Genomic DNA, 69,871 nt, shown 5'->3' with positions numbered 1-69,871 from the left:
TACAAAAAGACAGAAAAGAGAGAAGAAAGGGGATTTAATCTAGATGAGACAATAACACTGATAACGTTTGCAGTGGAAATAGTAAAAAGAGGACGAGCGAAGGAGGTTTTGTAGGTTTGTTTATTGATTTCATTGTATATTTTAACATCTAATATTTAACCAACCACCACTTTCATTTGCAGAGAGAATCTCGTTAAACAAAGACTAAAAGATTTTAAAACATGTCGCCTGGCTGGCGTTGAACAGTTAGTGACACGTGTTGATCGTATTATTCATGGCCTCTCACAAGTTACCCTGAAATGACTAAACATGCAATCATTTACAAAAACATTTAAATGACAATGATCCTCTTTTGTAAGCAGATGCGTAAGAAGGTAGCTTCTGGTCTGAACAGTACGAGATGCAAACAGTGAACTGTTTCAGTGCTTTGTAAACTCTTCGTGTGGATTATAAAGAAGTTTTCAGCAGATGAGCCTCATTACAGAAACTTCCTAAATCTAAAGTCCTGTCTCAGTTTAGGAGTTTTAGTACAGAAACATGTTCTCTAACTGCATTTAGGGGGAAACATCATATCTAATGTTAGGATAGGAATTACACTATTACAGAACCGTCCTACTTTAGGATTGCATAGACCCTGTTCTGCTAACTGTTGTTGGTCCGTGTGCGGATGACAACGCAAACACAACTTGCTCTTATATTTCCGAAGGTTAAAGGCTTTATTTCTAAAATACTTTGTATTAAGACAACGTTTCTTTCTGATTGTGAAAGCTGAATGTTTTCAGAGCAGAGACACATGCATATCTTCTGTCACAACTTTCTGTAACTACACAACAGGAGTGGACGCGGTACCAGGCCCGTCGGGCTCAGGAGGTTAATGGGTATTTATTAGCAAACGCACTTTGTTTTTGAGGTTGCAGATCTCGTCACAGCCTTGAGTCTCACACAGCAGATGCAGACGTGCCAGGACAAGTGACGAATGTAATTTATAGTGAGGATTTCTGAAGTTCAGATGAGACAGGAGGTCTGAGAGAGGAGAGGACACAGCTGTGAGACGAGGATTTGATTTTCTGAGTTAACAAGTATTTCTTCTCCTGAGGATGTCCATGACGTCTGAGGACTGCAGACAGAGAGGCAGAGCGATGAATCACTTCTCTAACTGTGTCACTACGCTTTGCAGTTTATCCAGCAGCACTGTAGAAGAGAAAGAAAGCCACAGTATTATTATTATTACTATTATTACTATTACTATTACTATTATTATTATTATTATTATTATTACTATTATTATTATTATTATTATTATTATTATTATTACTATTATTATTATTATTATTATTATTACTATTATTATTATTATTATTATTATTATTATTACTATTATTATTATTATTATTAATATTAATATTATTATTATTATTATTATTAATAATAATAATATTATTAATATTATTGTTATTATTAATATTAATATTAATAATAATATTATTACTATTATTATTATTATTACTATTATTATTACTATTATTATTATTGCTTGAGATATCTTTGTGTTAGTTGCAAAGTCTATTTTTCACATTTTGCAAAATTATTGAAATATTGTTTCTTTTGATGAATGAAGTAATAACAGTTTGTGTGTGTGTGTGTGTGTGTGTGTGTGTGTGTGTGTGTGTTTCTATAATGGTTCATTAGACGTTGACGATCACCTGTGATAGAAGGAAGGAGTATGTTACCTCACATTAGATTCTTCCTAACCAGTTTTTCTATGTTGCTCGTACAAAATCACATTTTTACATCAGGACGTTGAAGTTGGACACTGAAGCTGCAGCTCGTCAGTCAGTGTAGCAGACACCTGTATGAGCCTGACGTGCACATGGGGACTGCAGTGATTGTAAGTTACCTCCAGCAGATGGTCTGTGGAAGGGATCATAGGCCCGACAGGCGTTGATCAGATCTCCCAGTTCTTTAGGACAGTCGTCAGGGAGCGGCTCCTGAAATTTTTCTTTATTCACTTTCTGATCGATTTCCTTATTCGACAAACCTGGAAGAAAAGTGAGAACACATTATGAACAAAAGTAGAAGCCATTGATTTTATAGTTTCGTTTAGTAGTTATTTATTCCCGTGCTGCAGAGTTCTGCAGGAATGAGTCTTAAAACCCGGAAATGAGTCGGTATGTTAGCACTTCCTGTTCCTGTTGCTTTTGGTTAGAAGTCTGAAATCAGTTCTGTAGTTTACACAAGATGAAGAGATTTTAACGTTTAGTTCAACAACATTAAATACGTCAGTATATACCAAACTCCTGTATTTCTGAAGCTTTTGTGTCTTAAAACTGTTTGTTGCTAACGAGCGTCTAAATGAGACTAAAAGTCGTCACGCTAACATTAGCCGCCGTTAGCTTAGCGGTGGTGACCTGCTGTAGCTCCTTTAAACTTCTTACTTCTGGTGATTGTATTTACGCTTTAAAAAATCATGAAAGTGTTGAATGTGATTATCTCGCTGAACACAACGTGGAAATATCAGAAACGTTTGTTTTCCAGAGATTATTTCTGCAATAATCCAAAATCTAATGGAAAAACCTTGTTGGCTGTTTGTGGAGGGAACCAGGGAGGTGCTAATTGATGGACGTTCATGTTCTCTGACTTCTCCTTTAGCGCCACCATGAGGTTCATATTTATGGTTTTCAGTGAAATGTCTCGACAAATCGACAAAAAATGTTACTGTGTCGCAAACTGATTCAGGTAACATTATTTCTCGTCTGCACTAAACTATGGTCATATTCTTTGACACTATCTCCACCTCTCTTTAGATGATTTTTATCAGAGCGCTCTGAGATTCAGATCATCATAGGGCCTCTATATATATTCTGTATATATATATATATATACAGAATATATATATATACAAAATATATATATTCGTATTATATATTTAAAAAGTATGGAGTCGGAATGAAAAGTAAATAAATAAATACATGAGAAATACATTTGTATGCCATTAAATGTATTTAATTTTGTGTATTTATATTTATATTATATTATATATATATATTATTCTAGATTATTTATTATATATTTATATTTTTTATTTAATTTCTTTTTACAATAAATTATTCATTATTAAATGTATACATTTATTTATGTTTTAAGATATTTATTTACCTATGCATTATCTTCCCTTTGCATTTATTCATGATTTATTTTCTTAATAGTTTCTTTATGCAACACTAAACATACTCTATCTATCACACACCTATAGCTATGAGACTATTCATGCATCAACCCCGGTGAGCAACCACGGGCTCTTTTTTCCACAGATACTAAAAACAATAAGTACAATAAGGGTTGCATGTTGCTCGCTGTGTTCTGCAGGTAAATACCGTCAAAAGGTTTGTGTCCGGTTGCAACTTCCCACAGGACGATTCCGAAGCTGAAAGACAACATTTCCAAGTTAGTGAGGACTATTTAATTTAATTAAAGTTCACCTCCACTCAAACATGTGTTTCTTCACTTGGATGTTTGAGCTTCACTGTGAACTTTGTTTTCACTTTCATCCTCTGAGTTTCACACATGGACGCACCTGCAGGATTGACATCACAGCTAGTTTGCAGCCAATCATGGTCCAGTACGTAACTTGCAGTGTGAAACACGGAGTGGACTTTTCAGTGAGGTCGGAGACATCTTGAATGTTTGTAATAATTTAACACTTTCATTCCTCCAATAAACGTTTGACATGAGCATCTGGACCAACATTTATTTATTTGCAACTTAATAGAATTTACGGTTGTATATCTAATATAATATCTTTAAAACCCTTTTAGTCCCCTACTGACTCAGAAGGCGATGCAGGTTCTTGTTCAGGCTCTTGTTATCTCCTGCCTTGACTACTGCAGCTCCCTCCTCGCTGGACTGCCTGCATGAGCCATTCGACCTCTACAGCTCACCCAGAATGCAGCAGCCCGACTGGTCTTCAATCTACCCAAGTTCTCCCACAATGCTCCGCTTCTCCGCTCCCTTCACTGGCTACCAGTGGCGGCCCGAATCTGCTTCAAGACTCTGGTGCTGGTCCACCGTGCTGTGAATGGATCAGCCCCTTCCTACATCCAGGCCACGGTCGAACCAGACACCCCAGCACGCTCACTTCTCTCTGCGTCGACCAATCGGCTCGCCACTCCCTCACTACGAGTGGGACCCAGATTTCCCTCAAACAAAACCGCCTGTTTGCTATCCTGGTTCCAAAATGGTGGAACGACCTCCCCATTGATGTGAGGACAGCAGGCAGTCTTCACACCTTCTGCAGACTGAACACTCACCTGTTTCGACTGCACCTCGGCCAATGAAGAAAACAAAATAACTTCTTTGTATGTTGCACTTGTGTTGGTTTGGCTTATTTATAGCTAATAGTTGAATTTGTATTCTATTGTTTCTGTATGTTGCACTTTGTTTGGCTTATTTAAAGCTCTTGTTCTGCACTTAAAGGATTGTACCTATTTGAAGCTGATGTTCTTACAAGATTCTTGCTGTTCGGAGTTGTATCTCGATGATTGTTTGCACTTTTTGTACGTCGCTTTGAACAAAAGCGTCAGCTAAATGAACTGTAATGTAATGTAATAATTTAAGAGCCGTGCAGGCTTTGAGCAGCTGTACGGAGTTGGAGGTATCTGACCTGTAAATCTCACACTCTTTGCAGTACATCTTGTTGATGTCGGCCAGCATCTCCGGGGAGGAATAGGACATGGACCGGATCACTTTTACCTCCTTTGTCTTCCTCAGCGACGTCTCAGTTTCTGTTAGCTCAAAGCCTCCCAACTGAAAAACAAAAACAATAACTTCAAGACTTTATTAATTTCCCCCTCAACGCTTTAATTCCCACCAATAAGTGTCAGCAATCCCAGCATGCACCAGCTTCAGTACCTTCACTGTGTTGTCTTTAGCCACCAGGAACTTGCTGCTGTTGATGCATCCATGAACGTTAGACTTAACTTCAGTGTGGTGCAGTCTAAACAAGATGACAGGGATCATCATCAAGAAGGTTCCTTCTATCATCAACAATAAATCACACAGATCTATATCGACCACTCCACTGTGGTAAAAAGTTATTCAATGAATTTACTCAAGTCCTGCCCTACTATTGTCCATTTCATATTACTTTATACTTCTACTCTACGACATCTCAGAGGGAAATATTGTACTTCTTACTTCACTACATGTATTTAAAATCATACTTTACATGGTTACATACATGTTACTTTGATTATTAATGCAAAATATAAATTACTGAATAAAGTATGATGCATTATTGTTACTTTACCAGCTGCAAGATTAATACCTCAATGATGGTAATGCAAAATATAATATATGTCATTCTCAAATGAGACTTTCTGCATAATGATACACTTTTACACTTTTAGTATTCCTACTTTTACTTAAGTAAAAGATCTAGTGCTTCTTCTAAAAACCATAACACCATACGAATACTGACCCTGTTTCATGCAAACAGGGTCAGTGTGTTTGTGTTTCATTTACTTTTTTAATCCTGCCTAATAATAATCATTTCTCATAAATCCTTTAACCTTAGAGTGTGCGGGCCCGCCGTCACATCGATAAAAGTCCATGAACAGGTGTTGCAATCTGTGAAATCAGCTGATCGATCTTTACATTGTATGATCATAAACGCATATCTCGTGCGTTCAGCGCTGTCCAGTTACTTCCTGAATGTTAGAAGGAAGCTTAGCATTAGATTGACACTTCATTTGAGCCAATTGGAGCTTCGATAGGTTTTTTACAACCTTCATGAGCCAATGAGTGTCAACTTGAACTTGAAAGTGCCCACCCTCTTCTTTTGTTACAGACTGACTCTGGATCAGCTCAGCGTCCTGGTGGCGCACGCAACGTATAGAAAACGAGCGCCTCCTTCGTTAGATTCCTCTTCCCTTTGTTTGTTTTTTCAAAATAGCAGCAGCTCCAGTAAGGAACCCCAATCTTCTCTTCTCCAGGCCACATCCTCCAGCTCCGACTGGGGGATCCTGAGGCGTTCCCAGTGAGGAGATATAATCTCTCCACCGAGTCCTGGGTCTTCCCCGGGGTCTCCTCCCAGCTGGACGTGCCTGGAACACCTCCCTAGGGAGGCGCCCAGGTGGCATCCTTACTAGATGCTCGAATCACCTCAACAGGCTCCTTTCAACGTAAAGGAGCAGGGGCTCTACTCCGAGTCTCTCACGGATGGCTGAGCTTCTCACCCTATCTCTAAGGGAGACGCCAGCCACCCGTCTGAGAAAACCCATTTTGGCCGCTTGTACCCGTGATCTCGTTCTTTCGGTCAACCTTCATGACCATAGGTGAGGGTAGGAGCGAAGATCGACCGGTAGATTGAGAGCTTTGCCTTCTGGTTCAGCTCAGCTAACCCTAGCCCTAACCCTTTTCCTCACAACGGTGCGGTAAAGTGACTGTAGTACCGCCCCCGTTGCTCCGATTCTCCGGCCAATCTCTCGCTCCATCGTCCCCTCACTCACGAACAAGACCCTGAGGTGCTTGAACTCCTTCACTTGGGGTAAAGGCTCATTCCCTACCCAGAGTAGGCAATCCACCGGTTTCCTGCTGAGAGCCATGGCCTTAGATTTTGAGGTGCTGATCCTCATCCCAACCGCTTCACACTCAGCTGCGAACCGATCCAGTGACTGTTGAAGGTCACAGACCGATGATGCCATAAGGACCACATCATCTGCAAAGAGCAGCGATGAGATCCTCAGGTCACCGAACTGCAACCCCTCTCCTCCACGACTACGCCTCGATATCCTATCCATGAAAATCACGAACAGGATTGGTGATAAAGCGCAGCCCTGGCGGAGGCCAACATTCACTGGGAACGAGTCCGACTTACTGCCGAGTATCCGGACACAACTCTCGCTTTGGGCGTACAGGGATTGGATGGCCCTCAGAAGTGACCCCCTCATCCCTTACTTCCGATGATTTCTCATCAGCTTCCAGCTCTGCCTCTACCATAGAGGGCGTGTTAGTCGGATTCAGGAGTTCATCATAGTGCTCCTTCCACCGCCCAATAACCTTCTCAGTCAAAGTTAGCAGGGTCCCACCCTTGCTGTACACAGCTTGGATGGTTCCTTGCTTCCCCCTCCTGAGGTGCCGGATGGTTTTCCAGAAGCACCTTGGTGTCGACCGAAAGTCCTTCTCCATAGCTTCTCCGAACTTCTCCCACACCCTCTGCTTTGCCTCTGAGACGGCTTCTAGTCCTTCGGTACCCTGCAACTGTTTCTGGAGTCCTCCCGGATAACATAACCCGGAAGGACTCCTTCTTCAGTCAGATGGCTTCCCTGACCACCGGGGTCCACCACGGTGTTCGAGGGTTACGGCCCCTTGAGGCACCTAAGACCTTGAGACCACAGCTCATCACCGCAGCTTCAGCAATAGAGGTTTTGAACATCGCCCACTCAGGTTCAATGCCCCCAACCTCCACAGGGATGTCTGAAGAGCTCCGCCGGAGGTGTGAGTTGAAGATATCCCGGACAGGGGCTTCCTCTAGACGTTCCCAGTTCACCTGCACTACCCGTTTGGGCTTACCAGGTCTGTCCAGAGTCTTCCCCCACCCCTTGATCCAACTCACCGCCAGATGGTGATCAGTTGACAGTTCCGTCCCTCTCTTCACCCGAGTCTGTCCAAAACATGCGGCCTCAGATCAGATGATACGATTACAAAATCGATCATTGACCGTTGGCCTAGGGTGCTCTGGTACCACGTAGACTTATGAGCATCCTTAAGTTCGAACATGGTATTTGTTATGGCCATTCCATGACTAGCACAGAAGTCCAACAACAAACAAGCTTTCGGGTTTAGATCAGGGAGGCCGTTCCTCCCAATCACGCCTCTCCAGGTGTCTCCATCGTTTCCCACGTATGCGTTGAAGTCTACCAGCAAGACTACGGATCCCCTACTGGAGCCCGTTGCAGGTCTCCATTCAGGGTCTCCAAGAAGGCCGAATAGTCCGAACTGCGGTTTGGGGCATAGGCATAAACAACAGTCAGAGTTTTCCCCCCATAACCCGAAGGTGTAGGGAGGCGACCCTCTCGTCCACCGGGGTAAACTCCAACGTAGCGGCGCTCAGCCGGGGGCTAATGAGTATCCCCCCCCCGGCCCGACGCCCCACACCTTGGGCAACTCCGGAGAAGAATAGAGTCCAATCCCTATCCAGGAGTACGGTTCCAGAGCCAAGACTGTGCGTGGAGGTAAGCCCCACCAGATCCAACTGGTAGCGATCCACCTCCCGCACTAGTTCCAGCTCCTTCCCCCACAGAGAGGTGATGTTCCACGTCCCCAGAGCCAGCCTCTGCTGTCTGGTCCGTCGAGGTCCCTGACCATCACTGCCACCCGTGTGACAGCGCACCCGACCCCAGCGGTTTTTCCCATGAGTGGTGGGCCCACAGGATGAATGGATGGGAGGCCCCAAGTAGCTTCTTCGGGCTGTGCCTGACCGGGCTCCGTGGCAAACCCGGCCACCAGGCGCTCGCTGTCGGGCCCTCTCTCTGGGCCTGGCTCCAGACGGGGGCCCCGGGCTTCCTCCGAGCAGGGTCTCTCCTTTCCCTTCCCTTTTTTTCATGAAGTCGTTTTGAACCATTCTTAGTCTGGCCCCTCGCCTGAGACCAATTTGCCTTGGGAGACCCTACCAGGAGCACTAGGCTCCAGACAACACAGCTCTCAGGTTCATAGGGACACACAAACCTCTCCACCACGATAAGGTGATGGTTCCCTGTAATATGTACAGTACATGTATATATTGCACAGTTGGTGTACGCCTGGTGTTACTCTTAGACAAACCTGTCTAATAAATTCAATTTTTATCCTTTTTATCTGAAATTTGGTGGTGAACTTGATAACACTTGGTTCTATGCTTCTATTGTGTATTTCAGCTCGGGACTACCAGCTATACTCATCTTCAGACATCTTTTTCAACAATGAAATTCTGGCGGAGTGTATTTTCTTCAAATTCAGTATATTCAGACCATTATTACTCAGTGCCAGAAGCACTTGGAGTGATTCTTCACTGTTTTGCAAAGAACAATAAGAGAGTTATCTTTTGAATGAGACCAAAATCATGCAGCTGGTGCAAATGGTTGAAGAGTAGCTTTCAATTTACTTTGGGTATGTCGTTTGTAGGTATTTTCGGGTAAATTCGCCCATATTCTAAGAGTTAAATGAACCGCACATATAATCCAATGATTGTATAAGACTGACCGGTAGAGTCCGCGTGCTGCGTCCCGGCACATACAAGCTTTCGTGATCCAGGTCAAGGTGCAACCAGAGTCCAGAACCTGACGGAGACTTCCCTTCTCACAGTACTCCATGATGATGAGGAACTGAGGGCTCGGTCCTACAGGCACAGAGACACTCACATGACTGTGTTTTAAAGGTGCAATGCGCCTGATATTCTGTCTTTTACATTCTGCAAGTCACTCACTGTCCTGGCGACAGATGCCAAACATTCGCAGGATGTTGGGCGACTCAAACCGCTTCATGGTTTTAACCTCTTTATTGAAAATTCTCTCCACCTTCCTACATATGGAGACAATGTTTATGTACAGTACGCCACATAATTATACATACTAACACACAAGCTATGTGTGGAGAGGAAACTGAAAAATCTGAAGTCACGATGTCCACAGTGACATTTGTGATTTTACAGTATGTGTCTTTTATTCCAACACATTCGCACTCCCAACTGGTTACCTGCTGCAGCTCTAGATACCTCTTTAGGGTTCACTTTGGACGTGTCGGGGACTTTAAAGCTAATCAATGCATCTGTGTTATCCATACAGCTGCCCTGAAAAGGACATTGTTTTGGGAGAAGTACAGTTATAGCCTAATTATAGGGGGGGGGGGGGGAGGAAGAAACCTCAGGAAGAGCAGATAAAGGATCAGTTTGTCTTTTAATGGCGTCTACGTGTGAATTAAAGCCGCCAGGAGAACAAAAAATGGAAGCTTCTGATTGTAACAAATCCAGATATCAAATTTTATGCAGCCAGAAATTATTATTATTATTATTATAATTATTATTCTCCAATCAAAAATGAGTATGTTCCTGTATTGTGATGTCATGGGGCACAGACCTCAGGTCGGTGGTCACAGGGTCAAAGTATCTCTTGATGGCCACTGGGAAGCCGCAGAACTCTCCTCGGTAGACCTCTGAGGTTGATGTTGTCATGAAGGGCGTTTTGCTAATTCCGTCCTTAGGCTTGTATTCAAGCTCTTCCTGTTTGATCATTCGGATTTTTTCATTAATGATGCTGGGCTTCTTCACTGTGAAAACACATGTGCACAGGTTACTTTGGGTTTGATATTCAGTGCTTTGAATTTGCAGTGTCTGCAATAACTGATTATTTTTGGCCACTTGGGGGCAGCAAAAACTAAAATTGTGAACACAACATTAACATATCATCTCTTTGTAAGTTGATTTGTTGAACTTATTTCCTCATCCAGCAGTTACAGAGCAACATAATAATTATAAAAAGTTTGCATTTGTCCACCTGATTACTGATGATTCTCTCTTTTATCTCTGTGTTTGGTCTCCACCTCCAAAAAACATCTGCTAAATGCTCCACTATGTTCACCAGCGACTCTCTAACGGAGTCTCTCTGCTGTTTGCTGCTGAGCAGCTCGTGATCTTTTTAAAACGCTTTTCTCTTAAAAAGACACTATAAGAGCGTTGAGAGTGAACCGGAACAGTAAAGTTGTGGAACTCACTGTAACGCTCTGTAAAAGCCAAGGGAGGTTCATCGCTACCAGACACACAGTGCTGGACTTCAGTACAAGCAGGAACACCACAGTGTAGAAATTAAAGTCCTGCATTCAAAATTGTACTTTGTACAAAATACTTGCATTAAAATATACTTAAAGTACAAAAAGTACTCATTCTGCACAAGAGCAAATTATAGAATAATACATATTATTGAACTATAATTGTTGATGCATTATTGTATATTGCGTTATTTACATGTATTGTCTCCACTCCTGTGATGCAGAACTGCATTAAGAAGCTGAGTCACTTCCTGGATGTTCTGAGTGTTTTTAGATATGGAAAAATCAATCCATGCCGCTACATTAAAGTTTCATGTTACCTCATCATCTTGTTGTGTCCTGGATAATGTATCTATATACACTCTACTCACAGACGTCCAAGACTTTTTCCACTTTGATTTTGAGGTCCTTAAGTTCTTTCTCCTTATCCTCGATGTACTGCTGGAGCGCTGAGGAACAAACACGGATCAAACAAAACCAACAAAAATCCAAACGCCCAACCATTCTGCTCTGATTCTTACACAGGGATGTCATTTAATGTAATTTTATGTCATCAGGACCTCGAGGGACTACAAGGTTCAGGAAGTGTAAAAGTTCCTCAAACTCGTGCGTGTTTGCTGTCACACTTCCAAAGTGAAGTTAAGATTAGACACATTTGGAGGAAGTCAATGGCATTCAGAAATTATCTTTGTGAAAGATTTAGAGGTGTTTGACCTGTTGAAGTCTAGAAGCTTCTGGTTGACTTATTAAAGATTCTTGCAACACATTTTACTTATTCCAATGAACACATTTAATGGATAAAGTGCAACATTATCAGTATTTTTAAATCCTCACACAACCAACTCTGAACTATCATTAGACAGTCTTGAGTTGTCCGATGACGTAAACGCTTAAACGTCCTAAAACTATTTAAAAAAAGGTTCAAGAGTTCTTTAGAAAGGTCCTGCAGTGGACGAGGGACTTAAACCGTGCCACAGTTTTTGCTTTTTTAATCATCTCAGAAGAATGTGCATATAATTTATCCTGATGCCTCTGATGTAAATCCAGCTGGACATAAAAAGTTTAAAGATTAAAACAACAAGATTGACTCCTATCATCTCTACTCCAGAAACTCTACAAAGTCAGTTTTGCTCACAGTTCTTCAGCTTGTTGTCGTCCTCATTCCTGTCCACCTCGTCCTCGTCCTTCCTGGAGCCCTGTTCAAACACCTTCTGCAGCACGTTTCCCTGCTCCACCTGCAGAGCTCCTGACAGGGACTGGAAGGCATCGGTCAGGCGATCGTTCACACAGTTGAACTCGTCTTGGTAGCTGCTGTTTTTCAGGATGAGCTTATACCAGGTGTCCCTGGAGTATTTCTCAATGAGCTCCTTTGCTGATATCAGAGTTAAAGAGAGTTCTCCAAGGGTTTTTTTCACTTCGTCAGAGATTTGTTTCATCTTTTTGATGGACTGCAACAGATCCTCCAGGGCTTTGACTCGGTAACAAACACGATGGCAGCGCTTCTTGTTGGCCTTCACATTCTCAACTATGGTGTAGATCTCTGCGGCGATGGACACGATGGCCTCTATGGTGTCCATGACCAGCTGGGTAGAGTGAAAATGGAATAAATTACTTTAAGTTTAAAAGAGCTTTAGTTAATAGAGATCAATCAAACAATAACAGAAGACAACGCAGTGGCTGATGTTTGTCATTGCAGTCAGCTTCTCCCAATTAGGATTACTTCATTGTGCATTTGTTAATTTTTCAGGAAATCTTTATTATGAGCCAAATTATCCACATAAATGTTCTCTTCACTCAATCAAACGGATCCAATGAGTAAAGCAGCGGTTTGGCTTATTTGAAGCTAATGTTCCTGCAGGATTCTTGCTGTATCCTCATGACTGTTTGCACTTATTGTAAGTCGCTTTGGACAAAAGCGTGGGCTGAATGTAATGTACTGTAAAAGTTCCTCTGCATCTCTGATGCAATATTCACAGGAAGTGATCTGTTACACAAACTCCCAGCATCCTGTTATTGTTATGCATTTAAAATATTAGAAGAAATATCCATAAGACATGTCTCTTAACAATAGTCAGACGTGACTGAAGAGAAAAGGTTTGGAACCACTGCACTAAAGCACCGAATGTGGATCAATCCGATCTGAAAATAATCCCCAAACAATTTGCTTTTTCCTCCTGTTTGTGTGATAAAAAGAAAGAAAAAACATGAACAGCTGAACAGGATAAAAAGCTTGAAGGAGTAAAGCATTTTTTAAGGAGATTTAAAAAGCATGCAAAACAATGTTAGGCAGACAATAAGCACAGACATCACATTACAAAGGACGTAGCATGAGCAAACAATCAGTAAAAGCAAGTGAAAACGAAAGCAGACAGGGAAAGCAAGCAGGAGCAAGTTGTGTTGGTTTTAAAGAGGTTATGTGCAAAGGAGTGGCTACGACTGAAGGAAGAATGTACCATAACTGGCATCGTGCTGTTATTTAAGTCAATAATGTAATAACATTTCTGAATTTCAGTTAGAATTTTAATTAGATGTTTCACTTGTTATTATTTGTATGTGTGTGCAAATAAAATTAAGATAAAAAGAAAATCACATGCATTTTTCTAAAAGTTGAAATGTGGTAAACAGGGATGAACTCTGAATATCAAACATTAATTGTGAAATTTGATAAGGTTTTCCCAGAAAAGGCGACCGTATCTAAACAGATTTTAGGTTTATTATCTTGTTTAACTTGTTTGTGTGCAGAGTGTACAGGCCTTAACATGCATATCTGGTAAGAGATGTTACGGGCGAGGATATAAATCTTCAGGTCAGGTTACATTTTCTTCGAGTGGAGCCTGTGATGACAGCGAGGTATTTAAGAGCAGCTTCTCCACAGTTTGAACGATGACTTTCTACAAACGGAGGATTCTTCAGAGCCCTTTAGACTGAAATGGGAAGAAGCTCTTAGTGTGTGTATTCCTCTTGACATTTAGGAGAAAACACACACCTACAAGTTCAAACAACACTAGACATAATGTAATTCAGCTCGGCAGTCGTACTTCAGTACAAACAAGCTTCAGCAGACTGATCTGCTCACAGAGACAACAACAAGGACACACACAGTCAGCACAGGACTTCCCTGTCGAGAGCAAAAACAGAAACATTATTTACCTGATGTGGACGTCAATGAAAGCTCCTCGTCTCAGATATTTAGACTATTGTGTGAAACAATGAAACCAGCCTCTGTCAGCACCTCCCTCTGCTACTTCCTGTTCCTTTCTGTTGTAGTCCCCCCGCCCTTCGGGTGTTACAGTATGTATGCTTCTGCTCTCACACTCACAGGATCTTAATATCATATCCTTGAAGCAGAAGCATAACTCACCGCAGGAGGACAAAGGTGTAGAGCAGATTGTCAACTGTCATATTCATAATCTGTCACAGCAGCTAGTTTCATGGTCATATCTGTAATAACAGTAACAAGACAAACACACAGACACTTCATCTTCACACAGAACCTTACAGCTGTCACTGCCACTGGTGGTCATGCAAAACAATCTTAATGCACTCAGATCCTTTACTGCAGTAAAAGTACTAATAACACCCTGTGAAATACTGCAGCGCAAGTACAAGTCCTGCATTCAAAACATGTAACCTACTTAAGTAAATGTAAATGTTTTATATTATATCTGATGTTCCTGCTGCATTAATGTGTGTGTTACATGTTCCTGTTACATTAATGTGTGTGTGTTACATTAATGTGTGTGTGTTACATGTTCCTGTTACATTAATGTGTGTGTTACATGTTCCTGTTACATTAATGTGTGTGTGTTACATTAATGTGTGTGTGTTACATGTTCCTGTTACATTAATGTGTGTGTTACATGTTCCTGCTGCATTAATGTGTGTGTTACATGTTCCTGTTACATTAATGTGTGTGTTACATGTTCCTGTTACATTAATGTGTGTGTTACATGTTCCTGTTACATTATTGTGTGTGTTACATGTTCCTGTTGCATTAATGTGTGTGTTACATGTTCCTGTTACATTAATGTGTGTGTTACATGTTCCTGTTACATTAATGTGTGTGTTACATGTTCCTGTTACATTAATGTGTGTGTTACATGTTCCTGTTACATTAATGTGTGTGTTACATGTTCCTGTTACATTAATGTGTGTGTTACATGTTCCTGTTACATTAATGTGTGTGTTAAATGTTCCTGTTACATTAATGTGTGTGTTACATTAATGTGTGTGTTACATTAATGTGTGTGTTACATGTTTGTTAAGTGTTTGAGACTGTAAATGCACGACTCCAACATTACGGTAACTTACTGCAATAAACTGACACAGATAAGTGAATATACGAGAAGAGAATAACGCAGAGACGCACGACAGAGGGTGAAGTTCAAAAAGACAAAGTCTGAACTGAAGAAGCAGACGGGCATTCACAGGTCAGCCAGACAGGGCAAACACATCCAAAGTGTATAAACAGGTGTGCAGGTGGCACAATCAGTGGCAGGTGAGTAATAAAGGACAGGTATGGATAATTAAAATAAGGAAAAACACACATGCAGAAACTGACAGGAGACCTTTCAAAATATAACCGGACAAGAACATGCACAGATGTTACAAAACATAAGTGTCCCAGGTAAACAGTCAGCATGGTCACCAGTTGATGTTGAAGCAACAGAACTAAAGATAATAAAAATACATTATAACCCTTTCTATCAGCAGGAGACGGCTAAAGTCTGTTTCCTCTGCGCTGGGTGGAGACACATGTAAACCAATAAGGACGATCATTGATCAGCTGCTTCACACACACCTGCATTAACACCACCTGCATCGGCATCCACTTTACACTAAGTCATCGTTCCTCTCGATATATTGATTTATATATTAATATATATATATATATATATTGATTTATATATTTATACGCTCCTGTTAGCTGAACTCTCTCAGTGGGACTTTCCTCAAAGTGTTTTCTTTAGCACTCTTAACAAGTTTCAACAAGGACTTTGTACATTTTGTTCTCAATCAATCGATCAACATAAAGATTATCGCCAACTATTTTGGTTTTTATTCAATGTTCCTGCAAAAATGTCATGAGAATGCTGTTTTCAGCCTCTCCAATATGGAGATTTCCTGCTTTTCTCTGTTTTGTATCATCTACAAATGAAGATCTTTGGGTTTTGGACAAAGAGACCAAACGATTTAATCGAGAAAATAATCGGAATATTCAGCCTGAAAGTTTTGAATGACCGAAAAAAAAGTACAAAAGGACAAAACTCAGCAGTACTGTGTACTCTGTAGCGGAGACATACAATGACTACAAAGAGAAACAAAACACCTACAAAAAGAGGCTGAACAACTTTCAAGTCTGTCCTGCTGTCTGTGCTCCTCGTCTCATCATCATTAAATAATAATGTGTGATTTAATGTCGCTCGATGTTGTTCCACGGCCGCCCTGTCTCTCCAGCTGATCATGGACCTCATACTCATACCCAAGCAACACGCTTGAAGAATAAGCTAAATACAATGTAAACACGTAGAGAAGAAATCCAATATGGCGGCCCTTGTAGAGTTGGTGCTCACTTTTCTAGGCTTGCCACCCCAGCATGCATTGCGATTCCACCGGAAGTCTGAAACTCCGATTCCGTCTATCCCAGTGGTGGGCAAACCTTTTGGCTCAGGGGCAACAAAGAGTTTTAAAATTTGACGGGCCGGGCTAGTAGTAAATAGATGGAGAGTGTTTGTGTGAACTAATATACATCACAAGTAAAAGCCATTACCTAAAAATAAAATAAAGCTTACATTTAATTTCAGGGGGAACAGTGTTGTTGACATCAAAGTTTGGTGTCAGTTTGTGGCAATTCTCAGGACAGATCTGAGGTGTTCATCAGTTAACTGGGATGTGTGGCGTGATTTGTTCATCACGCTGAACGTCTGCTCACACACGTAGGTAGAACCAAACAACACCAGCATCCTCTGTGCCATCCTCCTAATGTTTGGAAACCTGGCTTCTGTTAGTGAAGCATGAAACTCATCCAGTTTAAGAGAGTTGAACTACTCCTTTAAGACAGAGTCACATTGAAGATCGATCAGTTCCAATTGCAAGTCTTGCGGCGCTGTTTCAGAGAACCGACGGCAGAATTCCCCGTGCAGGTCGTCCAGTATTTGCTGTATTTGTTCACATGTCGAGGAGCCTCTTTCAACGTCGCTAGTGTGGGGAAATGAGCCAATGATTTGTTGTTGACACTCGTTGACATACTTTCCCCAAACTTAACCAGCGGACATGAGAGTGGTAAAGCAAGTCCTGGTGATCAGCATCAGTTTCTTCAAAGAACTTAATAAATTGACGATCCCCTTGCTCGTATAAAGTTAACGAGTTGTACGACTGGCTTCACAACATGATCAAGGTGCAATACAGACTTACACAGGGCTTCCTGGTGGATTATGCAGTGCAGGAAAATGACATCCAGCTCAGGGTTTTCCTCTTTCACCTTATCCTGGATTCTTTTCAGCAGCCCGATGTGTTTTCCTGTTAAGTTCAGCGATCCATCTGTGGGTGACATTGGCGAGTTTACACCACGGTAGCTTCAGCCTCTCGATGACACCAGACATCTTGTCATACAAGTCGTCTCCTCGCGTTGTCCCCTTTAGAGATTCCATGCTCAAGAATTCCTCCGTTATCTTAAAACTGTCATTAATCCCTCTGATAAAAGTTAGCAGCTGAGCGCTGTCTTTTACGTCGTTACTTTCGTCCAGTGCTAACGAATATAACTTAAATGAATCAGATTTTTTGTTTAACTCACTGGCTAAATCTTTGTCAATTAGTTCTACAAGGCGAGTTACTCTCCTGCGTGATAAACTCAATTTTTCAAATGTGTTTTTGCTCTCTGGACAGAAGAGACCGGCCGTCTCTGCGACGCATTCTATCAAAACCTCCCCTTCGGAGAAAGGCTTGCTGGCCTTTGCTCATTTGAATGCTAGTGAAATGTTGTGCAGCTGTAAACTGATCAAACTTTGTCGGTGTGGCATAGACCTACAAACAGGTGACACATTTACGGAGGGGGGGGGGGGAGAGAGTGTAATGAAGGACAGTAAAAAACAGAAACTAATTGAAAAGGGGGGGGGAACCTTACTGATTTTGACATTGATTTCACTGACTTTCAGCAGCATCCATTAGAGGATAATATCACAGCCAGGGAACTGTATGGAAAGATAAAATTACCTCTCTTACGTTTCTATTTAACAACTAAGAAGAGAGACATTGCCTGTGACTTCAATCTGGTGGAAGACAACAGTGATGCAACTGCTCAAGAAGGTGAAAAGACACATGACGGAGCAGACATGTATCACTTCTCTGCAGACACATCTGCAACACACCATGTGGAGATAAATACTTCAGATGTCATTTTTGTTGGAAACAGCACCATTTCTGCAAATGCAAGCAGTGACAGTGTTTCCATTTACACCACAGTCAACTCCACTGATGCGTCCAGTTTGCCAGAACATGAAACATTACTTCATGTCGGTGCTTTAGAGGATAGTGGCATCGTGACGTTCCACACAGGAAGCATCTCTCAGATGGAGTACTCCGGTCTTGATGATACCTTGCCTCTCTCTCTGGAGCTGTCTTTGGAATCATCCATGTCTCCCTCCATGGATGTGTGGCAGGAACAAGCCAATCAGAGAGAAAGAGTGACGAAGATTATTGTTCTTCATCGTGGACTGATGCTGAGAACTTATCATGATCCAACTCACCACCAGATGGTGATCAGTTGACAGCTCCGCCCCTCTCTTCACCCGAGTGTCCAAAACATGCGGCCTCAGATCAGATGATACGATCACAAAATCGATCATTGACCTTTGGCCTATGGTGCTCTGGTACCACGTACACTTTTGAGCATCCTTATGTTCGAACATGGTGTTTGTCGTCGTGTTTGTTTATGGCCATTCCATGACTAGTGATTTTACTTGTAGTGGAGTATTTGCACAGTGCTGTAAGAGAACTGTTACTGCAGTAAAGGATCTGAAGTCTTCCTCCACTCCCTGTTGGCGTCGGGCCACTGAGAGGTGGAGCAACACAGAGGAGCTTCAACTTCACAGAATTGAAAGTTAAAGTATATCTGAATGACAGCAGAGCTGCAGTCGACACGATTCTCTGTTTCTCTCTAAAGAAACATTCAACTACATCCAGCAGGCTTCTCTCAACAACACAGCAGAATCTGTCCAACACTGGTGAGTACACTGCCCTACAGAGACAAATGCACCGACTAAACATGTGATCACAGTTTAGTTCAAATCACAATCTGACGGTTTACATCCGTTTTACCAGATAAAGAATATTATGCTATAGAAATGTGTCACTTTAGATATAAAAGTGTAAGAAGGCCAGAAATACAAAACAGGTCAAAACCAAACCACAGTGACTGAACTCTTTGTAGTTAAGGTTTGACAGAATACAGTCACAGCTAGCATTAGCTGAAGCTAATTTACACTCTCAGGCCCATTTCCTGTATTGAACAGAAGTTTATTACACGACGTAGAACCTGAATCATAGATACTTTTTGGGTTGTACAGAGTGAAGTATCTGATTATATGGCTCACTTTTTGTATTGCTTATAAAAAAGACATAATATTGACATTTTAAAATGTATATAAGTGTTACACACTTTGGTAAGGAGCCTTATTTCTCAATCTCACTGTTTCTAGTTGAAGCTGTCAGGAAGTAACGCTGATAATATTTCCTGTCTTTCAACAACCAGTATGAACTCATCCCCTCAGCTATACTCAGAGAGGGTTTAAAATAGAATTATATTATGATTTTAAAGTTTTTATGATATTAACAAGAACCAGAGAGTTTGAGATGATATCACTGCAACACTTAAAACATCAGACTTTCTCATTATTATTTATTATTTTCTTTATTTGAATAACTAACAAACAACTAAACGCCAGATTCACACCAGTTCAGTTGAAGTGTAGCTTATAAGTACATTATTCTGCAGCCGTTCATGTGTTTAAGGGGGAAGTCATTATTTGTAACACAGGTCAACATGTCCCAGCAGTCACAGGAATCAGTTTACTGATTGGCTGCGGGTGCTCTCTCGCTTCACTTGGCTGCAAAAAGTTAAACTATCCACAACTTCTGTTTGGCCGCAGGCCGCACTTCACCGCTCCCCGGTGGGACTTTGGTTTAAATGTTACAGTCATATCAGTGACTGGCAGCAGGCAGGGATCAGCCAGAGGAGGGCTTCAAAAAAGATGTAAACATACAGATGGAATCCAATAAAGATCTCCATGTAATCACTTATCTTCTGAGCTTCTGATCTCATAGAAATACCACCTCGGTGCACATCTGAGCTCCACTTCATATAATATATCAACATAGTTCTGGATCACTCCTTTTATTCCACTAATCATTCTTTGATTATATTTAACAAATTATTAAATCATATTTATGTACAGTTTTGTTTTTCCACTTTCTTTTGTCCTCAGAGTGTAGATATGTCTGCTGCCAGCTGTCTGCTGACTGAAGATCAGTTTCTGTGCTCCATCTGTCTGGATGTGTTCACTGATCCAGTCAGCACACCATGTGGACACAACTTCTGTAAAACCTGCATCACTGAACACTGGGAGGTTAATGTCCAGTGTCAGTGTCCCAACTGTAAAGAGGTTTTCAACACAAGACCTGAGCTGCGGGTCAATACCTTCATCTCTGAGGTGGCTGCTCAGTTCAGACAGTCAGCTCAACAGAAAGCCAGCAGCAGCAGCTCAGAGACACAAGTTGTTAAACCAGGAGACGTTCCCTGTGACGTCTGCACTGGAACCAAACTGAAGGCCCTGAAGTCCTGCCTGGTGTGTCTGGAGTCCTACTGTGAGACTCACCTGGAGCCTCATCTGACAAGGACAGGCCTGAAAAGACATCAGCTGATCGACCCTGTGGAGAACCTGGAAGGCTGGATGTGTACGAAGCACGATAAACAGCTGGAGCTGTTCTGTAAGACCGACCAGATGTGTGTCTGCATGCTCTGCACTGTTGTAGACCACAAGACACATGATGTTGTTCCTCTGAAGGAAGAATATGAAGGAAAGAAGGTCGAGCTGGAGAAGACAGAGGCTGACATTCAGCAGATGATCCAGAAGAGGACAACTGAAGATTCAGGAGATGAAACGCTCAGTGGAGCTCAGTAAGGAAGATGCAGACAGAGAGATAGCAGGTGGTGTTCAGGTCTTCACCGCTCTGAAGGAGTCTGTTGAGAGAAGCCAGGCCGAGCTCATCCACACAGTCAAAGAGAAGCAGAGAGAGACAGAGAAACAGGCTGAAGGCTTCATCAGAGAGCTGGAACAGGAAATCTCTGAGCTGAAGAAGAGAAGCACTGAGGTGGAGCAGCTCTCAACATCTGAAGATCATCTCCACGTCATACAAAGCTTCAGCTTCCTGAACGCTGCTCCACTCACCAAGGACTGGACAGAAGTCAGCGTCCGTCTACCTTCATATGAGGGGACTGTGAGGAGAGCTGTGAGTCAGCTGGAGGAGACGCTCAGTGAACAGATGAAGAAGCTGCTCGAGCTGAAGAGGGTCCAGCAGTCTGCAGTGGATCTGACACTCGACCTTCATACAGCACATCCCTAACCTCATCCTGTCTGATGATGGAAAACAAGTTAAACATTGGTGATGTGAGGAAGAGTCTCCCAGACAATCCAGAGAGATTTGAATACTTGTGTTAATGTTTTAGCAAAGCAGAGTTTCTCTTCAGGAAGATTTTATTACGAGGTTCAGGTTAAAGAGAAGACTGGGTGGAGGTTAGGAGTGGCCAGAGAGTCCATCAACAGGAAGGGAAGCATCACAGCGTCTCCTCAGAATGGTTACTGGACGATATGTTTGAGGAATGTAAATAAGTATAGAGCTTCTGCTGACCCTGCAGTCACTCTCTCTCTGGAAGTCTGAGCCTGAGAAGGTGGGGGTGTTTGTGGATTATGAGGAGGGTCTGGTCTCCTTTTATGATGTTGATGCTGCAGCTCTGATCTACTCCTTTACTGGCTGCACATTCACTGAGAAACTCTACCCATACTTCAGTCCCTATCTTAATGATGGTGGTAAAAACTCTGCCCCTCTGATCATCTCTCCTGTCAATCACACTGAGTAGAACCAACATGTGATGTTCTACAGAAAGATTCACTATCACATAATGTAATAAAAGGACATTTATTGGGGCTGTATGGTGTATACATGTTTGTTTTTTATTCTGATCAATGCATGTTTTGTCACATTGCTATTTACTACAACACATTTTACTGATTAATATTATTAATGTGTTCTAATAACTGCTTTACCTGCCTTTAACTCCTTTTACTCATAAATAAGAAGTATTTGTACTTGTTATTGTCTGATCATTGTTTATATAAGAAATGTTGCATAACTGCTACAAATAACTGAAGAGCATTTTATAAAGAGACAATAGTCATGTGACTTGTATCTTCTTTTCTTTTCCAATAAACTAAAGAAAATTAAATTCTTTGTTTCTGCTTGATATCAAAGTTAAAGAACAGCTGATGGTGTTTTATAACGACAGCGAATCATGAGATTAAAAACAGCAGCTGTTCTCAGAGCAGCTGTAATACCCCTTCACATCTGAGACAGTTGGTGGTGTAAGATAATGTGGTGTTATTTAAGGTTGGAGGTGTTCCAGCAGCTGATAGAGTCACTAAACCTGTGCTATAGTTAGTAGAGAATAAGGGACACCTGAGGACGCCCTCTAGTGGAGTTCATCACAAACTGCAGCCTGTGTCCATATGAGGACATGCTCTTAATAAAGAACTACAGTCTGATGGTGAAGCAGATCACATGACTGCAGGAGCACAGTGAACTCTAAGTGTAATTAATACAAGTGCTCTGTAGAAGGCTCAGAAACAGGCTGTCTGTAGTTTGTTGAGCTCATTCCAAAATCACAAACCTTTCTCTTCTTCCGCATCATAAACAATAAATGACAGAAACTGCAACAAAGTCACCTGCTGCTTCCTGAAGTCCAGAGGAGGTCGTGGTGCCACTTTACTCCTTGATCAGGGGAGACAAAAGCAAACAGCTGTTGCACCTGATTGTATTGTTAAGATGCTAAATGCTACGAGGATAATACATTATTACAGCGCTTACATATTTAAAGATCATTTGTAGTCTTTTCCACTTTCTCACTATGAATTTACATGTTAAAGATTTATATCAGGCACAAACAGCTGGTTAACATTTCTCTGCTCGGTGTGTAAACTGTTCCTCCACAGGATCCTACAGGTCACAATAAATCATATACATTGAAAACAGGATCAAATAACCAGATAGGAGCTGAAAGAAGAGACATTTAAATACACATTAGTCAAGCAAAGCTCATACAGTACAACCCCAAATCTATCAGACATCACAAACACATGAGGGACAGTAACCCACTGTACACGCATTACTCTTCATGACCTCCGACCTCTGACAAGACTCATGTAGCTTTAATGTTACTACACTTTTATTCACAACACTTTAAACATTCTAAAATACAATAAGAGTTGATCTGATCAAGGGACATTTATTTATAAAGTTCATTTAACCACGTTTTACAAAGTGCTGTTCAGAGAGCATGTAGCTGAAGTCACAAATAAAAGAAACACGTCCAACACGAGTAGTAATAGTATGTGTTGAGCCTGGACTTAACAGCAAGGCTGCGCTCAGCCCTGAGCTTGAGTTCAGACCGTGTGAAAGCAGAGAGCTCCAGGTCAGCTGACCTGAGGGGCCTGCAGAGAACATAAGAGGTTAGAAGGTCTGCGATACAGGAGAACATCAAGCGGGTACCTGTCAGGAGCCCGGCCGCAGGGTTTGGGACCATTTGAAGGCGCGACAGGGACGACTGACTGAGGGAGCTGCAGTAGTCCAGGCGGGAGGATATAAAGGCGTGGACCACTTTCTCAACTTCTCTGGAGAGAAACTGCTGGATGTTGGCTTTAGTACCAAGTTGGTGAAACATGTCTTTTACTGCTGCATTGACCAGGTGGACCCAAAATGATCTGTGGTTTTAAAACTACTGAACAAAAGAAGTTCAAACAGAATGAAAAAGGAAGAACTCAAAAGGTATAAAAGGGACAATTGATGCTACAAGTGACGGATATTTATTTATTGTGTGGATGCAAAAGTGCAGAGTGCAAAAAACAAACAGAGACAAACAAAGTCAGCGTCCAAATGACAACACCTGTCAATGTCCAAGCTCTCCATCTGAAGCCATGTCAGCTGTCTGACAGCGATGTCGGGCGGTTGGTCAACAGTAGACAACGCTTCTTAAAGTTTGGACACTTGCAGAAACGCTGCAATGTTACATTCCTTTTAGAAATCAAATAAAGAGTTGGTGTCCATGTGAGCCAAAGTGTTTCTGTATGAGCATTAAATCCAAACCTTCCTGCTTCAATAAAGACTGGAGCCTTCAGCTTCCAGCAGCAGTGGGTTTGTGGAAGAAGCTGTGGATTTGCTGAGCCGCAGCCTGACCCACAATGTGCTCCAGCTGGTCGGGGGCGGCGTTGCAGAGCTGGTGGATGCTGGAGAAGTGCTGCAGCAGGGCCAGAGCTTTGACCCTGCCGACCCCAGGGACATGCTGCACCAGAGCCAGGACCAGTGGGTCCAACAGCAGAGAGGAACTCCTGCTCCTGAAGGGGTTCTCTCTGCCCTCCCCGTCAACCTGGAGACACACAAATGCAGGTTCATGCAGCTTTTTAACTAATTCAAGCACTTTCAAGGAACATCAAGTAAAAGCTCTCCAGACTCTGGAAGCTTCATCATCACGTCTACAGTGTCACTATAAATGCAGAGTGTACAGAATCCCTTCACACACACAAACACACACACACACACACACACACACACACACACACACACACACACACACACACACACACACACACACCAGTGGATATTGTCTTTGTGTTCATATTAACTTTGTATTTTTGGATCATGATTATTTAATGCTTATCTGTGGATCTGCTTTCTGTGATGAGACAACAAACACACATGATGACGGGATTGTTTCATTTCAACAGTAAAACCTTTTTGGTTTACATGAGATTCTGTTGGAAATGAAGCATTTTGAAGCAGTTTATTCAGTTTGAAGCGTATTCCTGACCTTGAAGACACAACGCTTCAAATGAAGCATTTTCCAAACTCTAAAGACTTTTTACAAATCCTGCAAATGGGACTTGTGTCACATGAATGTGTCATCAACTGTGCACCTGCAGGCTGTGAATGCCACATGCAGTCCTGATATGAGTGTGAACAAAGCCTTCCTCCTTAATACTGGAGTTGAGCAGAAAGAAGGAAACAGTGAGAATAGTGAGGATACATCATGTCATCAACAAACATCTGCTTAAAGAAGAAGAGCAGGGGACACTGAATGACACAGATAAGAGGACGTTTCTAAAGAAGCCGTACAAAGAATCACAGTTGTATTTATTGGTTTGTCTTCATTACTCACCATCTGACTGATGAGCTGCGAGGCCTCAGTCTGCCCGCTGACCGGCAGCAGAGTCAATCCGAGGTCCAACACCACAAACTTCTGCACCGCAGAGAAGTACTGCTCACTGAGTCTGGTGTTCTCCACCAACACCAGCTCCTGGAAACTGCTGCTGCTCTTTAAAACAAGAGGGACACAGTTCATATCAGCCAGAACAACATCAGCAAAACGGCTTCGTCTGTTGTCTCGTTAAACTCACGTTTCTGTAGCGAACCAGTTTCCTCTTGTAGCCGTTTCCTGCTATGATGTCGCACTCAGACACGTACAGGATGCAGCTTTTGTTGGGCAGGTGGAAATCTGCCACGCCAAGCTCATTCTCAAAGAGGGTTTTCACTCCTCCACCTACAGCACAAACAGAGCTCATTAGAGCTGCAACCATCAGTCGACTGATGCATCAGTCCATCGACAGAACAATAACACACTGTTTAGATAATACATCAACTGGAAACTCACTTTTTACACAAAGATGGCAGAAAATGCTGCTTTCAGCGTCTCAGATGTGGAGATTTCCTGCTTTTCTCTGTTTTATATCACATTAAAGTGATAAAACAAGACATTTACTTGGACTTTGAGAGACTGGAAGTCATTGTTCACTATGTTCTGACATTTTATAGATCAAACGATTCATCTAGAAAATATTCAGCAGATTGTTCGATAATGAAACAAAAGGTTAGTTGCAGCCAAATTCTTCACGAGGTCATTTCCTTTACTTTGAGACTGAAACATTGTTAGTATTTAACAAAGAGGGAGACAAGAACATGTCATTGTTCCATCTTCTTTGTCAGGGAGCATTTGGCATTCAACAGACTTTTAAAGCTTTTATTGTGAGCAGAGAACATGAAAGATATCACAAACTGGAGGACGCATGAAGCACACATTCAATAATGTAATGTACATTGTGCAACCAAAGAAATAGAATCCTTACATCAAACTTAATGTTCATTATGAATCTTAGTCTGGCCAACACATGTAACAAAGGTGTAGGGCAGCAACTAAACATTTATTTACTATCGATTCATGTGAAACGGATCTTAATGAATCATTTAGTACAGAACATGTCAGAGAGTCAAAGGAAACGCACCATTTTCAGTCCAGGTTGACATATTCACATTTTCTGTTTTGTTTTAGTTTAGGCTTAATAAAACTAAATTAAACCGTTTTAAATTGATGACATTTGAGCCGAATTGAAGATTGTATGAAGTATTAGAAACAGGTTGAACAGTGATATTCTAAACGGCATGTTTACCTGCATTTAAGCGAAACTAACTTTAAACATTGAAATTTTTAATGGCGTCTGGCACAAGTTTGTAACAGACGTCAGCAAACGTTACATGTTAAAATGTTGTCATTCGGCTGTTTTAATAAAATGAATTAATATAAATGAATGAATAGTAATAAAAAATAAACATTTAATTACATTTTAAACTTTGAATGAGGGACGAATTCCTCCATTTCTCGCTGGCTATAACATGTCCGTAAGGAGGAACCGCATTCAGCAGAGAAGGCGCTTTGGTGTCCATGTAGACACACAGAACTGTTTCACCGTCTTAATGTGGTTACATACACACTTATTAAACTCTCTCGGGATAGTATATACAGGGAGATAACTGTGTCCATGCAGAGGTTTGTTTTGTTGCCTCCAAAACCTCCAAATCTCTTCTTCGTCTGCAGCTCGTTGGTGTCGGTGAGGAGCAGGTGTCTGTGTGTCGCCCCCTGCCGGACAAGAGGGAAAGTGCATCCTCCACACACTGGCTTGTTTCAGATCCAGGACCATTACAGGAACAATTCTCCTTTACAAGTAGAAATCATGCATGGAAAATACCACTCGAGTAAAAGAAACCAGTCTTTAACAATGTGTTGTATTTAAAAGGTTGTTATTTTATCCATTGTGTCAAATCTTCATCTTAAAAGTAACTAAAGCCGTCAAATAAATGTATTGGAGTAGAAAGAACAATATTTCCTTCTGAGATGGAGTGGAGTGGGAACGTTGTGGTAAGTAACTAAGCACATTTACTCAAGTGCTTTATTAAGTACACATGTACTTGTACTTTGCATTTGATGGTTGTATTATACTTATACTCCACTACATCTCAGAGGGAAACATTGTTTATTTTACTCTACTCCATGTATTTGATACCTTTAGTTAGTTTGCAGCTTTAATAAATCAAAAATATAATCATCAAATAGATTATGATGTATTATTATGTATTATTATTGATTATATGTGCGAGAGTGAAGAGTTGGTCCGTTGTTCCACGATCAGGACCAATCAGATCATCGGTTCGACTATCGGCCGAACCCTCCTTTCCAGCACCTTGGAGTAGACTTTACCAGGGAGGCTGAGAAGTGTGATACCCCTGTAGTTGGCACACACTCTCTGGTCCCACTTTTTGAATAGGGGAACCACCACCACGGTCTGCCACCCCCTAGGCACTGTCCCAGACTTCCACGCAATGTTGACGAGGTGTGTCAACCAAGACAGCCCCTCAACACCCAAAGCCTTCAGCATTTCTGGACGGATCTCATCAACCCCTGTGCTTTTACCAATGTGGAGTTGTTTGACTACCCCAGTGACCTCCATCAGGGAAATTGACGATGCTCCCCCGATCAGCTTCCAGCTCTGCCTCTACAATAGAGGGCGTGTTAGTCGGATTCAGGAGTTCCTTAAAGTGCTCCTTCCACCACTGAGACTTTGACCTTCTCAGTCAAAGTCAGCAGGGTCCCACCCTTGCTGTACACAGCTTGGATGGTTCCCCGCTCCCCCCTCCTGAGGTGCCGGACGGTTTTCCAGAAGCACCTTGGTGCCGATCGAAAATGTCTGAAAAGCTCCGCCGGAGGTATGAGTTGAAGATATCCCGGACAGGGGCTTCCTCTAGACGTTCCCAGTTCACCCGCACTACCCGTTTGGGCTTACCAGGTCTGTCCAGAGTCTTCCCCCACCCCTTGATCCAACTCACCACCAGATGCTGATCAGTTGACAGCTCCGCCCCTCTCTTCACCCGAGTGTCCAAAACATGTGGCCTCAGATCAGATGATACAATCACAAAATTGATCATTGACCTTTGGCCTAGGGTGCTCTGGTACCACGTACACTTATGAGCATCCTTATGTTCGAACATGGTGTTTGTTATGGCCATTCCCTGACTAGCACAGAAGTCCAACAACAAACGACCGTTCGGGTTTAGATCAGAGAGGCCGTTTCTCCCAATCACACCTCTCCAGGTGTCTCCATCGTTTCCCATGTGCGTGGAGATAAGCTCCACCATATCCAACTGGTAGTGCTCTACCTCCCGCACTAGTTCCGGCTTCTTCTACTGGTCACCATGGAGCTCCGTCTAAAATTTGTATTTAATTGTTTTGTTTTGTTTTGTTTGAAAAACAAATCAATAACACTTGAATTATTCTTTATTTTAAAATGACAATTTTGAATATAGAATTAAAAAAACCAATAATGTTTCATGTATATATGAACTCGGACCCTGTCTGGGGTCAGAGTTCAATTCCACGCGCAAGCTAAATTTCCATTTCTCTTTTCACTGAGACAATCTAGCAGGAGCAGCTACGATGGGGCGCTAGGTGCGTTTTTTACGCTAAACATGGCAGTAAAGCGAAAGCAAACTAACTATTTTCACAATGATTGGGAGGAAGAATAATTTTTTACAACGGTGAAAGAAAAGTGTGTATGTCTCATTTGCGGGGCAACGGTAAAGCGGCATATTGTGGAGACACTTCGGTACATGTCACAAAAGCTACCATGCTAACTAACTACCCACCTGCAGCACTGCGGGCAGAACAAGCCGTGAGTTAAAGCAGCTTTGGGCAGCAGCATCTCTTTTCACCAGGCCGGTGAAAAAGTCACAGAAATTAACGGAAGCTTCATTTAGAGCTGCACATTTTAAATAAAGTACAAGAAAGCCTTTTCCGACCGAGAGGTTTTGTAAGGTGCAATGATGTTATTGAAAACACTGCTCTAAGACGAGAAGAAAGGTTCCGATGTAATCTCCACTCTCCGATGTTACAAAGTTAGTGGTTTATACAAAGAGGATATGATGTGAAGATGTGACAGTTGATGATTTCCTATAAAATGTTAGTGATACTTTGTACTAAATATAACTAGTGTCATTTTGAACAAAATGCTACAAATGTGCTCATTCATACAAAATTGTCAATAAAGATATTTACAAAACTATCAGAGATGTGATAACTCTATAACTCAATAATGTTTTATGTTTAAATATATCTGTGTTTCCTACCATAAATCATTGTTAATAATCATTGTGAGGAATAATTCACATTAACATGTGATCAGACAGTCTCTTCACATATATGAATATTTATTATGATTATTAATGATAATATTATCTTTAAAGGTGAACCGTGCAACTATGTTGTTCAGGAAGTTTGTATCAAACAAGTAGCCCTTCGTGTTATTCAGTACCCTTGAAGTAGCTCTCGGTATCACAAAGGTTGGTGACCCCTGGTCTGAACGTTGGTTTAAAGCAGGTCAGATGTAATAAACAGACACATGACGTGGGGAGAATGATAGGACACATTAAATAGTTTTCAGATTAGAAGAACTAGTTTAGAAATCCTCAGACATTTAGTGTATTCAAGCTTTGACAAAGTTTATTAACATCTGCTGCCTTAAGCTCTTTTTGAAAACAGACATTTTTATATTGTTATCAATCTCACTGCTCACCTGTAAACATCTGCAGTCCACAGTCCAAAGATCGAACATTTAAGTTTACGGTTTTTTAAGGCCCTGTCACACATATCCGTATGACAGAAACTTATGCCGGCGCATACTAAATATCGGCAATAGGTTGATATAAATTAAGGGTATGTTGTGATCGTTTGAAGGACGTAGACGTTTCGCCAAACACGCCAGACATACACAGCTCCGTATGGCAGAAAAATGCTGGCGTATATGAAAATTAGCTCAAAATGTGTCAGAGTCCAGATACGTCCAACTTTTCCACAGTGGTGTTGTAGCTGACGCATACATAACAACTTATTATACGTATGTCAAACATTGATATCGTATAACTTACTTATTTAAAAAGTATCAGAGCGTCTCGACAACGCAGCTGGAAAAGTGCCATCTGGTTCACGTCATGCTGATGCTGGAGAACGGCTAAAATGCTGAACGCTAGCTGTACTGTAGAAACACGTTTAATAAGTTACTCCGTCATCAGGCATCATCTTAACATCGGGTAGGAATAGGTTATCCACTCGTTATCAATAAACTGGCTGTAGGGTTCACGTCAGCCGACGTTGCCTTTATCTAACGTACCTCTAATGTAGTCACGTAGGTATTTACGTACTATATTTACGTAGGTAAGTATTCACGTACGTATTCCGTATTCACAAATGTCTAACGTCACGTAACGTCTGCATATCTTATGAAGCACACGACGGGTACGTCCGGTAATTTTGAACATGCTCAAAACATCAGCGTTCAACAACGCACCCCAGCGTAACACCGCCTGCTCTTAACGAATACTACTTGTATCTTACCTTATATCTACGTAAACTAACGTGTTGCTGATATTTTGTACACGCCATATTTTTGTATATCTTATGCATTCGTCGGGCATTCGTCTGATACATTTTGTATTAGGAAATGATGCACTAGACATGCGTATCTGTATATGGACGTATTTGGACTGACACATTTTTGTATGCGCCGGCATAAGTTTCTGTCATACGGATATGTGTGACAGGGCCTTTACCCTTTTTAAGAAGCTTTTTTCTAGTCTTATGTAAGTCGGGATAAGATCACAGAGTCTGTGGTTGAGCATATTTACTTCATGCTCAACTTCAGTAATTCCATGATATTATATGAGGGATTGATTCTTTGTGCAGAATCACAGAAAAGCCTTTAAATCCCACAAACATTCATGGAAACGTGGTACATCTTTACATTATTATCCTAAAATGATCCAGCTCTCTAAGGCTCATGTTATGTTCCATGTGTAAGCCACATTAAGCCATTAAATATTGATATCACTGTTTATGGAGTATGGCTGCAATTTCCTTATAACTTATAAGTATAACTTTTATTTTCTCAAGAAATTGAATATTTTCCTCAGCATTTATTTCTGGATAAAGATTATATATATGATATATTAGATATATGATTATATGTATATTTGAACCAAGTCGTGAAAGTGAGTCACTTGCAAAGACACTGGCCTTTAATGCAGAGTATGATTTATGTCCTTTTAAAAATACAGATCCTGCACAAGTTAATCTGTAAAAGACCGTTAAAGAGAATATGACCATAATTAGTTCTTACAAATCATTAAAAATAGGACAAAATAATAATTATGCATGAAGTGAACTTTCTGTTTTATCACAGATTTGTGGTAAAAAGGTCAAAAATGAATTTCCACATTCAAGTCTTGAAGTTACTGTTAAAGTTCTCTGTAACATGTTTCAATAAGAAGTTATTTTCTCTACACATACAACAATATATATTTTACCATTTAAAACATTGTTTAAAGTGCTTTAAATCCTTTAATCCCTTGAATATATGCAAAAAATAATAGATGGTTGCGAGTATTTTCAGAGCATTCTGACACAAAAATGTCTTCACTTTGTTAGTTGCAAGTAACATTCACAAATGCACTAGCTAACTACTCTTTGTAATGCTTAACATGTTTGTTAGCTGTGTAAATATCTAATGTTAGCATAATAAAATATGAATACAGGAGACAGGAAGTGTAATACTCAAAAACTAAAGGGTTGAATATGAAATCAAATTACTTGTTAGAGTGAGTGTATTTTTCTGTCGGGGGGGGCTTGTCTCCAGAGAAACAAAATGGGGCTGCGACACTAGAGATTGTGAGATTGGTTGATTTATACGGTCGTGTAATATATAGTTTTATTAATATAAGATAAATTAGCTATAGAAATCAAAATGTTCTTTTGAACCAGGCTGTAAACATGTTTATTTTTGCTATAAAGTTGGGCATCTTAACATGGGAGTCTATGGAGATAACTCCCTTTAGGAGCCTCAAGTGGCCATTAGAGGAACTGCAGTTTGTATGGCCCTTCACCATTAGCTTAATTTTTCAGCACCGGAAGTTGCAAGTTAGGTAAGAGGTATGGGCTAATTTACATTCACAACTGCAGTGAGTCTTTCTCCTGCCCATCCCTCTTTGTCCTCACTTATTACAGAAAAGATTTCATTTTTTACAGCGTGTTTCCCTTGTTCTAGGAGGAAAAACAAATTGGAACCATATCTTGTTACAAAGGATGTATTTTGTGTTAAAAAAAAGCAATTGGGGCCATCATGCTCATGGCAGGATTGGAGGCAATGGTGGTGGAGAAAGGGAAGGAGGACATGGAGCTAGACATTGTCATGGAGGGCATTATGCAGCAGATGGGGATGAGACATGTGGGGCTACAAATGGTCATGAGGGGCGTGGTGCTGAAAGGATTAGGAGTTGTTGGAGGCATGGTGCTGAAAGGAATAGGGGTTGTTGGGGTATGGTACTGAAAGGATTGTGGTTATTGGGGGTATGGTGCTGAAAAGATTTGGGTTTGTTGGGGGCAAGGTGCTAATAGAAATAGGGGTTGTTGGGGTATGATGCTGAAAGGATTAGGAGTTGTTGGAGGCATGATGCTGAAAGGATTAGGAGTTGTTGGAGGCATGGTGCTGAAAGGATTAGGGGTTGTTGGGGGCATGGTGCTAATAGAAATAGGGGTTGTTGGGGTATGGTGCTGAAAGGAATAGGGGTTGTTGGGGTATGGTGCTGAAAGGATTAGGAGTTGTTGGAGGCATGGTGCTGAAAGGAATAGGGGTTGTTGGGGGCATGGTGCTAATAGAAATAGGGGTTGTTGGGGTATGGTGCTGAAAGGAATAGGGGTTGTTGGGGTATGGTGCTGAAAGGATTAGGAGTTGTTGGAGGCATGGTGCTGAAAGGAATAGGGGATGTTGGGGGCATGGTGCTAATAGAAATAGGGGTTGTTGGGGTATGGTGCTGACAGGATTTGGGGTTGTTGCGGGCATGGTGCTAATAGAAATAGGGGTTGTAGGGGTATGGTGCTGAAAGGATTTGGAGTTGTTGGGGGTATGGTGCTAAAAGGATTTGGGGTTGTTGGTGGTATGGTGCTGAAAGGATTTGGGGTTGTTGGGGGCATGGTGCTAAAAGGATTTGGGGTTGTTGGTGGTATGGTGCTGAAAGGATTTGGGGTTGTTGGGGGTGTGGTGCTGAAAGGATTTGGGGTTGTTGGGGGTGTGGTGCTGAAAGGATTTGGGGTTGTTGGGGGTGTGGTGCTGAAAGGATTTGGGGTTGTTGGGGGTGTGGTGCTGAAAGGATTTGGGGTTGTTGGGGCATGGTGCTGAAAGGAATATTGGTTGTTGGGGGCATGGTGCTGAAAGGAATAGAGGCTGTTTGGTTGGACATTGTCATGGGAGGCATAGTGCTGGGTTGAGGTCCATGGCTTGTCTTTTCTGCAACAGTTTTATACACTTTGTGCAGCGTGTTTCCCTGCTCAATGAGCAGAGCCCCCGACAGTACCTGGAAGTTATCAGTGAGCGTTTTGTCCACTTTCAAAAGATTTTCTTGATGGCTGGACTTCAGGACTTTATTAATATAATTCCTTCGTAGGAATTTCTCCATCAGTGTCCTGGCAACCACAAGATTGCTGCAGAGTTCCATCAGAGCGTTTTCCATACAAGCAGAGATTTGGTCCGGACCTCTTTCTTTGATGGTGAGGATGAGACCCTCCAGTGCTTTCACTCTCTGGACAACTTGCTGGCAGCGGTCCTTGTTGACCTTCACATTCTGGACGATTGTGTAGATTGTTGAACATAGGGTCAAGGCAAAATCCACGAGGGACAGTTTAGGATTCATGTTAAGCTGTAGAGACAGAGAGGCAGTTAGCTTAGATTCAAATTAAATAGTGAAAATGAACAAAACAGTGACTTGACTTGAAAGTAAGTCTGGTGAACTGGAGCTGAGGTGTGTGAATGTCTGACTAGCCATGTTCTCACTCACATATTTCTATGTGCAGTTTAAAGTATTGCATAAGAAAAGCTGTATGGAAACAACAAAATTTGATAAAAGTTCCTCAATTGCGGCAAAAATGTTTATGCTCGCTTGAGGTGGTCTTTGACTTTGTCAAAAGAAAGTTGATGCTTATAGAAATGCCTTTGCCGAATAAATTCTGACCTAGTGAACATTTTAATCACACTAGTGCAGTGCCCGTTCGGGATGTGCTCGTGCCGCTGCAGTCTACGCATCATGAGTGCAAAAGCTCCCATAAAAATGTTATGGCCTTCATTTAAAGTTTTGCCTTCACAATGCCACAAATTTGTACAAATAAAGCGAAGCAAAAATATGATCCAAACACACCCTGAGAGAAACATCTAGACTTCTAAAGTTGCATTCAAATTGAACGCAATATTTTTGCCGTGATTTATGTCTGCTAATTCAACCCCAGAGTATTTCTGCAGTCCATGTTTTGTTTTCATCCCAAACAGCCAAATACAGCTAGCTTGGTTCGCTTCATTATCCAGCCTGACATTATACAGTTAGGTAAGAGGTATGGGCTAATTTACATTCACAACTGCAGTGAGTCTTTCTCCTGCCCATCCCTCTTTGTCCTCACTTATTACAGAAAAGATTTCATTTTTTACAGCGTGTTTCCCTTGTTCTAGGAGGAAAAACAAATTGGAACCATATCTTGTTACAAAGGATGTATTTTGTGTTAAAAAAAAGCAATTGGGGCCATCATGCTCATGGCAGGATTGGAGGCAATGGTGGTGGAGAAAGGGAAGGAGGACATGGAGCTAGACATTGTCATGGAGGGCATTATGCAGCAGATGGGGATGAGACATGTGGGGCTACAAATGGTCATGAGGGGTATGGTGCTGAAAGGTATAAGGGTTGTTGGGGTATGGTGCTGAAAGGAATAGGGGTTGTTGGGGGTATGGTGCTGAAAGGATTTTGGGTTGTTGGGGGCAAGGTGCTGAAAGGATTTAGGGTTGTTGGGGTATGGTGCTGAAAGGATTAGGAGTTGTTGGTTATCTGGGTCTAAAAATATCTTTTTTTGTTGGCCACCTGAAACAGGTTTTAAACACAGACATGTTGGTATGCAAACAGCTTCTTATTTCCTGCTCGAGCAGTTACAGAGCAACATGATCTGGTGCCAAATAGATAAAGAAGGAATTAAAGGAATTGAACCTTCCTTTAATCCTTCTTTAAATCAAGTCAACATTTTGAAAATAGAAATCTGCTGCAATCATTAAAATAAATTAAAATGAGGAGTCAGCAGTCTGAATTAGACAAATTTAAGGGGATATCTTTTAAAGTCTTTTTAGCACAAAATGATCTCTTTGTATTGCCGTCAGTCCACTGCAGCTCAACAACAAGGGCATTTGGTACTAAAAAGATTGTAACATTGGGGGGGAAGCCAAATATTAGCTTCAGATAAACTATGAAATGTATTATTTCACAGAATAAGGACTGTGGATCTTGTCCCGCGACTCTTACATTGACATTGCATTAGAAAAGGATCTTTTAATGGTGACCGGAGAAATAATCAAAGCAAGCAAAACCAGTTTAAAAGTTCACATTGTCACCTGACGATTGTTTTAAGACAGACTTTAAAAGCAGTAATCGTGTGAATGTTCCTCCATGATTTGAGATGGATTCTTTAGCAAAAGAAACCATTTAAAAACCAACGGGATTGATAAATGTATTAATTGTCACAAAGCTAAAAACTGGTAAGTGTTTTTAAGTCCATGAAAAACTGACACAGGGATTTTTACAGAACAGCAGTGAAAATAAAAAATCTCATAAAAGATTATTTACCTGTTGACGAGACTCCTTTCTCAATCCAAGTGTTCAAATTAGAAGAAAATGAAAGTACATTTGAGTTTTAACAACATCGACTGACTGATTGTTAAACCTGCTTATCCTGTTCAAGGATGCAAGAGTTAAAGCTGCACCAATCACATGTGCAAACAACATTTTAGCTTTCTGGAGGAGAATGAGCTGAGAAGATTGATACCACTCTCATGTCTGTATGTCTGTATGGTAAATATGAAGACAGTTAGCTTAGCTTAGCATAAAGACTGGAGGGAAATATTTAGAGTTTTTACTTACTTGCACTTTGCACACTTGTCTAATGTATATAGTATGTCAATCCTGTGTTTATATTTTAGTTGTACTACTTTGTGTTTTCTAACTTATTTCTTTATATTTTATATTGTGTATTCTATACATGCTCTATATATATATATATTTCTAGTGTTGATATGTATATGTTTACTCCTGTGCAATGCCCGATAACCTGCTGCTGTAACACAATCATTTCCCAATTTGGGATCAATAAAATAAATAATAAATAAAAATATATAAATAAATAAATATATATATATAAATAAATAAAATATATATATATATATATAAATAATAATAATATATATATATATATATATATATATATATATATATAACTCCAGTGAGGAGGACAGCATCATCTGCAAACTGTAGAAATCCTGCCTGACGTCACTGAAATCGACCCTCTACAGCCGTTTTATGTCAATCAAACAAAGGATACCAACAGATAAATGTGGAGTAGAGAATTTTATTCTATGATTGGCGTCATAAACACATTATTTAAAAGTTGGCACATAAAAAAGCTTTGACAAATCTGAAAGATATGAACTGAACTGGAGACAATAAGAAAGTAGTTTTAGGAACTAAAGCCACGTTTCCACGGCATGGTGCGACTCCACTCGGCTGGATTCAGTTTTGGTACCAGGTGCTTTGTTTTCCACTGATTCTCGCTTCTTGGTGTAGGCGGAGTGACCAGTTGTTAGCCATAGCAACGCTGCTTTGAACTGCTGTGAAAAGGAGGAGCGTCTGCATTTCGTCAAATGTAAGGCGTGGTGTACAGCATAGTTATGTCAGCTGGCATTTAAAAACAAATCTGGGTTGAAAAATTACATTTGTTGTTGACGGTAGTTTTCTATTTATACACACTGTGTCACAACAATGATTGGGAGAGGCTTAAATAAGGGCTTGATTAATTGGCAGCAGCCTGAGCCCAAGGTGAGGTAATGAGCTGGGAGTGGCTGGCTGGTGAGGTGAGAAGGAGGCGGGGTGTGGAAAAGTACTGGGCTGAGGTAAGAAGTACTGGAGCAGACTGTGACACACTGGGTTTGTGCAAGATGACGCGCAGGTGACGATTCTCTCTGACCAATCACGGGTCTGCAGTGTTTTAACGTCACCGTCTAGTATTAGCTTAGCTCGCTTGGAACCTCGGCTGAGATGCTACTAAAAAAAGTACCAGGTGCTATACAAGGCTTTTTCTTACGGAAAACCAAAAAAGAGCGAGTTGAGTCGAGTCGAGCCGCACCATGCAGTGGAAACGGGGCATAAATGTCTCAGTAAAGTGTTTCGGTCTCTAGCTTCAGATAGTGTGCGGGATCCAAACATGTATCAAATGAAGGGTTTGACTCAGCGATGGTAGAAGATGTTTGGACGTTCTGCTCTCAGCATCGCGGCCTGCTGGAGTCCGTGCGGAAGAGTCTTTTGAGGACGAGGAGCTGCAGGTATCCGGACAGGAGGATGACGAGGGTTTGGGTCGCCGACCACCAGGTGATGTAGTTGAAGTTGGACAGGAGGAGGTAGTGGCCCTTCCCTTTCCTCATGCGGGCAAAGTTGTAATGACGCCACATGTGAAAGATTTGATTCTGGAGCTTCTGCACACTCTCCTAAAGCAGACATGTTACATTATATAGTTTTCTGTCATTTGTATGTAACTGTATGTATGTATCTATCCTCAGGATTGTTTGCACATTGTAAGTCGCTTTGGACAAAATGAACTGTGATGTGATGTAATAGGCTACAGATCAATCTTTTTCCTGAAAGGAATCCTTTTCTATCATTAAGTAAACTTGAATTGAAATACCTCAATACCGGCCAACGTGCTGTTGAGGACTTTCTCTCCTTCCTCCATCTCTGTCTTTGACTCCTCGAAGCCTTCGTAGATGACGCCGAAGTTCACAAAGACCCTGATGCCTCCGAACTGGTTGTGGTTCCCAAGACACATCCGGTAAAAACCTGTTGGGACGAAACTGCAGTTACCTGAGATGATATATATATTTCTTGTTTATATCAAATGTGTTTCTGAGGATCCCGACCTCTACAGCTCATCCAGAATGCAGCAGCCCGACTGATATTTAACCTCCCCAAGTTCTCCCACAATGCACCGCTGCTCTGCTCCCTTCACTGGCTACCAGTAGCTGCAAGAATCTGCTTCAAGACTCTGGTGCTGGTCCACCGTGCTGTGAATGGATCAGCCCCTTCCTACATCCAGGCCATGGTCGAACCAGACACCCCAGCACGTTCACTTCACTCTGCATCGGCCAATCAACTCGCTGCTCCCTCACTGCGAGTGGGACCCAGATAACCCTTTAAATAAAACCGCCTGTTTGCTATCCTGGCTCCAAAATGGTGGAACGACCTCCCCATTGATGTGAGGACAGCAGAAAGTCGTAGACTGAAAACTCACCTGTTTCGACTGCAGCTTGGCCAATAATAAAATAAAGATTCTTATTTCTGTATGCTGCACTTTTGTTTGGCTTATTTGAAGCTATTCTTCTGCATTTAAAAAGATTTCACCTGTTTGAAGCTGATGTACCTGTAAGATTCTTGCTGTTCTGAGTTGTATCCTCATGGTTGTTTACACTTATTGTAAGTCGCTTTGGACGAATACGTCAGCTAAATTAACTGTAATGTAATCCTACCTGTCACCTCGGTCTGGAAGTTCATTTGACCGACGGCGTCGTTCTTTGAAGCCACGAGTTCTCCCTGCGGAGAGTTGACCGTCACAAACAGCCGGTGATCGTTGGCCATCCCTGTTACCCACTGAACCTGCGTGCACATATTAAAACAAGTCAACAAACACCATGAAAAGACCGTCGACTACTAACAAGTGTTGTGTGTGTATCAGAGCCTGACGTATCTTCTTCCTCTGTGCCACAGAGCTCCATTGTTGTCCAAAATATATTTTAAAAACTCATTGAGCCTCACTGATGCACTGCGAGTTCCTTCATTACCTGAACTTAAACAAAACATGTAATAAAAATGAATTGATTGTTTCAGTTGCGAGTAGTGATCTGCAGAACGACTCTTTTCTTTTTTTAGTTTTGATACTTTGTCCGTTTCTCCGTTATAGAACATTCGACCACCAATACCAGTCATCACGTATACGCTTCATAAAGATATTACTTTACTGCTTTGTTTCTTTTTTTGTTTGCTATTAAGCAGCAATGTGTAGCCTCATAGGCCCTTGTGACACTTATTTTAATTGTATTTGTTTATGGGCTTTTTATAAAGTTTTGTTGTCAATTAGTAACTTTATACTTCTACTCGCTACTACATTTATTTATTTAAGTGCAGATTTAGAACATTAATACAAAATATAATTAAATAATAAATGAGTATTACTAAAGGTTAATCTACCCAGCAGTAGATGAACACAACAATGCATCAATAATTATAATTCAATAATATAATATGTGTGATTCTAAATGGGTATAGTGAGTACTTTTACTTTTGGTACTTTAAGAGTATTTTGATACAAATACTTTTACTTGTAACAGAGTATTTCTACATTGTGGTATTGTTATGTTATGATTAAAGATCTAAATACTTCTTCACCTCTGCTGTAAGCACATATTTGTCTTTCTGCAAGTCCATAACAGCGACAACCATCACATGTTTAAAAGTCAAACGGGTTCACCTTGGAAGTCAGTGTGATAAGCCTGAGGACAAAAGACTCAGAAACAAACCTTACTGCGCTTTCATTCATCAAGACACAAACGTCTCTATCTCTGCAGACTATATGAAACCTAATCCTGCAGGTTAGCAGTAAAACCTCTCACCATGTACGTCAGGTAGAAGCTTCCACTCTGGTGGGCAAAGTGCCAGAAACACTCCATCCCTGCAGCAGGAACCTCCACGGCAAAGTCGTATTTGTCGGATCCCCTGAAAAGTCCCGCGTCCGCCTCATCGAGCGACGGTTCAGACTTTCTGGTCCAGACGCAGTGAGAGCTCAACACTATGAGCAGCAGCTTCAGCAGCATGACTGCAGCTCGCTGTGCAGGAGGACATGAAGCAGCTTCCTCCTGCGATTCTGTGGATTCTTAGATAGCAGCTGGAAAATAATGATTAACCACATCTACAAACTCTCACAACGCTGTACGCTTGATAACATATCAAAGAAAACACAATCCTGCTCTGCATTCGTTTCAGGTTTCATGAAACTCACTCAGTGTTTAACATCAACTTATCATATTCAGGACTTAACTATCACACATGGTTCTTTTTGTAGACAGAACGATAAGTTGTTTTACAGTAGAAACCTAAATGAGATATATATATATATATATATATATATATATATATATTAAAGCTACTAAACAGTAATACAATCATAGTAAATATGGTTAGATTGAAAACCCTTTTTGTTTTATTGTTCCTCATAAAATGATTAAAAGTATACACACTTCTTCTATCGGTCTTTGATTTGGGAAATCTTTTTCTGTGGCAATTGTTAAATATAACTTAGGACAGATTGTTTTGGTGGATTCTAGAGAAGCAACAGCACAAAATAAGTTCTGCCACACACGAGGCATCGTCTCTGTGCAGTCTATCTGGTCGGTCCAGTCTGTGCAATGAGAGATGATGCGATGCTTTATAAATACAAAGCCGTGATGCTAATCGCTTTCTTTGCACTACAGGAGGGGCGGAGTTTGCTCGCAATCTTTCTAACTTCCCAAAAGTGACTCTCAGACGGCCCTGCCCACATTCCACAGAGTTTCTAGTGATTAGAGTATAGTCCGTGTTGCAGATGAGATTTACGATTTTATAAGATCTATATTTAGATATTTTGGAGACAACTCTATTTTATATTTATATAATAATTAATTCCTGGTGGTTTACTTTGTAATTGGAACATTTATACTGTTTACACTGTGATGGAAGATAAAATAAATAATCGCTGCTGTAACTAAACTTTCTGTGCAGTGTTTTGGCAGCTGATAAGACTTTAAACGCATCAATCTGTTACTCAACTCTCTGTTGAGGTTTGGCGTCTTAAAGAAAACGCCACCAATGCAGCTCCCTGGCATTTAAAACATATATATTTACCAATAAAATACAATAGAATAGAACAAAGTGTATAAAATGTCAAACTGCATATAAAACAAAGTGTAACGGTACGATCAAGACAGAAGGGAGGTGGGACTCAATTGCACGACACAGAGGCAGATAGATGTTGGATGGAACTGGTCTTTACTGAACTTTGCAGTTGCTATGGTTACACGCATAGACAGTTGAACATACAAAGTATCCAGGGGTAATCCAGGAGCAGAGTCGGGTCACGGAAACAAGGTCGAGGAAGCCGGGGAATCAAACGCTTGGGAAACAGGAAGACGGGACTAATGCTGGAACTCTTGACATCGAAGTACGAAGACAAACTGGCAACGAGAGGCAAACAAAACAGACTCTATACACACCAAGAAGTGAGAGGGAACGAGACACAGGTGAGGACACTAACCAACAGATTGGGAACACCTGGGGGTAGGAAGTAGAAACAACAGAGAACAGGTAATTACCAAAATAAAACAGGAAGTACAAACACAACACAAAACATCTAATACAAAGTGTTAAGCATAAAACTGAAGCATGACAACAGTTAGTTAGGAAGCCCCTGGCTCTTATCAATATCAGCAGGAATAGGAATAATTTACTAAGTTAAGAAAGTTTATATAATGTTTTTGCTCCTTGTCCGTAAATCGCTCTGGAGGAAAACTACAAAGAAATGTTTATAAATGTAAGAGCCCCCCCACCCTGTTTACATTGGAACAAGATTGTTTTGCATCTATTTTTAGTCGTGTAGCATTTTCTTTTGGTGGTTTAGCATCTACTTAGTTGTTTAGTGTCACTTTGTGGTCAGTTCTGAGTCTCTTTTTAGTAATCCTGCGTCTCGTTGACGTTTTGCATCTATTTTGAGTTTTTTTGTGGTAGTGTTGCATCTCTCCAGTCATCTTGTGTATGTTTGTGGTTATTTAGCGTCTCTATGTGATTGTTTGTGTGTGTGTGTGTGTGTGTGTGTGTGGGGGGGGGGACGTTCAGTAATCCATCGATGGATATAAGTGTTTGTTAATGAATTGATAATGAGATATTAGTTGAAAACAGCAGTTTATGATACAATGAATTCAGCTATTGGACCTTTTTATATGTGTTCACCTAATTCTGTCCCTTTTTCAGATAATGTGGTGGCATTAGACAATTTATAATGTGTATTAGTGTTCTCCAGGTGAGCATGTCACCAGGTGCGGTGTGTTTTGGACAATTAAACAAAAAGGAAAACATCCCAAACGGCTCACACGATCATCTACGAGTGAAGTTTATTCAAACTATGTGAAGAAATACAACAAATGATCAAAACGAGAAACATGCAGAAACCTTACATGCAGACAGACTTTGATGCTTTCCACACAGATCTGTCAGCAGCGAGGCTTCTCCTCCTCGGTGCCGCTCTTGGTGATGAAGAGTCGTTTAAGGAAGAGGAGCTGCAGGTACCCGGAGGTGACGATGAGGAGGCTGAGCGCCATCGACCACCAGCTGATGTACTGCGAGTTGGACAGCAGCAGGAAGTAGTCGGCGCTCTTCCTCATGCGGCCGAAGTTGTAGTAGCGGAACATGTGGAAGACGTGGTTCTCCACTTTGTGAGTCGCATCCTGCAACAAATACTACGAGTATTACTGCTACTGTCATTTACAAATACTACTGGTACTCCTGCCAATACTGCAATACTACCAGTATTACTACCAGTATTACTGCTGCTACTATGAAAACTGATTGTTATTAATATTACAGTTGATACTAATAACTACTAAGATTACTTTATTTAAGTGTTTTCTTCTCATGCCACTGTATATTTCTACTCAACTACATTTATCTGACAGCTTCAGTGACTTTACGAATCAAGTTTTTTGCACACAAATCATACAAAGAGTTTATGAAATAGGATGTTTCGTTATAAATTAAACTTTCTAACAGTTTATACAAGTAGAGATAGCCTCTAGGTGGCTAACGCTAACAAGCTGTAGCCGCGCTCAGCACGGGCAGGTGTGTGGGCGGGACCGAGATCATTTGCTCGATCACTACTGCGCAGACTCTGGATCTAAATGACGTCGACAATGACAATACCAGAAATGTAATAGTAGATACCGGTACCAGTGAAAATCTACGATTCTTGATACAAAGGTAAAAAACAAAACAATCCCAACATGCACTCCTTTTATTGCAGTTTGCACGCCGGTTTGTGTTAAGTAGTTAAACAATTCCCTCTCTAATGATTAATAATCCACTTTATTCAAGTTTCTCGGCAAAAACTACATTTTACGAGACTACATTGAACACATAATGATAACGTTATAATTTACTTTCGCCTAATAGATCGTGTGCATGTGACGTCACGCTTACGTCCCAACCCGTAAGTCAGCCATGTTGGATGATATACAAAACCAAGACTGCGCCCGTTCACGTGTGAGTTGCTGCAACGCTTCGTAATTTTCTTTGTATTTAAACGTCTAAGATTTAAAGAAAATGCCAGACGTGTGCGCAGTGTATAATTGTGGTCATAACGCTACTCGTGACCCAGAGAAACGGTTCTTTAGATTTCCTACAATCATCACAAACAACGATCCACTAAAGAGGGATGAATTGCTGTCTACCCAACGCCGTCAGCTGGTTTAGCAACATAACTCGTGAGGATTTAACAGAAGAAGAAGCTCAGTTCACCGTGTGTGTGGCGTCCACTTTATATCTGGTAAGAGCTCATGCTAAAGCTATGTTTTCAATGTTTGCGTTACACATTTGTGCTTATGATATACCCGAACACTGTAAGACCTTACTTCTCCACATCGCTGACTGGTAAATAAGGCACTTTCTTTACATGTGATGGCAGCCATTTGCTCTTTTCTTCTGTGCATGTTTTTGTTTGGCTTATTCTTGAGACTACTTCACTTGTGAAAAGCAAAGCACCAATGTGAGAACATGCTTCGCTTAATCCAGCCATACAATCACAGTGTGCGAGGATAACATCGCCGCTCTTCTCACTCACAACCCACGGCTTGAGCGGTGCATCTCGAGCTCTTTGAGAGTGATCTACACGGGCATGGACGAGCACCCTGTCATCTTTCAGTGGTTTGGTAAGAAGACTACCAACACAGCCAGAATTTTTTTTGGACTTTTCCCTCTGAATCTTGCCTTTGCAGAGGATCCAGAGAGTCAACATACTTTGAAGAAGTCGGAGTTGTATTGCTGTTGTTGTTGGCTTTAGACGCCATTGTTGATTTGTATATCATCCAACATGGCGTCGCACGCATACGTCACACAGTTTTGTCACGTGTTTGCACACTATCTATAGTGACTTTTACTGAATAGAGCCTGAATGCACCACAATGCTACTCGATGGAACCTCCGTTCACCGACTGCTAACGGCTAACAGCTAACGTTAGCTAGCTCTCCTGCTGATTTCAACACGTAAGAAACGATTTCAATGCAGTTTTTTTTACTAGTAACAGTATTTTCAGTACTTTTACTGAAGTGCAGGATGTGAATACTTCCTCCTACACCGATGTGTGTGTGTGTGTGTGTGTGTGTGTGTGTGTGTGTGTGTGTGTGTGTGTGTGTGTGTGTGTGTGTGTGTGTGTGTGTGTTTGTGTTTGTGTGTGTGTGTGTACCTCGATGACGCTAAGTGTGTTGTTCAGCTCTTTGCTGACTTCCTCTTTCTTCTTCTTCTCTTCCTCTTTGCTCTTGGCGGGCTCCTGGTAGCCGTCGTAGTAAACGCCGAAGCTGAGGAAGACCTGCATGGTGCCGAAGTGGTTGTGGAAGTTGCTGAAACACATCTGATAGAAACCTGGAGAGACAAAATATTATATTCTTACATCAGATTTATTATTTAAAATATTATGATGACACTAATGCATTGAGAACAAACATATTAGCATCAAAATACACATAATGTAAAATAACGAATATGCAGAATAATATATATTGTTTTAGAATTATTGATGTATTATGCCTTTAATTTAATCAAATAACTAATAACTATCTTACACTGCACTGTAACTTTTATTCTATTTGAGCTTGTTTTGACTTTGGTTCTTGTATGTCTGAATTTAATTGTATTTTAATGTCATTTAGTAACGTGTTGCATGTCTTAATACTTTTTTCCTGAAACACTTTGAATTGCTCTGTTGTTGAAATATGCTTTATAAATAAACCTGCCTTACTTTATATTCTGCTGTGTAGCTTCTGTTTTCACCAAGGGATCAATAAAGTTATATCTTTATCCATAAAAATATATAATCATTTATTTGTTCTGCAAAGTAACTAAAGCTGTCAGACATATACAGTGAAGTAGAAATATAAAGCAGCAGCAGAAGGAAATATTTAAATAAAGTATCTTAAAATACACAACTTATAATAAAGGCACACGATGATCAAACATGTCGTTTAATAATGGGTAAATTAAAACAATACATTTAAAGAGACAGTGAGCGCTACCTGTTTCTTCGGCCTCAAAGTTGATCTGCCCCCTTGCATCATCGACCGTCGACACGACGAGACTGCTGGGAGCGTTGACGGTGACAGACAGGTGCCTGTCATGGCCGACTCCCGTCACCCACTGGACCTACAGGCAGACAGCAAGAGCAGAGAGTTCAATACAACAGAGTCACATATAGTGTATGAATCATATTGTAACGTAAACTGTGATTCCGACTGTCGGTCCACAGTTACACTGAAACCTTCGTGGTACCCAGAGGATGAATCCTAATTAGAGGAATTTCAAAATCTGGCTGAGGAGGAAATATTAGCGTAACAAAAAGAAACAAATTTAAACAGACTGGGTGAATAAATGACGTACATTTCTTTAATTTTAATTGCGTAACAAGTGATTACAGAACAAGTTCAGAGGCACATAAACAGCAGAAAGAGCCACAAAGTATCAACAACAAAAACAAAGAGGACAAAAACTAAAAAACAAGATGTTTGAGTGTGAAGTAAACAAAAGACACAAACAAAGAATGTGAGTTAAATATCAGATGTGTGGAGCGATGAAGAAGATGTACCCTTCCTCACATTACTGCATGAAACACACATGGTTCTACAGTCTGCCTGGAGCTCACCTAATGACCTCATAGCATCTTCTTCTTCGTTTAATTTACCGCTGTGTAAGATATCTGACGTGTTGTATGCGCCTCGTTTCACTCCGGTACCAACTCAAGAGCTCAGTGACAAAAGCAGCAGCAAGACGTTGGTTCTGTTTTGCTGGTTGGATCCATCCGAAGGAGTTTAAAGACGCGCGCAGGCGGCCACGGTAAGCTAACGTTAAGGTTTGCTAGTTAGCTAACTGGGAATCTACTCCGACACTGTGCGCCATCTAGTGGCTGAATGTTACCGATGTTGCGCCTTTAACTCCTAATATTCAAACAACAGTAGTGGATGGACGTATTGTATTGTGATTAACCATTTGACCCGATGACCTTTCCATTTGTTAAAAGGACATTGTTATGTTTTACCAAATGTTCTGCCAAAGTCCGAAACAGTATTTCTTTTGTCTGTGTTCTTCCGATTGTCCTTAAGTGGAAAAACATTTTAAAACAGATATTCTATCTTTTAGATAAACCACATTTTCAGAGGCTTTAAAACTAAAATAAAATGTCTGCTCATGTTGAGAACGTGCTGAGGCCATGGTGCTTCTCCTTACCATGAAGCTCAGGTAGAATCTCTCTCCACGGTGAGCAAAGTGCCAGAAACACTCCAACCCTGCAGCAGGAAGCACCACAGAGAAGTCGTACTGGTCGGTGCCCCAGAACAGCTCCTGGTCCGTCATGTTAGGGTGGAGGTTTGTCTGGGGTCCACCGTGAACCGGACCCCAAAACACAAGCACAAGAACTAAGCAGGGAATCCTAAACATGTCTGACAACATACAGAGCTCTTCTCTAAGTGAAAAGGTGCAGGAAGAGTCCGTGTGGGGAGATCAGAAATCATTAACTGGCACCAACATGTTGCCGCCGTCAGTGGGAAAACTGGACTGCCTTCGCAGGTGCAGCCCCTGTGACAGAGAGGAATAACTGCTGACCCTGCAGGAGGACTGAACGTAAAGGAAGTCTGAGCACACGGTGATGAACAAGCAGGAGGAAGTCATTAAAGACGTGTTCAGCAGTTACAATACTGTAAGGCTCAGAATACAGGCTCGTTAAGTGGCAGCTGGTTTTCCACAGTGGTGGAATGTAACTAAGTATATTTACTCAAGTACTGCACTCTAGTACTGCAGTCAGGTACTGCACTCAAGTACTGCAGTCAAGTACTGCACTCAAGTACTGCACTCTAGTACTGCACTCAAGTACTGCACTCAAGTACTGCAGTCAAGTACTGCACTCAAGTACTGCACTCTAGTACTGCACTCTAGTACTGCACTCAAGTACTGCTCTCAAGTACTGCAGTCAAGTACTGCACTCTAGTACTGCAGTCAAGTACTGCACTCAAGTACTGCAGTCAAGTACTGCAGTCAAGGACTGAACTCAAGTACTGCACTCAAGTACTGCACTCTAGTACTGCACTCAAGTACTGCACTCAAGTACTGCACTCAAGTACTGCACTCTAGTATTGCAGTCAAGTACTGCAGTCAAGGACTGAACTCAAGTACTGCACTCTAGTACTGCACTCTAGTACTGCAGTCAAGTACCGCACTCTAGTACCGCACTCAAGTACCGCACTCAAGTACCGCACTCAAGTACTGCACTCAAGTACTGCACTCAAGTACTGCAGTCAAGTACTGCACTCTAGTATTGCAGTCAAGTACTGCAGTCAAGGACTGAACTCAAGTACTGCACTCAAGTACTGCAGTCAAGTACTGCACTCTAGTATTGCAGTCAAGTACTGCAGTCAAGGACTGAACTCAAGTACTGCACTCTAGTACTGCAGTCAAGTACGCAGTCAAGTACCGCACTCTAGTATCGCACTCAAGTACCGGACTCAAGTACCGCAGTAAAGTAACTCACTCTAGTACCGCACTCAAGTACCGCACTCTAGTACCGCAGTCAGGTACTGCACTCTAGTACTGTACTCTAGTACTGTACTCTAGTACTGCCCTCAAGTACTGCACTCAAGTACCGCAGTCAAGTACCGCACTCTAGTACCGCACTCAAGTACCGCACTCTAGTACCGCAGTCAGGTACTGCAGTCAGGTACTGCACTCTAGTACTGTACTCTAGTACTGTACTCTAGTACTGCACTCTAGTACTGCACTCAAGTACTGCACTCAAGTACTGCAGTCAAGTACTGCACTCAAGTACTGCAGTCAAGTACTGCACTCTAGTATTGCAGTCAAGTACTGCAGTCAAGGACTGAACTCAAGTACTGCACTCTAGTACCGCACTCTAGTACCGCACTCAAGTACCGCACTCAAGTAACGGACTCAAGTACCGGACTCAAGTACCGCACTCAAGTACCGCAGTAAAGTAACGCACTCTAGTACCGCACTCTAGTACCGCACTCTAGTACCGCACTCAAGTACCGCACTCTAGTAACGCACTCTAGTACCGCACTCAAGTACCGCACTCTAGTACCGCAGTCAAGTACTGCAGTCAGTACTGCCCTCTAGTACTGCACTCAAGTACTGCACTCTAGTACCGCACTCAAGTACCGCACTCAGGTACCGCAGTCAGGTACTGCACTCTACTCTAGTACTGTACTCTAGTACTGCACTCTAGTACTGCACTCAAGTACTGCACTCAAGAACTGCATTCTAGTACTGCACTCTAGTACTGCACTCAAGTACTGCACTCAAGAACTGCATTCTAGTACTGCACTCTAGTACTGCACTCAAGTACTGCACTCAAGAACTGCATTCTAGTACTGCACTCAAGTACTGCATTCAAGTACTGCATTCAAGTACTGCACTCTAGTACTGCACTCAAGTACTGCACTCAAGTACTGCACTCAAGTACTGCATTCAAGTACCGCACTCAAGTACCGCACTCAAGTACCGCACTCAAGTACCGCACTCAAGTACTGCACTCAAGTACTGCAGTTTTTTTGCTGTTGAATTCTTCAAAATTAATTTATTTTTGTTAAAATATACATCAAGCACCACAAACTAAAAGCCGGCTACCGTGTGAGAAATGTGTTGGAACTGACCCTTTAACCTCTTTGCTTAAAGTGTTCTAAGTTTTAAGGATTTTCATGCTTTTGCACACACTGGAAGTCACATTAGAGCTTCAGCTACATGTCCAGACTGAGAGTCTCCTGAAAAACATCTGTATTTATATTGTCAGTGTGCAGAAGGAAATCAAAAGTAAATATCCAGGAAGTCTGTGAACTTTCTCACTAACCAGAGAATATTCTCGTAGCTCCTCAGTGGGGAGTCTGAAGCAGGAAACCAGGGTTTGACTGTGAGTACGTTGTGCTGCTGAACTGATGATCAGGAAACTGGACGTGATGACTGGGGGTCGGGAAGTGATTGTACTCTGTAATTCTTGTCTAATGTCGGTGCATGTGGGAGCTGATTTTTAAAAGAGTAATTGTGTGAAAAGTGCTTCTGTGATGTGAAGAATCGACGCAAATCTCCAATTATGGAAAACATGGTTCTACTGATTATAATAAACGGGAGCAAATTAAGTTCTTGATTAAAATCAGATGTGTTCGCCGTCCTTAAAATGATACTCCACTCAAATAGATCAAACGCACTGTGAAAATGTTTCCTCCGTCGAGTCTGTTGAAATGGAAAACAGGAAAAATATCAAAACGACTGTAGAAGCTTCTCAAAGCACTTATGAAACATCATTTTCCTTTAGCTCAAGTCTTTATGTTCAGTGTCTTCCAAACACGCACGTCTTCTCTAAAAGTTTAATTCCCAGCTTCCATGTTAAGGCCTGGTCGCACCCGCTTTTAAAACAGTGAAATGCGTCTCAATCATCCCTTAATAACTAAATGCAATCAGAAGAAATAAGAGACGACAATAAGAAATTCTTATTCTATAGAATTTCTAACTTGTTCCCAACCTGTTAGCCTGTTCCCAACCTGTTGGCCTGTTCCCAACCTGTTGGCCTGTTCCCAACCTGTTGGCCTGTTCCCAACCTGTTGGCCTGTTCCCAACCTGTTGGCCTGTTCCCAACCTGTTGGCCTGTTAGCAACCTGTTGGCCTGTCCCCAACCTGTTAGACTGTTCCCAACCTGTTAGCCTGTTCCCAACCTGTTGGCCTGTTCCCAACCTGTTGGCCTGTTAGCAACCTGTTGGCCTGTTAGCAACTTCTTAGCATATTAGCAACTTCTTAGCATGTTCCCAACCTGTTAGCATGTTCCCAACCTGTTAGCATCTTCTTAGCATGTTAGCAACTTCTTAGCATATTAGCAACTTCTTAGCATGTTCCCAACCTGTTAGCATGTTCCCAACCTGTTAGCAACTTCTTAGCATGTTAGCAACTTCTTAGCATGTTCCCAACCTGTTGGCCTGTTCCCAACCTGTTGGCCTGTTCCCAACCTGTTGGCCTGTTCCCAACCTGTTGGCCTGTTCCCAACCTGTTAGACTGTTCCCAACCTGTTAGCAACTTCTTAGCATGTTAGCAACTTCTTAGCATGTTAGCCAGGCGCTCACCAGCTGCAATAACTAGTCCTGCAGCATGTTGTCTCCACCAGTTTCTCGGTTCGGTTGTTTCTCTTGTCGTCTCTAACCCCTCGTCGTCCCTGCAGCTCTCCCGGGACTGTAAGGTGGAGGCGCAGCGGATTCTCCACCAGAGGGCGCTGGACGTGAAGCTGGACCCTGAGCTCCAGAGGCGATGCATGACCGACCTGGGGAAGTGGTGCAGCGAGAAGACGGAGGCCGGACAGGAGCTGGAGTGTCTGCAGGATCACCTGGAGGATCTGGTGTCCGACTGCAGGGACGTGGTGGGGAACCTGACGGAGCTGGAGTCTGAGGTAACGACACTCTCAGCAGACAATGAGCAAGAGACTCCCGGTGTTTCCTCCAGTTGGTGTTCCTCACACAGGCCTCACAGTGACAGTTTCCTAAAAACAAATATGAAGAAATCTTCAAAATCGGTCGAACCTTTTGACTGAAAAGTGAGTTTTTCTTATCCAACTATATTCAGTCTTTGGGCTCGTGGGATTACTGTTTTTTATATATTTTAGGAACATTAGTCTCATGTGTCCTCGCCCCGAACCCGTTAACACACAGACTCTCCGGTTGTTCCCGAGCCACACACTCTTGATCTTAATTGGACAATTTCAGTGAAGAACGAAGACGTCCAACTCTTCCAAATGAAAGAATAAATGATTTAAACTCCCACTTTGTACCAAACGAGAGCAAGAAACTGCTCCGTATTCAGAATCCTTTCATCTAAATGGCTTTCATTTGTCAAGTGAAGAACCTGCTTTGTGAGAGAAATGTCTCATCTTGACTCTTCAGATTGGTTTTGACCCCTGACTGACTGTGATCAGACTTCTCTCCTCTTAATTAATCTTTTCGTGTTCTGTTGTTAGGATATTCAGATCGAGGCGCTGCTGATGCAAGCATGTGAGCCTGTCATCCAGACCTTCTGCCACGTGAGTCTGCACAAGCTTCCACTCGCCTGCATCAACAGAAGATCTCTGTTCATGTCTGGCTTCCAAAGCAAAGATATTTCAGAGGCAGCGTTTCCCATCATCTGATGAATAATAATAATAATGCATGTGCTTTACAATAATTATATTATTATAATAATAATAATAATAATAATAATGCATGTGCTTTACAATAATTATATTATTATAATAATAATAATAATAATAATAATGATACATGTACATTTACAATATACACATGCAAATGTCCTCTTCTAATACTCTCTGTGTCGGTCTCTCTGTCTCTGTCTCTCTCTCCCCCTGTCTGTCTGTCAGGAGGTAGCTGATAATCAGATCTGATGGAGTGTTTGGTTCAGAACAAACACCAGAAGGAGATGAATGAGAAGTGTGTGGTGGGAGTGACTCACTTCCAGCTGGTGAGCAGACGATGAGAATGTGTTCTCATGATGTTTGAACACAATAGGAAACTTTTTTATCTCGACTGGCTTGCGACATGAGTTATGATGCACATGGGCACATTCTTAAATTACATTGAACCTTTTCCCTGTGTACATGCATTTGATGCATTTCTTATAACTGAATCAAAGCATTTTGTTTTTGTGCTCGATTTGGTGTATTTGTACATCTCTTTGGACTTCTGCCACACGGCGGGCAGATCCGACCGAAAATATTTTTATGTTCAAATATGAGGAAATCGTCAGTGTGCTATAATGAGATTGTGATGTGATTTGAGCTCTCTCAAAAACTTGCGTGAGAGAGAGAGAAATTGTGTGAGTGAGAGAGAAATTGCGTGAGTGAGAGAGAAATTGCGTGAGTGAGAGAGAAATTGTGTGAGAGAGAGAGAAATTGTGTGAGCTTCCGGGTCAATGTGTGAACATTAGCAGCTGTGCTAAATATTTTCTGTATGCAGTTTCACTTTGTTTGGCTAATTTGAAGCTATTGATATGCACTTAAAGGATTGTACCTATTTGAAGCTCATGTACTTGCAAGATTCTTGCTCGTTCGGAGTTATGTCCTCATGATTGTTTGCACTTTTTGCACAAGTCGCTTTGGACAAAAGCGTCAGCTAAATGAACTGTAATATGACAAAAAAAGACTTGCAGCCACTAGCTTATTGGTTAAAGATTTATCATTATTAAATGTATCAAAGTATCTGTAACGTGACGTTTTATTCTGCAACGTTACCAGTATAACTACAGATGTCATAAGAATGTAGCACAATCTTTCTCAATGAAATATTGTGGAGTAGAAATGTAAAGTAGCAAAAATTGCTATTGATTAGCTCAAATTCTTTCTCTTTATAATTTATATATATAATTTATAACTGTTTAATTAATTTTGCACTTAAGTTTTTAATAAAAAATAAGACAATACTTTTCATTTGTCAAGTACTTAATTCACACAGTATGTAGTATATAGTTTTCTTGTTTAACATACGGACTCATTGGACTGAAAACAAGTGAAGTCAATTAACAGAGAATCTTCTGAATACAAGAAATAAAAAGTGACTTAAAACAAAAAGAAGGTACAAACTGAGCCCGGTCTTTAGACGCCATCGTCAATAAAAAACCACAATCACCCCGTGAAGTTTATTATTGATTTGTCACAGGACTAAATTGACCGTTGCTCGGTCGGGTCTGGACGGTGTTTTGCCACATGGTGAAGCCTGATGCAGACTATTTATTTATTGAATTACACAATTCAACATTAACATACAATACTTAGACAATTCAAAACGATGTTATTCAATGAATACATGTAATACCAAAAGGTACAGTGACCAGAATAAAAAGTTAAAATAGAATTTAAATGTTTGTGTAACTTTCATTTTAGCTGAAAACATTTATTTTGCAGTTCCTATAGTCTGACAGTTTTTAGCTCATAACTTCAACCCTTCAGGGAGACGATGTTTCAGAAAGCATCTTCTCTACGACGACCTTCTTTCTGCTGCTCTCACCAACACACTTGTATATTCTGACACTACGGAGCCGAGTGAATCTTTCATCACAAACTGAATGACTAAATGGTTTCTCCCATGTGTGTGTGGACAGTCAAGTGTCGTGCCAGATTACTATGGCGTGCAAATCCTTTACTACAAACTGAACAACTAAATGGTTTCTCCCCCGTGTGGACAGTCAAGTGTTGTTTCATATGTCCCTTTTTTGTGAATTTTTTATTACAAACTGAACAACTGAATGGTTTCTCCCCTGTGTGGACAGTCATATGTTGCCTCAGATTTCCATGTTTTGCGAATGCTTTATTACAAAGTGAACAACTGAATGGTTTCTCCCCTGTGTGGATTCTCATGTGCGACAAAATCTCTCCTCTCCATTTAAAAGTTTGTTTACAAACTAAGCAGCTGAAAAGTTTTCCTTCTTTATGAATTTTAAGGTGTATGGTCAAACCTGACCTCTTCGCAAATGTGTCGTCACAGAAGGGGCAACTAAAGAGTGTCTCCCCCATATGGACTCCAGTGTGTTTCAGCAGATGTTCCTTGTGGCCAAAGCTTCTGGCACATTCAGAGGAGCTAGTCTTTCCAGTATTACATTCTTCATCACTTACAGGTACTTCATTGTTTTGCAGAGGGTTTAAACCTGACAGAGGCTCATTACTCTCCTCCCAATCACAACTGTCATCAGTGTCAGGGTCAGGGGAGTGAGAAGTCTTGACACGAGTAGCTGGTTGTAAAGGACTATACGGATCTGATCCTCTGCAGTCCTCTTCATCACTTTCTGTTCTCTCTGCATCTCTGTTCTCCTCAGTTTGGCTTTCATGAAGCTGTGAGGACTGAGCTTTCCCTTCATCATCTTCTTCACTCTTCACAGGGACAGGATCAGAGATAAAGAGTTCCTCTTTAATGTGTGGGGGCTCGGGGTCCTCCTGGTCCAGACTGGGGCTCCACTCCTGCTGCTCCATAAACAGCTGCTGGACATCTGTGGAGAATAATGAAATACAACCTAGTAAAGACCATTTATTTAAACTTTTAGTACCTTTCAGCTTCCTGACTATACTTACATACTGTAATGGAAATTTTCCAATTTCCAAATGTTCCAATGTTCTTATGCCATCCACACAGATAGGTGTGTGGGTTCTTACGCAGATGGAGCTTCCGGTTGTAGATATGGTTGGTTTGCAGTTCTATGAATATAGTTGTTGCCGTTGTTCGGGTCTATCACTGTCACTGTTGTAGTCTGCCACTGTTCCGGTTGAGTAGCTGGTTCGGTTGTAGGTTATCACTGATTTGTTCGGCTGTATTAGTTGATCACTGTCACTGATCTATCGCTGATGCTCACTGTCCTATTCGGGTCGCTCACTGGTGAGAACTGTTTGCTCTCTCTACCTGTGTCCTATAACCCACTTCCTGTCACCTGTCCACCCTTATATACTGACAGCCCAGTGCATTTAATCCCCACCACCAAGTGTCCAAAATAATATTGCAGGGCTTAAACCAAATAATAATAAATGCCAACAATAACGCAAAACTGCTTCTACACATACTTTTACTTAAGTAACATTTCTGATGCGGGACATGTATCGCGAATTAAGGGTTAATTTCGATTGAACCAGTGGAGAGCTAGTTCACATTAACGAGCTAAATAATGGAGTTAACAGCTAAATTATCGCAGGAGCCATTGAATTAAATTAAGATGTGTTCAATGTCTATTCAGTAAAAACTTATATTGGGCGAAAGTAAATTATAGCATTATGGTGTGTTCAAGTGTAATCTTGTAAAATGTAGTTTTTGATGAGAAACTTGAATAAATCCAGTTGTTTGAAGGAGCTGTTTTAAAATAGATATTAGAGAGGGAGTTATGACCTGTTTAACTTCGTAACACTAGTTTTAAGCAGCTTATAATACATAATTAAAAACTACTAATGCCAAGAATTATTGTCATCAAGGAAAATATTTAGATACAAATACAATAGTTTACTTCCTAATTAATTAAATTACCACCAACCACTATAGACAGAATAAAGTAAAAGGATAATTTCTTCACTTCGGGACAGTAGACCGGGGTTTCACTGGACAGGATTAGGATGAAAACTGTAATCTGAGAGATTACTGAAGCTGTTGGTGGAGTAACAAGTATAATATTAAAGTGGAGTGGAGTACACCTATTAAATTACATACAATGAAAATACTTACAACTACCTCAAATGTGTTGTGAAGTACACATGTTACATTCCACCATATTTTAAACAGAATATTTCAGTGTATTTTTAGGACTTTTATTTTGGTAAATGATCTGAATACTTCCTCCAGCACTAAGGTGATCATACATGTCATGAAGCTGTACCCACCTGCTCTGTGTAACCGGACTTCCGGGTGGAAAACAGTGTCCAGTAGTTTCCGTTGTCGGTGAATCTCTTTTGAGCTGAACTCCAGCTCCTCCTCGTACTCTGTTATCGTTCTTTCAAACAGCTCAAATATCTCACCAGCAGCCGCAGTTAGTCGCTGGTTGACAAAATCTCTCAGCATCTGAGTTTTAGACATTTTTACTAAATCACAGCAACTTCTCCTCCAGACACACTTCGTTCAAAACTGTCACTCAATCTGACACGTACTGTGTTGCTAGGTTACGTTCACGTCCGTCTCCAGCTAGCTAGCTAACTTCATTAGCTTCGTAAAAACACCAGGAGACAATCCAGACGTTTTCAAGTAAAGGGACCAGCACAGAGTCCATTCAGTCAGGTTTATCTGGACAATGTGGGCCCATGAACATCTTGGTATCTATCGAATAGTCTCTTCGACGAGCACGGTGTGGCTGCGTCTATTTCCAGCTAGCAGGCTATGCTACCTTCAATTAGCTTTCTTTTTTTTTAACGGAAATGAGTCTGAGGTGAAACGTTCCAAAAATCCCCCCAGAGTCCACGGACACACGTGTATCCACACACACGGGATATGGAGTTCACTGCAGTTGTATCTGATGAACTACGTGGCGTAGAGAGCAGGACTCGCGGTCAAAAAAACGGTTTACAACAAAAACCCTCTTCAACTAGACTCCCCATCACTCACGATTACCTACATCCGGTACTGCTTCTCCTTCAAAATAAAAGTAACCAACCTTTTATTTACAGGTCCATGTCTCTGTTATTATTTCACACAGCATCACAAAAATATTGGATTATTATCAGGTCAAATAATTACTTTAAATAAGATTTTCCATTTGAACAATCGAAGAGATTCTAAACTCACATTTTCAGTCACAGTCACTGTGGAAATGTTACGTCACGGACAGTTATCCGTTGTATATGTTATTAGAGACATTCTTATTGACAATTATCTGTATCTAATTTCAGGAAGATCTCTCAGATTTTTGAGGGATTAATAAAGATTCTTCAAAAACGAGATTCTTCTTCATGTGAGAGACATTCAACATAGATCAACAATGATACTGCACCTTCCAGACATGCGACTTCGCAACCCAGGACGTATGCTGCTTGCGCACTCCTCGGAAACCACACCGCCTCCCACACCGCTATCCCTCAAGCCAAGAGCGCCTTCTTCCGGCCCAAAGCTTGACCGTCCAAAAGTTGACATTGGGGTATCTGGGGAGGAGTGGAACATGTTCAAGCGTCGATGGGACGTCTTCAAGGACTTACACGAGCAGTAAACGACGTGGTATCGCTCGTCGACTCTAAGGAAATGGCACGCAATGCCCTGCCTACTGCAGCATCAACGTCAGGTATCTCATCCTTCAAACGCGAGAGAGCCACCCCAGCGAAACTGCCTCCTACGTCGCAACGAAGCGAGACTGCTCCCTGCCCTGAATGCAAAAAACATTACTCACTGTACTTAGAAGGCGCTAAAGGACGGAACATCCGACCCCACCGACTCTGTATCAACTGTTACAGAACACAGCGCCGCAGACAACGCAACTACAAAACACCTACTGCTTCTGAAGTGGGCTCTATAGTATCCCAAGTTACGTCACTGACTGGGCCGCCGACGACCAGATGAAGCATCCCCTGACACGGCGGAAAGCTCACCGCGGAGCGACACAGCGTGGCGTCACATCACAGGCACCGTGGCCCTCTACAACCAGGCTCCCTCACCACATATTCACCGAATGGTGGAAAGTAAAGGCCCTCAGCCATCCAGAGGCCAAGCTCACATTGTCTGTAGACTCCTCAGACTACCGCTCCTTCGGCCGCCAGTGTCCTAAAATCTTGCCATCAACAATCGCAGCTCTGGCCGACTCTGGCGCGCAATTTTGCCTTTGGTCAATGGAGGGGTTCCTAGCGATGGGTTTCTCCATGAAGGACCTCATACCCGTCTCTCTAGACCTCTCGGCAGCCAACAAGTCTCCCATCAACATTGCCGGAGCAGTACTTGCGCGGCTGCATGACAAATCGACATGTGGGAAACCGCTCTCTTGTGCCACCATGGTATACATCAGTAACTCTTGTCAGGGATTTTACCTATCATGGGAAGCCATGGTGGACCTCGGCATCGTGTCGCCTAGCTTTCCATCCGTCGGCGACAAGTCGGCAGCTTGTGAATTACATGAAGCCCGGCCCCAGATTGCTAGACCTAGCACTCACAAGAACATCCGAGCACTCAACGCAGGATATGCCTCTGCCCGTACTGACCAAGACTCACCATGCTCCTGCCCTCCTCGGTCAGTAGTTTCTGATGACCCGCCAACACTGCCATTTGAGTGCATCCCGGAGAACAATCAGAAGATGAAAGATTGGCTGCTTAATCATTTCGCCTCAACATTCAACACATGTTCCACCGGCCCCTCCCCTGCATGGCGGGAACCCGGTTGAGATTCATCTTAATGACGATGCGACGCCCAAGTATGTTCACACGCCAGCCTCCCTGCCGTTGCACTGGCAGAAGCAGGTAAATCAAATCAAATTAAGTTATATAGCCCAATATCACAAATTATACATTTGTCTCAGTGTGCTTTACAGACTGTACAGGTTACGACACCCTCTGTCCTCAGACCCTCTGTCCTTAGACCCTCTGTCCTTAGACCCTCTGTCATTAGACCCTCTGTCCTTACACTCTCTGTCATTAGACCCTCTGTCCTTAGACCCTCGCATCGCACAAGGAAAAACTTCCTAAAAGAAACCCCATAATTAAAGGGGGAAAAATGGAAGAAACCTCAGGGAGAGCAACTGAGGAGGGATCCCTCTCCCAGGACGGACAGACGTGCAATAGATGTCGTGTGTACAGGATAAACAACATAGTACAAATACAACATTTGACAGAAATGATGTTGTGTTGAAAAAGAGAAAGTTTGGATGAATCCAGGAAAATGTCAAAAAGGTACGCAGCCACGATTCCTGATGCTGACGTAAACTGAGTTAAATAAATAATAAATAAGTAAATGAGTTAGTAACATACATTTACATAAATGCATACAGATAGAGAGGGAGAAGAAGAGAGGGAGAGGAGGAGAGAGGAAGTGAAGGAGAAGAGCAGGGAGGTGTCCCCCGGCAGTCTAAGCCTATAGCAGCATAACTAGGGGCTGATCCAAGGCAAACCTGAGCCAGCCCTAACTATAAGCTTTATCAAAAAGGAAAGTCTTTAGCCTGCTCTTAAATGTGGAGAGTGTGTCTGCCTCCCGAACACAAACTGGAAGCTGGTTCCACTGGAGAGGAGCTTGATAGCTGAAGGCTCTGGCTCCCATTGTACTCTTAGAGACTCTAGGAACTACAAGTAACCCTGCAGTCTGGGAGCGCAATGCTCTAGTTGGTTTATAAGGTACTATGAGATCTTTAAGATATGCTGGAGCCTGACCATTAATTGCTTTGTAAGTCAGGAGAAGGATTTTGAATTCTATTCTGTATTTTACCGGGAGCCAGTGCAGAGCAGCTAATACAGGAGTAATGTGATCCCGTTTCCTTGTTCTAGTCAATACAGGTGCCGCTGCATTTTGGATCAACTGAAGAGTCTTAAGCGACTTTTTGGGACAACCTGATAACAATGAGTTGCAGTAATCCTGCCTTGAAGTAACAAATGCATGGACTAGTTTTTCTGCATCATTTTGAGGATGTGTCTTATTTTTGCAATGTTACGTAGATGAAAGAAGGCAGTCCTTGAGATTTGTTTTATGTGGGAGTTAAAAGACAGATCCTGATCAAAGATGACGCCAAGACTCCTTACAGTGGTGCTGGAGGCCAAGTTAATGCCATCCAGAGCTTCTATGTCATTAGAAAATGCACTTCGGAGGCGTTTAGGGCCAAATATAATAACTTCAGTTTTGTCTGTGTTCAACATCAAGAAGTTGCTAGACATCCAAGTTTTTATGTCCTTAAGGCTTGAAGTTTAGCCAATTGATTGGTTTCGTCTGATTTAATTGATAGATATAATTGGGTATCATCCGCATAACAATGAAAGTTTATAGAGTGGTTCCTTATAATATTGCCCAAAGGAAGCATATATAAGGTGAAAAGAATCGGTCCAAGTACAGAACCCTGCGGAACTCCAAGACTGACTTTGGCTGTCATGGAAGATTTATCGTAAACACATACAAATAGAGATCGCTCAGATAAATAGGACTTGAACCAGCTTAGTGCGGTTCCTTTTATGCCAACACAATGTTCCAGTCTCTGTAGTAGAATGTCATGATCAACAGTGTCGAAAGAAGCACTGAGTTCTAACAAGACAAGAACAGAGACAAGTCCCGCAAGGTTTCCTTTCTTCAAGCGATGGCTACAACCGCCGCTTCGACGCTATCTTAACAGACTTCGATCGAAAGGAGAGATGTGTGGACTACACTATTCACTGGTGATGTGTCCTTTCGTGCCGAGGCTTCGAAGCGTGTGTCGAGTAATCGCGGAAGATTTTTGTGAAGCGTGTATCGAGGCTTGTGTCGATGACGTTCGAACCTGCCGTACCACGTGACTGATCCAGGAACAGGTTTGCAGGTTTCTCGTGCGATTCGAAATATAAGGGGGAGCGAACCGCAATTTAGCCCCCTCATAATCAACACTTTATATAACGGCGAATTTGTGGGTTATTGTTGTCGTAGTATGCATTGTTGCTGTTAATTTGTTGGTATTGCGTTTGTATTGGATCATTATGGATCCAGCCAACTAGCGAAACAATTGTTATGCACGCCAGCATCATCTTCCCTGTGAGCATGTAAAGATACCAAATCTAAATCTGTTAAAAAGATAATGTACATCCAACGTGTACATTACACATCCCTGGTGGCGCAGCTCGTAGAGCAGGCGACCCACATTCAAATGCTTGCCGCAGCGGCCTGGGGTTCGAAACAGACCTGCTGCTATTTGCTGCATGTCATTCCCCTTCTCTCTGTCCAATCTTAAACTATACTATCATTTAAGCCGTAAAAAGCCCACATTTCTTTCCAGGCACTCTCTTCTCAATAACACGTAATAACATCAATCTTTATTTTTAAATAGAACATTATATTCAGTCTTAGATGTGTGCGTCAAAGAATCTTCAGGGCAAAGATACTTTACATCCACTGCAGTCTGCAGCCTAGCACTTCACCGGTTTTACATTTATTGTCCTCTTGATGGCGCAAACAAAGCACCATGAAGCTTCGGCACATGTGCAAACCAATTGGATGGAAAGCTTTAATGGTTCATGAAGCTTCATCTCGCCATCACTACTATTCACTATGACAAGGACCTGCACGAACACTGGTGGCGAACCATTCACTTCCTCACTTGTGTAGACCAAGCGGGCATCGTGCTGAATCCCGACAAGTTCCAATTCGGACAAAGAACCGTGGACTTCGCCGGCTTTCGGATCTCTGAGTCGTCAATCGATCCGCTGCCCAAGTATCTGGACGCCATCCGCAACTTCCGCACCCCAACTTCTACCACTGACATACGCAGCTGGTTCGGGCTGGTCAATCAGGTCTCCAACTATGCCCAGCTACGCGACACCATGGCTCCCTTTAAGCCCTTTTTGAGCCCAAGGCAAAAATTCCAATGGACGCCTCCAAGCGGACCTGTCTCCACCCAGATTGGTCCCAACAAGGCATCGGCTTCCTGTCCCAAAAGCACTGCTCTTGTAACTATAAACTACCCGACTGCTGCACCGATGCGTGGCGAATCACCTTGGCCGGCTCAAGATTCCTCTCTTCCACTGAGCGACGGTACGCCCCAGTTGAAGGCGAAGCCTTGGCCGTAGCGTGGGGCTTAGAGCAAACCAAGTACTTCACCCAAGGGTGCTACGACTTGCTTGTGGTTACTGATCATAAGCCGTTTGTCATGATACTGGGCGACCGAACCCTTGACGAAATCACCAACAGCGGAAGTTCTATTTGGCAAGCACCTGCGTGACGCGTTTACTTTCATGAACCGCATCCCTAAGTTTGAAAATCCATCAATCCGCCCGATCTGGCGCGAAACTTGGTCAACAAAAGAAGATGCCTTATGCACCAGGTTCACCCGCACTTCGGAGTCATTAAATGAGCACGCTTGTCCACTCCCTCCAGGCTTATTCTTATTGACAATTATCTGTATCTAATTTCAGGAATATCTCTCACATTTTTGAGTGATTAATAAAGATTCTTCAAAATCGAGATTCTTCTTCAGTCACGTTTTAAATTAACACTCAGTTCAATGCAATTAACAAAGTGTCAACCTTTCAGTCACAAGCTTCTCCAACTCTAAGATCCATTATCCCAGAATGCAATAGTCCATACAGCACAGCTGACAACAATGGTGGAGTTATGTGGAGAGGATTTTCTTCCTTCAGCTTTATTGTTCAGCTCCTGCGTGCCTCTACACCCACACACTCTGCTTAATGCGAACACCCCAGTGTAGTTCAAACAATTCTGATCTGTATTTGTGTGCATACTTGTTAACAGTCAGTGTATAGCTCAAATTATTTCTCCTTATAATTTCACTTCAAACTGATTAATTAATTTTGCACTTTTAAACAAAAATAAGACAATACTTTTCATTTGTCAAGTACTTAATTCACACAGTATGTAGTATATAGTTTTCTTGTTTAACATACGGACTCATTGGACTGAAAACAAGTGAAGTCAATTAACAGAGAATCTTCTGAATACAAGAAATAAAAAGTGACTTAAAACAAAAAGAAGGTACAAACTGAGCCCGGTCTTTAGACGCCATCGTCAATAAAAAACCACAATCACCCCGTGAAGTTTATTATTGATTTGTCACAGGACTAAATTGACCGTCGCTCCGTCGGGTCTGGACGGTGTTTTGCCACATGGTGAAGCCTGATGCAGACTATTTATTTATTGAATTACACAATTCAACATTAACATACAATACTTAGACAATTCAAAACGATTTTATTCAATGAATACATGTAATACCAAAAAGTACAGTGACCAGAATAAAAAGTTAAAATAGAATTTAAATGTTTGTGTAACTTTCATTTTAGCTGAAAACATTTATTTTGCAGTTCCTATAGTCTGACAGTTTTTAGCTCATAACTTCAACCCTTCAGGGAGACGATGTTTCAGAAAGCATCTTCTCTACGACGACCTTCTTTCTGCTGCTCTCACCAACACACTTGTATATTCTGACACTACGGAGCCGAGTGAATCTTTCATCACAAACTGAATGACTAAATGGTTTCTCCCATGTGTGTGTGGACAGTCAAGTGTCGTGCCAGATTACTATGGCGTGCAAATCTTTTACTGCAAACTGAACAACTAAATGGTTTCTCCCCCGTGTGGACAGTCAAGTGTTGTCTCAGATGTCCCTTTTGTGTGAATCTTTTACTGCAGACCGAACAACTGAATGGTTTCTCCCCTGTGTGGACGGTAAAGTGTCGTCTTAGATTTCCGTGTATTGCAAATCTTTTACTACAAACTGAACAACTAAATGGTTTCTCCCCTGTGTGGATTCTCATGTGTATATCCAAATTACTTCTGGTAGCAAAACTTGTTTGACAAACTGAGCAGATAAAACGTTTTCCAACTGAATGAAGTCTCATATGAGCCACTAAGGAGGACTTCCGGGAAAATCTTTGACCACAAACTGAACAGGTAAATGGTTTCTCCCCAGTATGTATTCTCATGTGTTGAACCAAATTGCTACAGGAACCCAAACTTATTTTACATATTGAGCAGCTGAACCGTTTTCCATCTGAGTGAAGTCTCATGTGTCGCGTTAAGGAGTTCTTCCTCGAGAATCTTTTACTACAACCTGAGCAAGTAAAGGGTTTAACTCCTGTTTGGATTCCAGTGCGTTTCTGTCCCATGCGGCCAAAGCTTCTGGCACATTCAGAGGAGCTAGTCTTTCCAGTATTACATTCTTCATGGTTTTGCAGAGGGTTTAAACCTGACAGAGGCTCATTACTCTCCTCCCAATATCGACTGTCATCAGTGTCAGGGTCAGGGGAGTGAGAAGTCTTGACACGTGTAGCTGGTTGTAAAGGACTATACGGATCTGATCCTCTGCAGTCCTCTTCATCACTTTCAGTTCTCTCTGCATCTCTGTTCTCCTCAGTTTGGCTTTCATAAAGCTGTGAGGACTGAGCTTTCCCTTCATCATCTTCTTCACTCTTCACAGGGACAGGATCGAATGGGAAGTTGTATTCAGCCTCCTCCAGCCCTTGAAGCTGCTCCTGACTGCTCCAGAGTTCCTCCTGTTCCTCTTTAATGTGTGGGGGCTCGGGGTCCTCCTGGTCCAGACTGGGGCTCCACTCCTGCTGCTGGACATCTGTGGAGAATAATGAAATACATGCACATTATTTTATATTCATGCATCAGCACTACGACACTTTTAAATATTTATGACCACTTTTACAGTCACTTTTACAGTAAGCCAGTACATTAATTGTACATTGTATAACCTCTAAATGGCAAAGTTTTTTGATTGATTGATTGATTGATTGACATGAATTGGAAAAATGTAAATATCATGTGACAATCTGATCACCTCCCACTATTCCTAACTCCAGCATACAGTTCCATTATTAGGAAACAGAAACCCAGAACTGTTAACAAGTAATGATTGGTTAACGAGTGCCGGCTATCAGTCAGGATAAAAGAAAAAAATCTAAAATTAACATTGTGTTTTAAAGCACATCAAATCTACCCTTCCCCCCACCCTGGACCAGCACCAGTACACCTGAGCACTAGTGCTGTGTCCTTCTGTGTCGAGGCTTCGAAGCGTGTGTCGAGTAATCGCGGAAGATTTTTGTGAAGCGCGTATCGATGCTTGTGTTGATGACGTGATGACATTCGAAGCCTCGCGAACCTGCCGTACCACGTGACTGATTCAGGAACTGGTTCGGCGTGCAATTTGAAATATAAGGGGGAGCGAACCGCAATTGAGCCCCCTCATAATTAACACTTTATATAACCGTGAATGTGTGGGTTGTTGTTGTCGTAGTATGCATTGTTGCTGTTGAGTTGTTGGTATTGCGTTTGTATTGGATCATTATGGAGCCAGCCAACTAGCGAAACAATTGTTATGCACGCCAGCATCATCTTCCCTGTGAGCATGTAAAGATACCAAATCTAAATGTGTTGAAAGAATAATGTACATCCCACATACTAAAGACCAGCCCTGGTGGTGCAGCTCGTAGAGCAGGTGATCCACTTTCTAAAGGCTTGCTGCAGCGGCCCGGGATACGAGTGGCCATTTGCTGCCACTGGTCGCAGCACTCTCTTCTCAATAACACGTACACACAATCATTAATCTTTATTTTTAAATAGAACATGATATTCAGTCTTAGATGTGTGCGTCAAAGAATTTTCAAGGCAAAGATACTTTAAATCCACTGCAGCCTTGCACTTCGCCAGAAGCTTTGAGTAATTAACCCATTTTCGAAACAATTGGCTGAAGTGGTTCAGTGCTTCACAAAAGCTTCATTTGCCCATCACTACTTCACACACCTAAGCCAAAACATTATAATCACTCTGCCGGTTTTACATTTATTGTCCACTTGATGGCGCAGTAGAACAAATGAAGCACCATGAAGCTTCGGCCCATGAGTGAACCAATTGGATGCAAAGCTTCAATGCTTCATGAAGCTTCATCTCGCCATCACTACTGAGCACATAGATCCACAGAGGATCCATCAACACGGCTCTGACGCAGCTTGAGCAGAAGGCGACATATGTGACAATGCTTTTTATAGGTTACAGCTCTGCATTCAACACTATTGTCCCCAACATGTTGGACACCAAACTGCTTGACCTGGTTCTCAGTTAGTCCTTGTGCATGTGGATCAAGGACTTCCTATCCAACCGCCCGCAGATAGTCAGACTCGGTCCGCACCTTTCTCCAAGCCTGACCATTAGCAGTGCCTTAAACTTGCATTCTTTCATATATCCAGCAGGAGGCAACACCACTGGTTGCAAAAAAAAAACTGGTCCAATTGTATAGAAGTTTATGAGAAAATAACCCTACATCTCAATTAATAACTAATAATTAATAAGATAGCGACATCCAAAATGCCAAACTCAAGGCTTCAAAACCGTAGTCGCAAACATATGCGTGATGTCACGTCCTGTTCTTCTATGGTATGCTGAGTCACCTCCTCTATTCCCTCTTTACACACACACAGCTGTATCTCCACAAACACAATCATTACATTTGGGATGAATTTCAAATTGGGACAAGACAGAATAGAATTAAAACCATTAATTTCCTAATTATTTAAATTGTGTGTTTTAATGCAAATAACCACAATAGATGACAATAACAAAGTAAAAGGATAATATTTCGAATTTTTGACAGTTTACACTGACTTTGGGACAGTTGAATTAATTAATGTTGTTGTAAAATGCAACGACAATAAAGGATTATATTCTATAATCAAATAAGCTCCAAGTCAACAAACTGCAAAAGTAAAATCCTACTTTTACATTTAGTTACATTAGTTTTGTTTCCCCTATTTTCACTTTGTAGCGGCACACCCAAAAAACCTGTCACAGGAGCGCAGCTTTGTGCCGGGGCTGAGCACCGTACAGCCCTGGTATTAAAGGCACACTTCATCCATTTATTACAAACATTAAAAATCAACACATCTGGAGATTCATGGTTTTCACTGGACAGGAAGTTGATGGAAAACTGTAATCTGAAAAGTAATTTGTACAATCACTGAGTTTGTTTACATGTGCTCTAGTATCCTTATAATCAGATTTTTCAGAAACCCGGATAACACCATGTGGTCACAGTAGACCACACACACACACACACACACACACACAACATACCTGTCAACATTGGAATTTCAAAATAAGGGACATTTTTTGGCGGACTCTGCTCATATTTTAACAGCTCTCAGCCCCCCAGCCCCCACCCATACAATGTAAACACATAAGGGACGGGTATACATTCAGGAAATACATGTTTATTTAAAGTATGTATTACTTGTACAGACATGTTTATAAGATTTATGTATTTTATTTATTTATCATCATTTTATTTGATGATTGATGAGTTGTGTGTTTTTTGTTTCCCCCACGAGGACTTCCTCGCGATAGCAGAGTCAGGAAACATGTCGCGACACTGCGACTGAAATCATTGCAGAAGCTGAAGGCGACATTATGTTTAGCACAAAGCATCGACATCTGTCCCTCAGCTCTGGTCTCTTGTTCTGCCTCCGACACAGTTCTTGTCACACATGAAGTCATTGACTGTGGATGTTTGTGCCTCTTGGGCGTGCTCGTGCTTGTGCTTGGACGCTTTTTCATGCTGACGGACATCGTCCGTGTGCAAAGCTAACATCTGAATGGCACACTTTACAAAAAGCATGAGTTGTCCCGACTCTGCTTTTATTAAATAAGTGAAGGTCTCCTCCCATTTGGTACTTACATAAAGTTTTAACTTGTTTGGCAGGTACAGCTGCGTCTCCATCGATCTCCCGTTCACTGTGACTCTCATCATATGTTTCTTCTTCTTCTGTGTTATTGTTCCTGTTTTCTTCTTCTGTGCGTTTACTGGCAGATAACGTTTTTCAGCTCATGTTAAACATAATACTGCCCCCTGCTCTACCGGAGGACACTTTACACTTTTTAGGCCTTTTTTTTCTTTGAAAGGTTAAAAATACGGGATAATTACAGGAAAATATTTAAAGGGGAGAAAAACGGGGTACACACACACACACACACACACACACGTTAAGGTGATCATACATGTCATGAAGCTGTACCCACCTGCTCTGTGTAACCGGACTTCCGGGTGGAAAACAGTGTCCAGTAGTTTCCGTTGTCGGTGAATCTCTTTTGAGCTGAACTCCAGCTCCTCCTCGTACTCTGTTATCGTTCTTTCAAACAGCTCAAATATCTCACCAGCAGCCGCAGTTAGTCGCTGGTTGACAAAATCTCTCAGCATCTGAGTTTTAGACATTTTTACTAAATCACAGCAACTTCTCCTCCAGACACACTTCGTTCAAAACTGTCACTCAATCTGACACGTACTGTGTTGCTAGGTTACGTTCACGTCCGTCTCCAGCTAGCTAGCTAACTTCATTAGCTTCGTAAAAACACCAGGAGACAATCCAGACGTTTTCAAGTAAAGGGACCAGCACAGAGTCCATTCAGTCAGGTTTATCTGGACTTTGTTGGTCTATGAAAAACACAGCGTGGTTTCTATCGAATAGTCTCTCCGAGCTGTGTTGTCTGTCTCCTATCTACAGCTAGCAAGCTATGCTAACTTATTTTAGCATTCTTAGCTAATTTAGATGAGTCTGAGAGGAAACGTCTTATACATTCGCACAAAGTTCACTCAAATAAGTGTATCCATATATACGGGCTCTGCTGGTTCTCTCCGGTTGTAGCTGATGAACCACGTAACGGAAAGAGCAGGACACACGGCCGAAAAAACGGTTTTCAACAATGTCCCACACAACCGTCTTCAACCGGACTCCGCTCTGCTCACGATTACCTGCTTCCGGTACCACTTCTCCTTCAAAATAAAAGTGAACACACTTTTATTTACATGCCCATTATGTACACAATTAACCACACTTATATTTCAAGTTATAGTTTTACTTAAGTTATGGCAAAACAATGCATTGGCAAAAACAACAAAGTAATGACTTTAAACTGGAGAGAAAACGTTAATGAAGAAGGTTAAATATATGTTGCTTTTGTTTCATCACAGCTGGTAATTCAGCTCAGGGGACACAACACACTCTTAGACCATTGTAAACAATGAATTCTTATAATATCAAAAAGCACAGAGTGCCCAAAATATGACAAAATAACTTTGAGACAAAGATAGTGTAGCTTCTACTTAGCTGAACATTTTAACTAGAGTCTGTATGAGCCTTAAGTCTGACCGTTTATAGCTGATTCAGCAGAATGTCCCCTGTGGCTGTTAATATTTCAAACAGTTTAGTATTAATCCGTAACAATTGTTGCGTTGCAGCACATCAGAATGCAGGACTTGTAGTGTAGGAGGCAGGCAGACTGTTGCAATTCAGACAAATAAAATCCAGTGAGAAACTGAGATTCTTTAAAGAGGTAGAGAGGATCTCAGTTTATTCAAAGTGGAGACGGATCAACATATAAAAAGCTCTGAAATTTCATAAAACAAATGTACAGTCACTCCAACTCAGATACATTCTTTGAAAAGTTTGATTCTTTCAATTTGAAATTTCAAAACCTTAGACTTGAGGATCTTTTAAGTGCTTTTCAGAATAAAATCTGAGGCCAAAACCTCAGAAAAGAAATGTCTGCAGGACGGCACTGATTATATTCAAATGCTTTTACATTTTATTTGAAGGCAATTTTCTTCCAAGACCTGCAGACACCCTGATAACATCTGGAGAAGAACTCTACTTTAAGAGTTTGTGGAATATACATTTAGTGAGTAATCAGTAAAGAAAACTCCCCAGAGCAGGAGGAAGAAACAAGCAGCATGAAATAACCAGAGGAACATTTTGAAATCAGCTGTTCATCCTGGGAGGTTCCTCTTGTTGAGTCCTGATTGGTCAACGTGGTTTGAAA

General features: G+C 41.6%; 6 protein-coding genes, 1 long non-coding RNA gene and 1 pseudogene across 9 annotated transcripts; 2 read left to right on the top strand and 6 right to left on the bottom strand.

Annotated features, from left to right (window-relative positions):
* Nucleotides 1-102: 102 nt before the first annotated feature.
* Nucleotides 103-14,072, bottom strand: LOC115010231 (mixed lineage kinase domain-like protein). 2 transcript variants are annotated; one of them, XM_029434737.1, is made up of 11 exons: nucleotides 13,948-14,072; nucleotides 11,933-12,380; nucleotides 11,169-11,246; nucleotides 10,110-10,299; nucleotides 9,461-9,555; nucleotides 9,238-9,373; nucleotides 4,909-4,993; nucleotides 4,661-4,803; nucleotides 3,375-3,424; nucleotides 1,898-2,038; nucleotides 103-1,191 (listed from the first exon to the last, which is right to left on the bottom strand). In XM_029434737.1, the coding sequence occupies exons 2-11, from the start codon at nucleotides 12,372-12,374 to the stop codon at nucleotides 1,145-1,147; spliced, it is 1,407 nt and encodes a 468-aa protein (XP_029290597.1). In that variant the 5' UTR covers nucleotides 12,375-12,380; nucleotides 13,948-14,072; the 3' UTR covers nucleotides 103-1,144. The 2 variants fall into 2 exon arrangements, with proteins under 2 accessions (XP_029290597.1, XP_029290598.1); XM_029434738.1 differs by lacking the exon at nucleotides 13,948-14,072 and adding an exon at nucleotides 13,614-13,734.
* Nucleotides 14,073-18,940: 4,868 nt separating this feature from the next.
* Nucleotides 18,941-22,297, top strand: LOC115009214 (E3 ubiquitin-protein ligase TRIM39-like; annotated as a pseudogene).
* A 1,693-nt stretch (nucleotides 22,298-23,990) lies between these two features.
* On the bottom strand, nucleotides 23,991-26,984 carry LOC115009238 (Fanconi anemia core complex-associated protein 24-like). The gene is made up of 4 exons (XM_029433107.1): nucleotides 26,736-26,984; nucleotides 25,518-25,660; nucleotides 25,280-25,435; nucleotides 23,991-24,490 (listed from the first exon to the last, which is right to left on the bottom strand). Exons 1-4 carry the CDS (start codon nucleotides 26,836-26,838, stop codon nucleotides 24,239-24,241), a joined length of 654 nt encoding a protein of 217 aa, XP_029288967.1. The 5' UTR covers nucleotides 26,839-26,984; the 3' UTR covers nucleotides 23,991-24,238.
* A 9,924-nt stretch (nucleotides 26,985-36,908) lies between these two features.
* Nucleotides 36,909-40,447, bottom strand: LOC115009236 (transmembrane emp24 domain-containing protein 6-like). The gene is made up of 4 exons (XM_029433105.1): nucleotides 40,230-40,447; nucleotides 39,090-39,216; nucleotides 38,252-38,403; nucleotides 36,909-38,054 (listed from the first exon to the last, which is right to left on the bottom strand). The coding sequence occupies exons 1-4, from the start codon at nucleotides 40,428-40,430 to the stop codon at nucleotides 37,833-37,835; spliced, it is 702 nt and encodes a 233-aa protein (XP_029288965.1). The 5' UTR covers nucleotides 40,431-40,447; the 3' UTR covers nucleotides 36,909-37,832.
* A 2,402-nt stretch (nucleotides 40,448-42,849) lies between these two features.
* On the bottom strand, nucleotides 42,850-47,341 carry tmed6 (transmembrane p24 trafficking protein 6). Its single transcript, XM_029433103.1, has 4 exons — nucleotides 47,132-47,341; nucleotides 45,928-46,054; nucleotides 45,102-45,277; nucleotides 42,850-43,091 (listed from the first exon to the last, which is right to left on the bottom strand). Exons 1-4 carry the CDS (start codon nucleotides 47,339-47,341, stop codon nucleotides 42,858-42,860), a joined length of 747 nt encoding a protein of 248 aa, XP_029288963.1. The 3' UTR covers nucleotides 42,850-42,857.
* Nucleotides 47,342-51,148: 3,807 nt separating this feature from the next.
* On the top strand, nucleotides 51,149-52,320 carry LOC115009246 (uncharacterized). The gene is made up of 3 exons (XR_003832367.1): nucleotides 51,149-51,341; nucleotides 51,906-51,968; nucleotides 52,302-52,320. It is a non-coding gene; the product is annotated as an uncharacterized LOC115009246 (long non-coding RNA).
* A 1,309-nt stretch (nucleotides 52,321-53,629) lies between these two features.
* LOC115009229 (oocyte zinc finger protein XlCOF19-like) lies at nucleotides 53,630-57,013 on the bottom strand. Of its 2 annotated transcripts, XM_029433098.1 has the most exons (3): nucleotides 56,289-56,421; nucleotides 55,002-56,055; nucleotides 53,630-54,919 (listed from the first exon to the last, which is right to left on the bottom strand). In XM_029433098.1, the coding sequence occupies exon 3, from the start codon at nucleotides 54,900-54,902 to the stop codon at nucleotides 54,006-54,008; it is 897 nt and encodes a 298-aa protein (XP_029288958.1). In that variant the 5' UTR covers nucleotides 54,903-54,919; nucleotides 55,002-56,055; nucleotides 56,289-56,421; the 3' UTR covers nucleotides 53,630-54,005. The 2 variants fall into 2 exon arrangements, with proteins under 2 accessions (XP_029288958.1, XP_029288957.1); XM_029433097.1 differs by lacking the exon at nucleotides 55,002-56,055 and having other exon boundaries at nucleotides 56,289-57,013.
* A 6,014-nt stretch (nucleotides 57,014-63,027) lies between these two features.
* On the bottom strand, nucleotides 63,028-68,821 carry LOC115009224 (gastrula zinc finger protein XlCGF57.1-like). The gene is made up of 2 exons (XM_029433092.1): nucleotides 68,075-68,821; nucleotides 63,028-64,625 (listed from the first exon to the last, which is right to left on the bottom strand). Exons 1-2 carry the CDS (start codon nucleotides 68,265-68,267, stop codon nucleotides 63,526-63,528), a joined length of 1,293 nt encoding a protein of 430 aa, XP_029288952.1. The 5' UTR covers nucleotides 68,268-68,821; the 3' UTR covers nucleotides 63,028-63,525.
* Nucleotides 68,822-69,871: the final 1,050 nt, after the last annotated feature.

The sequence above is a fragment of the Cottoperca gobio genome, chromosome 6 (assembly GCF_900634415.1).
Source record: "Cottoperca gobio chromosome 6, fCotGob3.1, whole genome shotgun sequence".
NCBI classification, from domain to species: Eukaryota; Metazoa; Chordata; class Actinopteri; order Perciformes; family Bovichtidae; genus Cottoperca; species Cottoperca gobio.
This window is presented reverse-complemented; position numbering and strand designations above follow the sequence as displayed.

Excerpts from the sequence above, each read along its gene's own strand:
- LOC115010231 (XM_029434737.1), bottom strand. The coding sequence starts at position 12,374 with ATGGACACCATAGAGGCCATCGTGTCCATCGCCGCAGAGATCTACACC. Across the intron at positions 9,374-9,460 it reads TGGCATCTGTCGCCAGGACA|GACCGAGCCCTCAGTTCCTC; the intron begins GTGAGTGACTTG and ends CTGTGCCTGTAG. Across the intron at positions 1,192-1,897 it reads CCACAGACCATCTGCTGGAG|TGCTGCTGGATAAACTGCAA; the intron begins GTAACTTACAAT and ends TCTCTTCTACAG.
- LOC115009229 (XM_029433097.1), bottom strand. The coding sequence starts at position 56,481 with ATGTCTAAAACTCAGATGCTGAGAGATTTTGTCAACCAGCGACTAACT. Across the intron at positions 54,920-56,288 it reads AGTCCGGTTACACAGAGCAG|ATGTCCAGCAGCTGTTTATG; the intron begins GTGGGTACAGCT and ends TATTCTCCACAG.
- LOC115009238 (XM_029433107.1), bottom strand. The coding sequence starts at position 26,838 with ATGGACACCAAAGCGCCTTCTCTGCTGAATGCGGTTCCTCCTTACGGA. Across the intron at positions 25,661-26,735 it reads CCTCATTCAAAGTTTAAAAT|GTGGAGGAGTGAAAACCCTC; the intron begins GTAATTAAATGT and ends TTTGTGCTGTAG. Across the intron at positions 24,491-25,279 it reads CGCAGCTCATCAGTCAGATG|GTTGACGGGGAGGGCAGAGA; the intron begins GTGAGTAATGAA and ends GTGTGTCTCCAG.
- LOC115009224 (XM_029433092.1), bottom strand. The coding sequence starts at position 68,267 with ATGTCTAAAACTCAGATGCTGAGAGATTTTGTCAACCAGCGACTAACT. Across the intron at positions 64,626-68,074 it reads AGTCCGGTTACACAGAGCAG|ATGTCCAGCAGCAGGAGTGG; the intron begins GTGGGTACAGCT and ends TATTCTCCACAG.
- LOC115009236 (XM_029433105.1), bottom strand. The coding sequence starts at position 40,430 with ATGCTGCTGAAGCTGCTGCTCATAGTGTTGAGCTCTCACTGCGTCTGG. Across the intron at positions 39,217-40,229 it reads GCTTCTACCTGACGTACATG|GTTCAGTGGGTAACAGGGAT; the intron begins GTGAGAGGTTTT and ends ATGTGCACGCAG. Across the intron at positions 38,055-38,251 it reads GCACGTTGGCCGGTATTGAG|GAGAGTGTGCAGAAGCTCCA; the intron begins GTATTTCAATTC and ends TGTCTGCTTTAG.
- tmed6 (XM_029433103.1), bottom strand. The coding sequence starts at position 47,341 with ATGTTTAGGATTCCCTGCTTAGTTCTTGTGCTTGTGTTTTGGGGTCCG. Across the intron at positions 45,278-45,927 it reads CTTTGAGGCCGAAGAAACAG|GTTTCTATCAGATGTGTTTC; the intron begins GTAGCGCTCACT and ends TTGTCTCTCCAG. Across the intron at positions 43,092-45,101 it reads ACACACTTAGCGTCATCGAG|GATGCGACTCACAAAGTGGA; the intron begins GTACACACACAC and ends TATTTGTTGCAG.